General features: G+C 40.9%; 1 protein-coding gene and 1 long non-coding RNA gene across 2 annotated transcripts; one reads left to right on the top strand and one right to left on the bottom strand.

Annotated features, from left to right (window-relative positions):
* Window positions 1-2,920: 2,920 nt before the first annotated feature.
* Window positions 2,921-21,315, top strand: LOC311061484. The gene is made up of 4 exons (XR_014602398.1): window positions 2,921-3,016; window positions 10,214-10,357; window positions 16,567-16,710; window positions 19,372-21,315. It is a non-coding gene; the product is annotated as an uncharacterized lncRNA (long non-coding RNA).
* Window positions 21,316-56,212: 34,897 nt separating this feature from the next.
* LOC311061249 (uncharacterized protein) lies at window positions 56,213-64,379 on the bottom strand (the record flags this gene model as incomplete). The annotated part of the gene is made up of 5 exons (XM_084079804.1): window positions 56,213-56,393; window positions 57,317-57,394; window positions 58,078-58,213; window positions 58,814-58,911; window positions 64,124-64,379. The coding sequence occupies 5 exons, from the start codon at window positions 64,377-64,379 to the stop codon at window positions 56,215-56,217; spliced, it is 747 nt and encodes a 248-aa protein (XP_083935930.1). The 3' UTR covers window positions 56,213-56,214.
* Between the last annotated feature and the right edge of the window lie 7,710 nt (window positions 64,380-72,089).

Consider the following 72,089-nt stretch of genomic DNA (forward strand, 5'->3'; position numbering starts at 1 on the left):
ATTGCGGGTGGTTGGTAATAAATATGCTATTATATTGGAAGGGCTCCTTAGTATTTTCTAAATGTTAGAAACCAACCTTAAAAGTAAATTAACACCCATGGCATAATTGTGTATAGTTTCACAGCAATCGGGGGCTGCATTCATGTTATGATATGGGGTACCAATTTGGGTAAGGGTTGGATGGCTCAGGGTTGAGGACAGAGTAGGCTACATCAACTTGCTATGGGCCTGGTCTTCAAGATACACACAACATTGGGATCCCCCTGTATTTGTCAAAATACTTCCAAAATGTTAATGAAGTCCATGATCACAACACCAGAGGCAGCTCCACAAATCATGTCCAACCCTTTTTTTTGCTCAACAAAGGGAAGTAACTCGTTCTCATGCTATTCATCAAAAATGTGGAAAGCCCTACCAAAAGGAGTAAAGGAGTGTAAAACCCTACTCACTTTCAAAACTGCCCTAAAGATACACCTTCAGGAGGCTGCAATTATAAAATGGCCCCTGTCCATGTCTTAACCTACCCCAAGTCCTAGCCTACCCCCCCTCCTTTTCTTCTCTTGTACATATTTTTCACTTTTCATAGTAACCTGTAAACTGATTGTATGACATTCTGTATAGTAGTGTGTATATCTGTCTCTTATATGTCATCATGATTTGTGTGCATGGGGATCTCATCTTAAACAAGCTCAGTGCTTAATGAGTCTTCCAGTTTAGTAGACCTTGTATTGTGAATTTGTACTTCCATGTACTGTATTTCTCATGTCTTACTAAATAAAGTACATCAATCAATCAATCAATCAATCAATCAATCAATCAATCAATCAATCAATCAATCAATCAATGCTTTATTAAGCACCTGCTGGTCATATAGATGACTCAGACAGCTGAATGGTACCCCCACAATCTTGCTAGCCCCCCTCACAACCCTGTTAAGGGCATTTTTCTGTGTAACGTCAAGGTTTCCATACCAACAAATGGCAGCAAATGAAATAGCAGATTCTATCTCTGTAGAATAAAAGCACCAATGACTTATCCACCTGAAATGTGGCCAATTAAAAAGCATAATAAGAAAAAATAAAACATATTTATCCATCTTAATTCATCTAATCATCTATTCTCTAACTAGTCCAGGGGCCAACACTGATATTTTTACAAATTGTTACCACCTAAAGGTGACCGTAACGTTTTTGTATTTTTGTCTTCCTACATGTCTCTAGTTTATATTTTGGTATGATAACCCTTCCAATCTTGTAGCTTAATGGCAGTTATCACTACCTACTGGCTAATGTATCCGGTAGGAGACACAAAGTAGAATCTTTGTGTCTCCTACACCCGGGCATCAAATTATTGCGACAAAAAACAAAATATATCCATGTATTCAAGGCTTCATGGGGTGTGCAATTGATAACTTATCAGATTTTTGGTGTTTGCAAAAAGACTGCTTTCCATAAGCTTGTAAAAGTTTACCCTCCTTCGGTCTAGGGTGGTCATAGCTGAATGGGTAGAGAGTCCCCCTGGGAAACTTAAAGAGGAGTTCACCCAAAAAATGATTTATTTTCTATCAATTGCACACCCCATGAAGCCTTGAATACATGGAAATATTTTGTTTTTTGTCGCAATAATTTGATGCCCGGGTGTAGGAGACACAAAGATTCTACTTTGTGTCTCCTACCGGATACATTAGCCGGTAAGTAGTGATAACTGCCATTAAGCTACAAGATTGGAAGGGTTATCATACCAAAATATAAACTAGAGACATGTAGGAAGACAAAAATACAAAAACTTTACGGTCACCTTAGGTGGTACCAAAATATGGCTTGGCCCCTGGACTAAACTGACACTGTGGGAGCCAACCCAGGGCAAAGCCAGGAAAGGCAAGGAGCGCACGTCCTACGTACTGTAGATGCACTGCGGCAGCCAGCGCAGCTGACACTCTTGAGCTCAAGAATCTGACGCTAAATAGGAGATTGTGGAGGCAGTGTTGCCATGTCCATTTATTATAAGCGACTTTGGGCTTATTTTTCTGTGAAGTTGCTAGTAAATATTGGTAGTTGCAGGTTGCGTTTTTAGGGCTTGTTTCTAAGGTGTGGTTGCTTATTTGGGCTTGCTGTCTAATGCAGTGATTCCCAAACATTTTCAAGTCAAGGACCCCCATATTTATTTGAAAATGGCAGATCTACAAGCACAAAGTGTCGCGATGCAACTCTGCGCTTGTAGATCTGCTATTTTCAAATAGCAGATGTATATAGGTTTAAAGTGTGCAAGTGGCCTATTCTTTGAGACACACACGGGTATTTCGGGGCATGGCTGGATCGTGACGGAACACATTGTTGCATCATGGGTTTAGTCGTCAGTGCAACATTATGGTCAGTGGTGGAAAGTAAATTTACTTAAGTAATGTACTTAAGTATAATTTTGAGGTATTTGTACTTTACTTGAGTATTTCCAATTTATACTTTTATTTACTTTTACTTCTACTCCTATTTCAGAGGCAAATATTTTACTTTTACTCCACTACAATTATTTGCTAACTTTAGTTACTAGTTACTTTGTAGATTTTGATACAGTATACTGGCTATTTGAACATTAATGATCTACAAGCTTGTAGATCGGCTATTTTCAAATATTTTAGTACTTTGCTTTTGGTACTTTAAGTACATTTTGATGCCAATACTTTATACTTTTACTTTTACAATTTTGAATTTTGGACTTTTACTTTAACAAATTAGTATTTTTATATTGCAGTGTTGGTAGGCCTACTTTTAATTAAGCAAAGAATTTGAGTACTTTTTCCACCACTGCATGCGTGTGTGTAGGCAGGAGAGAACTTCGCTTCTTTTGGGCCTGTTTCCGTAGACCAGGTTCCTTATTTCTCTCACAAAACATGGCAACACTGTGTAGTTTAATGTATTCATGTTTTTTTCATGGTGGAACAAACAAAGCTTCCAGACGGGATTCAAACACACGGCTCTTCATTAAAACAACACAAACGGATAACATCCGTGTGTTCAAGGTAAACCCTTTCTATTTTTCTATGTGTTGATGTCTGGACAAAAAGCAGCTTCCAGGAGAGCATAATGCGGTAGCATAGCATAGCTGCTAATGCTAGTCCTTAAGAACGGGTACAATGGAACGTAGCAGGGAGGCGGCTAACAAAGACAAACATGGCCATTACGTTCGGGCGCGCGTGCGTGCGTGTGTGTGCAGACGGACTAAATGATAACGTACTGTTATCATCTAAACTGTTTACCAATGGTGGAAAAAGTACTCAAATGTCTTTACTTAAGTAAAAGTATCAGTACTGTAAGGTAGAAATACTCTATTACTAGATTATTATTTTATTAGTAATAATCTGGAATTCAAAATGTACTTGATCAAAAGTACAAAAGTATTGGTAACAAAATGTACTTAAAGTACAAAAAGTAAAAGTACTCATTAAGCAGAATGTCCCATTTCACAAGTTTTCAAACGTATCGAATCTTTTGAAAATAGCAGATCGACAAGCTCACAATCTTGCGACGCATTGTGAGCTTGTAGATCGGCTATGTTCAAATGGGTGATATGTATATAGGGCTGAAGTGGGGAATGTAGGCCTATGTTTTGTAATAATAACAAAAAATTACAAAGTAACTAAAGTTTTCAAATACTTGTAGTGGTACAGAAAATAGGAAATACTCCAGTAAAGTAAGAAATACCCCCAATAAATTACTTTAGTACACTACTTGAGTAAATGTACTTGGTTACTTTACACCACTGCTGTTTACAAGGCCATGCAGTGCATCAAGGGATCCAGGGACCCCCAGGGGTCATTGATGGGGTCCCTAGCGAAATGAGGTACAGTTTAAAGCATTCAAGTCTTTAGCTTTCTTATTTTTATAATTTTGCGGGCTATTCGTAATAGCCGAACTACAAGCTCACATCTCGGCACTTTGTGAGCTTGTAGATATAGCTATTTTTGTTTTGTATTTTTGACACATCTTGACAATATTGTTGACTCATCTTCTAGAGATGGTCCGATCAGTTTTTTTTGGAACCGATCACCGATCACCGATCACCTAAGTCTGATCATCCGATATGATCACCGATTTGATCATGTGGGGCAATATTATTTTTAATCTTTTGTATTTTATTTAACTTTTTTATTTACACATTGTGTGCCAGAGGTTTATTAAAATAGGGTACGTTCAATGCCTGCATATCTTCCATCCACTTACGTTGATATGTTGTGTAACAAAATGAAGTAAGTATGTTGACTCTGGCTTTGTCCAATGTTCCAATGTTGATTCTGAAAAGTTATGCAAATGTGGGCATATTTTCCTAATGCCTAATTTGCATATTTAAATATACAATTTCAGAAAACTTGTAATACGAAAAATCATTGTCTTCATGTAAGTAATCAACTCAGGCAGTTTCATTATGATAACTCTTTTTTAAATTTTGTCATTTTTTCACCTGTCATGTATGGGGAAAATCACAAAATGTGTGATAACCATGAAAAAGCTGCTCCTGTGGAGAGGTTATCATATATTTATTTACTCGTACTGACCCTATGAACAATTTTATATAGGTTTGGTTTTGCCCACTCTTTCGGTAATCATTTGTCAATGTTGGGGCTCTGGCTCATGGACTATCGGCCTAGTGGGGATGTGCGTGCAAAATTTCACAGAAATCGCATGCTGGGTTCATGATTTGAGGCATTTTGTTCCAAACGGAGCACTCCTGCAAACATTCGAAGCCAATCTTGTGTATCGATTTGCGTGATGTTTGGACAAAAGCTGTAGGAGTACTGTCAAAAAATCTGTGGCGCTATAACAGGCCCATGTGAAAGATTTGGGGCAGAGGTACTGCTCCAGGGAGAGTGTGTGTGTGTGTGTGTGTGTGTGTGTGTGTGTGTGTGTGTGTGTGTGTGTGTGTGTGTGTGTGTGTGTGTGTGTGTGTGTGTGTGTGTGTGTGTGTGTGTGTGTGTGTGTGTGTGTGTGTGTGTGTGTGTGCACACAGTTTCACTGCGATCATGGCAACGGTGCCGGCGATTTTGATGTGAGGTGGGAGTGAGTTCCATAGGCAGGGGGCGGCAACTGCTTCTTTGAGTTTGAGACACTTCTCTTGTATTGGTCTGATCAACTAGCTTCCACCTCTCATCTCACATCCACCTCACAGCTACTCTGCACCACTTATCCAACTGATAAGGCCATAGTTGTCTATCTGTCATTCCTTGTCCCTTATATGGGCATATATGGAGATCTCTGTATCTGTCAGTCGTTGTCCCGTTTATGGCCATATTCGGTTCTTAAGTCTGACGTAATTTTGTAGTCCGACGTCACGTCCGGGTCCAAAAGGCACCAGCGCCGTCCACTCTTCATTGTAAACAACATGTTGGAACCCGTAAATCTTTTTACAATAACCTCCTTTTTCAGAAATGAACCATTGAGGGTTAATAAGGGTCTTAATGCTAATATCATAGAAGTACTAAGTATTTATTTATTATTATGATTTAACATTATTATTATTAACATTAAAACACTTGGACCCGGAAGTTATTCTAGCGGGGCGCAACGTCACGTCTTAACAATCGAATATGCTGACAGATTTGTTAGGGTCTGATGCCATGATGGCACATTGAGGTTAGACAACACAGTCCATATTTGGCCATAGCTGCTCGGAAAGTCCTTATATGGTTATGGCTGATCATGGTGACATGAACTTGACAATGTGGTTTGTCCGCCTGCCCATCCTCCCTTGCCTGCCCACATGTCCCGACTCCCTAGTGTCCAGATGTCTCCACCCCTAAGCAGTGATGTTGCTAGGTTTTCAATGCAATGGGTCCTGGGATGCAAGGGTGGTCTTTTAGATGGGTCCCAGGGACATTTTATGGGTCCCACAAAAATGCACAGCGTTTAACTCGTGTTTCATCTTATATGGTTATATTCATGTAGAACATGTATCTGAAAGAAAAGTTCACAATTCCAAATCCGACAACTAGTACTTGTAGTACTTGATTTTTTTTTTTACATTAACCACTTGAATCCTAGTATCCCTTTTCTGAGGAGAACTTTAGCCAGGAATGGCAGATCTACAAGCTCACACTTGTGGGCTTGTAGATCTGCTATTTTTGGAGTTATAGGTGTGTAAAGGGAAAAAAGAGCAGCAAAAGTTTATCTGAAACACAATTTTATACAATATAGAGGGGGTCCCTGCTTCATCTCTCTCTCAACTAGGGGGTCCTTGGCCTGAAAACACTGAAGACCCCTGCTCTACAGGGAATTATTTGATATCTGGCTGCACGGAAAGACACAAGAATCACAGCTGCCATTAATTAGTGCTGTTCAGTGTTGATTGCCTAGTGGTCAAATTGGGGTCAACAAGCCATCGTTAACTTGCTCTGAAGTTGGGCTGTAAGTTGCGCAGCACTTTCACTCTCTCCCTCTAGCAGCAGCTCGCAATGCCCTGAGACAGAGTGAGAATACTTCTCCATACGGCGGTGTTTTACCGAGATTTTTCTTGTTTCCTGCACTATGCCTTGTAATCCGCGGACGGCTTTGAAATCCACGGATGGCCTTCAAATCCGCGGTAATTTCCGCAAAATTGTAGTGCGTCCCATGGACGCAACGAGGGTGCCGTGAATGCGTCCTTTTTCAATATGGTGCGTCAGAGACGCAGGACGCAGGCCTATGAGCATCTCTGCCTAAGTGCCCACTTGTCCAGGTGGCCTCATGTCCCTAGTGCCCAGATGGTTTTGGTGCCCAGTTGTCCCTAGTACCCAGTTGACCAGGTGCCCACATGTCCCTAGTGCCCAGTTGACCAGGTGCCCACATGTCCCTAGTGCCCACGTGTCCCTAGTGCCCACATGTCCCTAGCGTCCAGATGGTTTTGGTGCCCAGTTATCCCTAGTGCCCAGATGGTTTTGGTGCCCACCTGACCGGTTACCGGCCAGGGTGACAGCTTGTGTAGGAAACCGGAATACTCGCCCCAAAACACGCTTGCCCCTTCCTGTCAACCTGTTTGCGCATGGGCGCTGCCTACATGCTACAATATGGGGGAAAATGGCAAAAATGTTGTGATTATTAGAAGTGGAGACACATGTGAAGGTGGAAAAGTAGATTGTTGCCTAGCCAAAGCCATGTAGTGGAGCAGATTGCTGAAACGATCTTTCACTTGGTGATACAAGCACCAAATTTGGCACACAAGTGCTTCAGAACCTACTCTCTCAGGAAAGTACGATATCCACTTGAAAAAACAATATGGCCGCCATTTTTCAAGATGGCCGCCATTCGAAGTGGTTTTAAATGGTGTTTGAACTATATTTTGATTGAATAATCCTATTTTGATGGTCTATACATCCAAATATATGTTTTTGAGTATGTGAAATCCAATTCTGCATTTACAAAATTTTAATTATTGGATATTATGATGATACAAATGCTGTGCTGTGCTGTGCTGTACGGCACTGTACCGCACTGTATTATACTGTACTGCACTGTACGGCACTGTACTGTGCTTTACTGGACTGGACTGGACTGTATTATACTGGACTGTACTGTATTGGACTGTACTGTATTGGACTGTAGTACTGTACTGGACTGTACTGTATTATGCTGGACTGGACTGGACTGCACTTTGGTCATATGGAACCAAACCATAACAGTTTGGTTCTTCTTTTAGTCCTCACATTTGCAGGCACACAACTGTGTACACTTAAGTATGAAGTGGTAGCATTTGCATCGTCCTCGGGATTCAGTCTTTTAGACACATTTTGTCAACTGCTCACAAGTCTGAACGATAGGTGGAGGGATTGTCCAGACCTCTCCATCTTTTTGCCAGCCACAGTTGGCAGGGCTTTCAGTTTGCATTTTGCACACTGTTGCCTGGCATGCAGTTTTCTTGCCTTTACCATGAAAAGCTGACACAACTGTCTTTCCACTGCCGTGGAAGGACAGCATGCCACTGGATTTCTCTGGGCCAACAATTACTACCATATCATGAATTGGCAATCACCTAATGGACTGACCCTGGCCAAATTATACCCAAATAATTTCTAAGCCTGCACTGACTGCAACAACAAGAATATCTGTGTTGCATGCCTTAATCAACACAGACTTCATTTGTTGCTTGGCTGCATGGAGAGCATGTGTGAAGATGCTGGAGTCAGCTTCTTCGTGGTTGCAAGGACTTAAGCCTTCAAGGCTGATGAGTTTGTTTGTCTCCCACGCTGGCACATCCTGTCAATTCAGGTGCGGCTATCTAACTACAATACTACAACAAACTAAACTTGTAGTTGAGATATATACAGGGGCTTATTAGCATTTGGGACACTAAAGTATACTACAGTACAAACTACAATGAGTACACCACTACAACAGTTAGTAAACTACAACTACAGCTAGTACACTACAAGCCGACACTGAACCCCATGCTGAGTCTCACAGCAGTGATGTCACCAGTGTGCCCGGGTTGTGCTTTGACATCACTCTTATAAAAAATGACAAACCAATAGAGCTTGACCACAGCATTTCAATGAATGATCAGGGATGTTTCCCTTCAACTTAATGCAATATCTGTGATGAGACAGCTTCCGAAAATGCTCATTTTGAGTCACGTAATAACCGCCATCTTGAAAACTGGCGGCCATATTGGAATTCAATTGACACTATTGAGTTCTTCCAGTCAGAATACGTTCATTTTGATTTTTGGATCATTAATACATTTCTGTTCATTCAAGTTCTACTTCAAAAACATTAATTTTGCATTTGATGAGGCGGCCATCTTGAAAACTGGCGGCCATCTTGGATTGTCAGCTGGATATCGTACTTTTCTTAGATAGTACATCCTGGACATCATTTGTGCCAATTTTGGTGCTTGTATCACCAAGTGAAAGATTCTGATGGAATATTGACTTAATATGCCCCGCTAATGAGCTTTTTTTGTAGCAAGTTGGGAGAGAATTGGATAACTGCTTGGTAGGGCTGTGAATCGTTTGCTATCTCACGATTCGATTCCGATTCTTGGGGTCACGATTCCGATTTTTATCGATTTTTCAAAATAAACGATTCTCGATTCAAAATCGTTTTTTTTTATTCAAACGATTCGCTTCAAAACGATTCTTGATTAAAAACGATTCTTGATTCAAAACATAGGATACATTTATGTAACTTTTATAATTGTAAAGGTTTTATCAACTGATAATAATGTAAGCACACAAAGGTAAATCCAAGATCCTCCCCAAAAAAAAACGTTTTTTTTTTTTTTTTATCGATTTAAAAAAAAAAAAGAGAATCGATTCTGAATCGTCCAACAAGAGAATCGCGATTCGTATTCAAATCGATTTTTTCCGACACCCCTACTGCTTGGCTCTGATCTAGTAGGGTACAGACATAGGACCGGGTTCAATCAGGTAGCAAGTATCAGTCACCAGAACCAGGAGTATGTCAGAATTGCAGAGTACCCACGTATCAGCTTTAATTTTTATAGTGTTACAATTGTGCCTGCTCACTTCGTTGTGACATCACCTCCAACTTTACTTGTTTATCCCTTATGAGTTATCTCTCTTGATTGGTTGAAATTGGTATCCAGCCCTGAAAATGCATTTGCTGTTTACTAATGAGCTGGAGAGACAGGAAGACCACTGAAAAAACACTTTAGCAATTATTACTAGCAGATTATAAAGTTATTTAACACATGCTTTAACAAAACATCACGTACTGCACCTTTAAAGAGTAGGGTCTAGTCTAGAGTTGTGACTCTAGACTAGACCCTAGACCCACTGCAGCTTGACATCTTCATTATAGTGAAATACTCGTATATTATTTCTTTTTTTTTTTTAAACCTGCACTCTGGAACAGTTTGATTAGATAAAAGGTAGTTTTTTTTTTAAAGGTTCAAGTACTATATTCTGATAATAATCATTGCTACAGAGTGTTTGTTCGGTCACAGGGGTCTCTCCAGCTCTTTAGTAAACAGAATATACATTTTCAGGTAGGTGACAAAATTTAAGCCAATCAAGAGAGAGCTCTGAAAATGCATTTTCTGTTTAATAAAGAACTGGAGAGACATGTTAGACTCCTAATACCGAACAAACACTCTATAGCAATGAGTACTATCAGAATATAGGGCTATTTAACACTTATTTTAACGAAAGTGAAACACTTACCCTACCTTTTTAAAATGGGGTTGCTGAATGATAACTAAAAGTTATTTCTACTGGTGATTTCCACAGAGCACCACAGAGAGACGTCTACAGCATCAAGAGAGATGGCCTCCAAAACATATTCAACGTTGTCAGAGGAACAGCAAGAGATCGACCAGGGACGTGGACTGCTTGATGCAAGGATGCAACCTGTAGTAAAGTTGTACAGGATAGGTATGTCGTGTTTTATTCATTTTTAAGGCAATATTTTCACTGGCCCCAGCGGGCAAGTGCTGTGTGCGTTCTGCTGGCCCGGGCGGCAGGGCTATTCGACCAGGGGTTCTGACCCTTTTCAGGCCATGACCCCCAAAATAATCATCTTTGAACTGGGAACCGCCCCAAAAATAATTATATTTGAACTGGGGACCCCCCATCCTGGCAACCACTTGGAATTGAGGCATTACATTTAGTTTGACTCGGTTCCACAGATAAATATTGTAAAAATAGCCGAAGCTCACAATTGTAGATCGGCTATTTCTTTTATTTTTTGTCTCTTTCTTATATTATTTGACAATTTGGCCAATGTTTCACCAGTTGTTATAGTACACTTTATTGATTACATTTGATGTAGTTTGAATAATGGTATGTTTTCTTATCTTTTCTTTTTTGAGGTATTAAAAAGGCATTCAATTGTCCTTAACCCATTAAAACCGGGAAAGAATCCATGTAATTTTAGATTTTAGCTTTATATCGTCTCTGTCGGGTGGAAACCAGAAAACAGTCCAAAACTGTTACTTTTCAGGATTCAAATTCAAACTCAAAACGTGTTGCTCTTCGCCGTGTTTCGAGTTTGTGTGTTCATTGAAGAACAATATGTAAAATATAATAAACCACTACTTGTGTAGCTGTATCAATAATTTAGGTTGTGTAACTCATACAAGAAGACACTATCGATCTTTCGTTTTTTTCTCCTTTTTTCCCCCTCTCTCCTCTCCCTGTATCGGTCTGTGAGCAGTGCTGTGCTGTGGTTGTGTTTGACACTGTCTAGCACTGAAACATGACTGTCGTGGGGCAACTTGTTCCTGTTTTTTGAAATTTCTCAATTTTTCCATCTCAATTTCTACATAAACGTTCAGATTTTAAATATAAAGTGCTGACCCCACGGCCACGGATGTAACAACGCTCCGGTCTAAGTACCCGTATATTCCGTATTGTGACACAGATCATCCTCTTCAGATATACCTTAGTGGCAAACATGCTGTGCTATATGAAGAGCGTAAGACGTAAGGTGGGGAACAGACATACTGTCAATCTGGGAACTGTATCCAACGATCTACAAGATGAGACAAATCTTACCGTCTGTGTCTCCTTTCCATTGCTGCGTTGTTTGCTTGAATACAGGACACATTATTAGATTGATCGTTTTAGTACTTCACCTTTGGCATCTCTCTAAAACCCATAATGGCTATTCAGTGATGTTGCTAGGTTTTCAATGTAATGGGTCCTGGGATGCAAGGGTGGTCTTTTAGATGGGTCCCAGGGACATTTTATGGGTCCCACAAAAATGCACAGCGTTTAACTCGTGTTTCATCTTATATGGTTATTCATGTAGAACATGTATCTATGTAACTATTACCTTGAGATGAAGTAGAATCACAGGTAGATACAGAGGATGTAGTCATGGAGGTAGGTATGGGGTCATCATCATTAGCAGTACTTGATTTGGGTTTAGAAAATAGGCTTGCTATTTTCTGTTGCCCTGCAGCAGGCTTGAGAATCTTTTTTGGTGCCATTTTACACTAACATTTTTTTTTTTTCTTTTATTTGTATAGTTTATTTTTAATTCACGTTTTTGTTTTCAAACGTGTTAACCATCAGGTCTGCTACGGGTCTACAGGTCTACATCATGGCAGAGACGTCACTTTTCAACTCCGCAACAGGCGGCCCTTGTGTGTGTGTGTTACACGCAAAATCGTTACCCAAAAAATTCGGTCTGAGCAATGAGCATGCGCAAAATGGCGGCTCCCATGGATCCTTATTATCATTTGTATCGTCTTTCTAAGACTATTTCTACGTGGATTTTATCGTTTATAAAGTAGGATAAAGTAGGATGTGGCCATGCAAAATGGTGGTGTCCCATGGATTTGTATATCCGCGGTAAAAAAAATATTTTACCGCGAATTATTTTCATATTGTAGTGCGTCCCATGGACGCACCGACGATCAATTCCCAATAGATCGACGATCAATTCCCAATAGATCCCCAAACCCGTTGTTTTGGGGAGCGCTGGTTTCGCAGTGGTAATATATGAGACAATAGCAAGATGGAGAACATTGTTCCTGACTCGCCCAAAAGTTTAAATATGGGGCGACTTCAACGGATGTTCGCTTAAGCGACACTGCCCAATTTCTATCAGTACATCACTTGCCCCACAAGACGGGAATGCTTTGGCTCATTTTCCTTCTTATATTGATCCCAATTGACTGGCCATGGGGTCTATTTGCAGAATTGCCCCTGTCGTCCAGTTTCCATCCAGTGCCCATCATGGAGTCGGCATAATGAATAGCAGGTATATCGGCCGCAAAATATCGTTTGGGGACAGTCACAGTGCTACCAGAGTATCCTACCAGAGAAGGCACAACCATTGCATTGCAATGTCCTGATCTGACTGTCATTGTTGTCACTCAAAGACTCAGAAACCATATAGTGCGTCACCATGGGGGGCGTGGCATAGTAGCTGCAGACATACTTGAGGGGGGCAATGTTAAGTCAACCTGTTTTATACCCCTCAAAGATGTCCGCCGCTACCAAATGACACCTGTTGACGCCCCCTTCAGGATTTTTGGCACGCTCTATACATATATACGGTTCTGTGCATACCTTTTTGTTCTAGGGTGCATAGCACAAGCTCATGTCACCCCTCTGGACGGTACTATTATTATCCTATGTAGGTAAGCATCCAGTAACAATCGCTTGGGGAGGAGGGCTTCACCCTGCTTTTTATAGACACAGCTAGGCCTGTCACAATTGTTACATGATCGTCTAATCGCAATTATTTGAGATAATCTCGAATTATTTTGTCATCGTTTCCATGTGGAATAAAATTCACACATAAAAAAATAGCTGATCTACAAGTTTAGTGACACGTTGTAAGCTTGTAGATCCGCTATTTATGCTATTTGTATCTAAATGTCAGTAGTAACGTATATTTCAGTTATTTGAAATTAGTAATCGTGACAGCCCTAGACACAGCCACGACCCTGATCAAACCCCTCACATGACCCTGCATTAGTGATGTGATTGGTTGTTCTGGCCCCACAGACAAACATCCTTAAGTCTCCCTTTGGACCTCCGGTCCACCAGGGGACGAGGCAATAACGTGCAAGCAGTGAGGCAGACTCTGCATGCTGGGATGTTGAGCCTGGTTTGTACTGTGTACAATTAGTGTTGAATTAGTGTAACTGGTTGCATCTTTGTGTTGCAATCAGCTGCAGCTGTTGAGGCTGGGCACGGCTGGACGGACGGACGGACATACATACATACACACACTGTCAAAACTAGGAGTGGTTGGCACCACTCAAAAGTACCAGAAGGACTTTCTGAGTCCACTGAATGACTCAGTGTGCTTGTTTTTGTTTCTACCGCTTTCTTTTTCTCCCAAATGATCTGATCTGATCTATATACTACTATACTAACTACTATAATTGACAAATGCTCCGAAGGATCACTCCACATGCCTCCAAGTCCCGCCAGAGACTGTTAATCAGAGCTATGGCTATGATTAAGGCATCTTACCCCACCTCGATCAGTGATCAGACTCTCGGCCTGATTGATTCTGTGATTTGCCTATCAGACCCTCAGCCTGATCTGGCAGGTTGCTATGGCATCTGGTTGCTATGGCAACAAGATACAGCAAGTCCGACCCCTTTATCACATGACCTAGGTTGGGAGGTTGGGAGCATAGATATAGAAACCTAGATACCTCATTGGCCTCTGCAGTTCATTGGAGCGACTGGTACCTCAATACAAGGCTCTTCCGCAGGGCTACTTGACTACTGGCCAATCACAGCGAGTTGACTACAGGCCAATCACAGCGCGTCTAACTGACTAGTTGCGGCGCGGCTGCCTCTTAAGAAAAGAGGCAGCCGCGCCTGCCTCTGATTGGCCTACCGAACGCCCCCTTCTGTGACGCACACGGAAGTTTCCAGCTTGCCTTGCTGAAGCGGAAGGAAGTGGAAGCACGGCCGAGATACGCACGCCTCAGAGCCGTCTTTATATGTCTATGGTTGGGAGGTTGGGAGGTTGGTACCAGACTGGGACCAGACGAATCTGCGAGTGCAAAAAAATTTGCACTCTGTGATTTGGGTCTGGCACCGCTCCATAGAGAATCCATTTCCTGCTCCAGAAGACGTGGGGGACCAATCAGGGCCCAGTATTCGAATATGGGATACTGTAATTGGTAGTTGGTTGTAGGTCTAACCAATTGCGTGTTTTGATCCCTCCCTCCCCGCAAAGCAAAGCGGGGAGGGAGGAGAGGAGAGGAGAGGCCAGAGGGGCCGGACTTTGCATGACGTGTTTGCAGAGTGACTAGGCCTGTGCTGTCTGGACCAACCTCGGATCGGGCTTAGATGTGAGGGCCGCGAAGCGAACTCTTGTCACACTGTTTACAGTAGAAAGGTGTTTCTCCATTGTGGATAAGCTCATGAATCTTCAGGTAACTTAATTTACGGAAACTTTTGTCACACTGTCCTTCCAGGAGTGGCGGTTCATGTTCAGAGCTGGTCTTATACATGAACTGTGATGGGGACGTCGTTGTAGGTTCTGTTGAGGATGGAATGTGCCCTCTGTCTATCTCCCTGTATTCTCTGTCAATCAAAGTTCTTTATCCCTTTCTCTCACAACAGTAAACATGAACCCATCCTCTTATGGTCTTAGTGGAATGAAGTCTAAAGTAACTTCACACCTCATATATGCTGAGCAGAGTTCTGGTCTGACCTCACTCACAACACAATCGGTTGCCAGGCATGCATGGTAACCGATTTGTTTATTGTGCTAGGCATTGCCTAGCAACACCAATGTGTGCAGGCTGCCGCCCCTCCATATTTGGGCAAGAGTGGATAACACATGGTGTGTGTGTGTGTGTGTGTGTGTGTGTGTGTGTGTGTGTGTGTGTGTGTGTGTGTGTGTGTGTGTGTGTGTGTGTGTGTGTGTGTGTGTGTGTGTTCGTGTGCATGTCTTTAAGTGGCGCATGTGTTGCACGTTTGTGTTGAATTAGTGTAACTGGTTGCATCTTTGTGTTGCAATCAGCTGCAGCTGTTGAGGCCAGGCTCGGACAGACATACAAACACACACTGTCAAAACTAGGAGTGGTTGTCACCACTCAAAAGCACATTTTACAAAAGCCCTTTACATTTTAATCCACAACTCTTTGTCACATCATAGCTCTTATTAGTTAGGGAATTTTAACAAGATGTTTGGACCATCTGTGAAAACATTTACTACCAATAGCTTTTTCACCATGTGCTCTTATAGGTGTCTAGAATCACCTCTCAATTAATTTAAACCCAAATCCTCGTGGAAAATCCTGGAGAGCCAATCAAAGTTAAGGAGCAAAGATAAGACAAAATCTGTGCATAGCCTTTTTGGGTGACTTTTGAGAGCTTTTGAATCTCAGTCTCAGGACCACCACAGATGAAGCACCTTAAGCCACAAGCTACAGAATCCTCTTCCATGTTGTCTACTAAAAGACAATTGTCATGATTGTTTAACTAATGGTTGTTCAATGTAAGCAATAGGCTAGAGAAAATTGATATTCTAAATTCACAGTAATCAAAAGATTTGCCAGCAGAGGAAAATAAATGCCAAAAAGTAGATAAACTACCGTACCTTAAAATCGTCCAGACATATTTGCCAGGATGCAACACTCCAGCTCCTTCCCCACATGCAGACAGTGTATCCCACTGAGCATGTGCACAGTAGGTGTACACTCGTATCAAGTGTTTAGCAATATTTTCTTCTTTGATTTTTCAGAATAGAATCAATTCAATAATACCCCAATCCCCTACCATTGATTATACACTGATTATACACTAACAATAACCAATATACCAATATTAGATGGCCAGGGAGACATTTTTACTCAAAAAATAATGGTTGGAATGGATTCAGCACCCCTGAAAACCCCTAGTTAGACACCTCACAAGTTAATTTTAGACTTTTATTTTTTTTCATATGTTTCTCTTTGCTCCTTAACTTTGATTGGCTCTCCAGGATTTTCCACGAGGATTTGGGTTTAAATGAATTGAGAGGTGATTCTAGACACCTATAAGAACACATTGGTGAAGAAAGCTATTGGTTGTAATTTTTTTCACAGATGGTCCAAACATCTTGTTAAAATTCCCTAACTATATTATTGAAGCTCTTATTCTATTCCTTCATTCCAGACCAGTCTGTGGAGTCCAGCCTGCAGGTGAAGATGACTTCTCCAGAAGCATCCAGAACCGTTTCTATTAAACAGGAACCTGAAGACCACATGGACACCAGGACTCTATCTATTAAACAGGAACCTGAAGACCACCTGGAGCTCAGTACGTTTTGTGCTCTCCCTTTATTTACTTTGGATCCAGGGCCTGAATTTTGGTGCATGGACATTGTGCAGGAATTGTGCACAATAAAATGTAGCACTTATAATGCGGGAGATTCCTGCACACGTTTACAGCAATGTTGTTAATGTTCAGCCAACTTGATATGAACCGACTGGAAGTCACGCTTGCATGCACTCTCTAAGGCTACATGCACGAGCCCCCTCCCTCTCCCCACCACTGGCTATGCTTGTCGTACGGCGGTTTTGCGCTACTCACTCACCGAAAATAACATATCGTTAAGCTTGCAACACGCCGTGCACTTGTAGACACTGGGGATGATGACGGTTATTTGGTTAGTCGGTTGGTCCCAAAAATGCTTATTTCTGCATAATAATAAATGCATGTTCCACATATTTTAAACACACTCGAGGAGGCACAAGAGGCTACTTTAAACCTCAATACCTTCAAACCTGTCTAACTATTTCTCCAAAGTGAGTGACACCCACAGCCACACCACTGGCTAGATCTGGTACCACCCACATTTAGAACAAGCATGGGAAAATGATTCTTCTACTCTGGCACCAAAATGTGGAATGCCCTGTTGCTTTCAAAATTGGCCATGAAATGTTATATGCTTTAAAATTGCTGTTTTACCTCTGTTGGGCTGAATGACATTGATGAAGCACAAAATCCGGACACAGGTGATTCAAGTGTTTCAAAATGTTCTGGGTACAATATATTGCCCATTTATTTATAGATTTTCAGGCCGTTCAAACCTAGTCCTACTGCAGCGGTAGTATTTCTCATTTATTAATAATATAACTTGTAGATTGGCTTTTTTCACAATTCTAAATCGTTTTGGCTTTTTTTAATTTAAAAAATGAACAGTTTTGGACACAGGCCTACAAGGTTTCCACCTAACAGCGACAATATATTGTCTATGTATGGTCCTGTTTAAAGGTATTGTAGGCAACATTAAGCCTAAATTTAAAAAATATTTATATATATATATTTTGCATTTTTTCCCCTCTATCAGGCAGCCACTATATAATGATGCTGGGGTGTTTTCCTGCATTGAAACACAGTCCTCTTTCTGAAAACCGTATTTTCCCTGTACTGTTTATGTTTGTGCAGTTCGTTTCCCCGGCCACCAGGGGGTGATGCTTCCATAGACATCCATAGAGTCACACGGACGCGCACGATGCGCACATGTGTGCGTTAATTTACGTCCCGGACAGACATAAACAATGGGGAAAATACAGATTTCAGAAAGAGGACTGTGTTTCAATGCAGGAAAACACCCCAGCATCATAATCTAGTGGCTGATAGAGGGGAAAAAAATGCAAAATATATATATATATAAATATTTGTTTTTAATTTAGGCTTAATGTTGCCTACAATACCTTTAAGTATATCGGTCAGTTTTAGCAGATTCCATTCCAATTGGCTACTATGACTGCCTATGAATTTCATGGGCCTGGGTAGGCAACTTGGCCTGGCGGGGGTCTATCCTGTTGCTCACAGCAGCACAACAGGTGAACGCAATTAACTTAATTGTGTCTGTTGCCGTTGCGCACTAAAAACGTGCTCAGACAATGTCAAACTGTCACAGTCTAGCTGCTGAAATAAACTTTGGATTTTTGGATCATTGTTGACAAACGAACAAAAGGATTATTTATTTTCATCAGAGTGGTGAGGTCAAAGCTTTGCTCTACTTTTGTATCATATTGATGGCGCGTATGTTGCGCTGATAAGAGCAATGGTCAACGAAGTATCGCCATTTGAGGTGTTAAACACTGCTATAATACTGCTGCCGAGCAGCGATGCACTTGCAGCACCCAGGTCCGCTGTCATACCTGTGCAACCTTGTGTTCGGGAGGTAGGGGTCTACGACCACTTCCTGGTAAAATTGGAAGTGAACAGATCCATCTCCGGGTTGCACCATTTAACTCCACACCCCTCTGAGTGTACACCCCTCCGAGTGATTTTCAGTCACCCCCCCCCCCTAAAACATAATCATCAGGTATTATGGTTATACTAGGAGGAAGAGCTTTTTCAAAAAAGTGTACAGAAATTGTTAAAATTATGTTTTTATGTGGACACGCCTCCAGTTCATTAAGTATACCTGGTTCTCAACTCCTCCACCACCTTAGCACCACCCACCTGTCCTAGTCCCTCCTCCTCCTCCTCATGCCCACACCTGTTGTGTTATGATAATGAGGAGGATATGTTTTTACTATGTCACTAAAGCGCTGTTTTTCTATTGGCACGTTTGACCCTCAAGGTTTCAGCCTCCAGGAAGAAACTCCAAATAGTCAGAGAAGATATAAAACACCATAAAACCACCACTGGGGGGCTTAATGAAGTTCTATCAACCTCATAGACACATGAAAGACAGCAAAAACATGGCACCAGCTCTTTAAGGGAAGAGATCAATTCGAGATACAGTGATGATTGTGTACATTATCATGATAAACTGTACAAAACATATTCAGTCTTGACAATATAAACCTGAGACACTGTTTAATTTCAACCATCATGAATGTGTGTTGGGAAATTAGCTTTCTGACGAAAACAATTAGCTACAAAACAGAGGAAACACTGCAAGGAAAAACATAAAGTTTGAACATTTAAAGGAGTTATCTCATTTTATATTTTCCCTAGATGTCCTGCACCCCCTGTTGTGTAAAGAGGAGGTTTCCCCTGAGCAGCAGCAGAAGAGCTACAATCTGGTACAAGAGGAACCGGAGCCTCCGCAGATTAAAGAGGAACAAGAAGACCTACTTCTAAGACCAGGGGAGGGGTTGAAAAGTGAAGGCGATGGTGAAAAAATAGATGCAGCGCATGATGCCAGCACCTTGACTAAACACATGAAAACACGAGCTGGTGTAGAGGGATGTGGAACATCACAACAAACCAGTGATGGCCAGCTCCTCTCTTCACACTGTTCTGAATCTGACACTGAAGACAGTGATGACTGGGAGGAGACCAGGGACGATCAGTCAGCTTTAGACACACTGAAATCACCCAAGACACAAAGCGTGGAAGAAAAAAGATTTTTTTTGAGCAACAAGCTGTCACGGGGCGCAAAATCATCAAAACAAGCTCACACTCTGAGGAGTCGCACAGGGAAGAAAAAGTTTAGTTGTACAGAGTGTGGCAAAATGTGTAATTTAAAGGCAGATATGAGGACACATGCAATGATTCACACAGGAGAAAAGCCCTTTACGTGTACCGTGTGTGGCAAAGCCTGTAGACAAAAGGGGCATCTTAAAACACACATGCTGACTCACACAGGGGAGATGCCCTTTACCTGTACAGTTTGCAGCAAAGCCTTTGCTCACGCAGCTACTCTAAAATACCATATGATGACTCATACAGGGGAAATGCCATTTTCTTGTGCAATTTGTGGCAAAGGCTGTCGTGAAAAGAGTAGTCTAACAATACACATGAGGACTCACACAGGGGAAAGGCCCTTTGCTTGTACAGTTTGCAGCAAAGGCTTTGCTCAAATACCTCATCTAAAATCACACATGAGGACTCATACAGGGGAAAAGCCCTTTTCTTGTACCATTTGTGGCAAAGGCTGTAGTCATACGGGTGAACTAAAAACACACATGAGGTATCATACTGGGGAAAGGCCCTTTATTTGTAAAGTTTGTAGTAAAGGGTTTCATGAAATTGGTCATCTAAAATCACACATGAGGACTCACACAGGGGAAAAGCCTTTTACTTGTAAAGTGTGTGGTAAAGGCTGTCGTGAAATGGGTACTTTAAAGACACACATGAGGACTCATACAGAGGAAAGGCCTTATACTTGTAAAGTTTGTGGTAAAGGATGTCGTGAACAGAGTAGTTTAAAGACACACATGCGGACTCATACAGGAGAAAAGCCCTATATGTGTGCACTTTGTAACAAAGGCTTTAGGCACACGGGTACTCTAAAAATACACATGAGGACTCATACAGGGGAGAAGCCCTTTACTTGTAAAGTTTGTGGAAAGCGCTTTGGTCAAGCGTGTCATGTAAGAACACACATGAGGACTCATATAAGGGCAAAAAACATGTAGTTACATTTTGTGGCAAAGGCTTTGATCAAAATGCTAACCTGAACATGCACGGATTGATACAGGGTAAGCTGTTGATCAGTTTTCCTTTCCTTTTTTGTTGTTTTGCTCGATTTGAACATTCACAGAGACAATGCTTTAAGACTGATATTGAAAGCTAAAACCTTCATACTAGATGGCCCATAGGACACATTCCAGAAATCCAACACTCTTATCAACAACACCAGTCCAGTTGGAAATGCCTTCCAGATGTCACCTGACCTTAGCTGACCTCTAGGGTCTTATTGGTGTAACTATGTAATCCCCTTCTTTCCTTAATACATTAACTAAAGAGAAGGAATGCCTGGACCCTCATTCTTTCCTCAATAATGGCAACAGTCCCACAGATTATGCACTTTACCACAACTTTTATGTGCTTTTTTCTCTGCAGACTTCTAAATAATGTTCAATCAAACAAACAAACAAGCTTACAACGCATCAGAACAATAGCAACTGGTTTGGTTAAGGAATAACTGCTGGTTATACTGTGTTTATAGATGTGATTGCACACGACAGCATCTTATTTTATTTTGTATCTGTTGTGTGTAAATGAAATAAAAATGTGAAATAGCATTATAAGGTTTGTTATTGTCTTTCAAACGGTCTTTCCTGTGACTGGAATTACCAGGCACACACAGTACTGTAATAAAACATACCACATACCACAAACCACCTTTCATACTTTGAATATGTATTGCAAGATAAATTGGTGCCAGCCCATGCAGAGATTTAAAAACATAACGGAACCTTGAAGTTTTTTGTTTTTTTAAATTATAGGGATTCAATGAAGTGCAGCTAAAACTGGGGTAATGTGCTGGTGAGCAGTGGTGGAAAGTAATTAAGTACATTTTCTTAAAGGGCAATACCACTTTGATAGAGGTTTGGGTCGTGTATTTACCTTGCCATGATGTAACTCCAAAGGTGCACAAGAAATCAAAAATAATTGTTCAATTGATTAGAAATTGATAATTCTAAATTTTCTCCTCATTGACTTACATTGTACGGTAACCCTCGTGAAAAAACACTATTGAATCACTACTCATAACTACTACAAAATGTCTACACAAAAACTACCATTTCATTACTCAATTGCTATTGCGATTAGTAGTGATTTATGTAGTGATTTCAATAGTAAAATGTGGAGAAATGTCCCGTTTCAGTACTTAATCACTACTGATAATTACTATTCAAATCACTGCCTGGCTGCTACTTAATTACTTCAGCCTCACTATAGGCTTTTTGGAAAGAACTATACAATCACTACACATTCATTGTTGAATTACTACACAATGCTTACAGATCTACTGCTGCAGCTCTACACAATCCCTATGGAAAATATTCATGTAGTGTTTTATCACTACTGATCACTAATGAATTACTTTGTGTTCCTACACAAAGCCTTTTGATTCACTTTTTAAACATTACACAATTATCATTCAGTTACTATTGTCTTACTATTAAACAAACCCTTTTGAATTACCTCTGAAATTCTACAGAATGCTTACACATTTACCGCTGTTTCTCTTAACAATCCCTACTGAATCACTCCATGTTTGTGTGTAGTGTTATGTAGTGTTCTATCACTACTGATCACTAATTAACTACTTTTTGTTTCTACACAAACCCTTTTGAATCACTTTTAAAACATTACAGAATCATCATTCAATTACTTCTGTCTTACTATTAAACAAGCCCTTTTGAATTACTTCTAAAACTCTATAGAATGCTTACACATTTACCCCTGTTTCTCTTCACAATCCCTACTGAATCACTCCATCTTTGTGTGTAGTGTTATGTAGTGTTCTATCACTACTGATCACTAATGAATTACTTTTTGTTTCTACACAAACCCTTTTGAATCCCTTTTAAAACATTACAGAATTATCATTCAATTACTTCTGTCTTACTGTTAAACAAACCCTTTTGAATTACTTCTGAAAGTCTACAGAATGCTTACACATTTACCGCTGTATCTCTTCACAATCCCTATTGAGTCACTCCATCCTTGTATGTAGTGTTCATGTAGTGTTTTATCACTACTGATCACTAACAAATTACTTTTTGTTACTACTTAAACCCTTTTGGGTCACTTTTAAAGCTCTACACAATTGTCATTCAATTACTTCTGCCTTACTATTAAGTAATGACAACATCTACTTATTACTTGACCACTGCATATCAGCAATTTCTGATGATGAAACTGGTTACATTACCATTTATCAATTCAGAATCATGCTCAGGTTCAGTTATTCGAGGGGACATGAAATCAGGCCAATCAAGAGAATTTATAACAATTATATAACATTTATATAACAATAACATCAATAACAATACAAATACCAATACAAAATATATGATCTGTCTGGCAGTACATTCATTGCTGTAGTTGGACCCCATTTACAGTGGCAGCCAAGTTCAGTCTGAATCAGATCTGGGCCACATCCAGATTGGAATCCGATTGGTTTTAATGGTCACGTGATGTTAATACCGTTCGGATTCCAATCTGGATGTGGTCCAGATCTGATAAGATTATCCAGGCTGTATGTTTAACCCTGCAAGGCCCTGTGTGATCGCACGTTCACATGTATGTTTTATAAAGAAATGAGTTTAAATCATTTTTCTTTTCTGTTCTTTTTTTTTTTTTCACCTCTAAATCCTCATTGGGTCCTATTGTTTAGTCTTACAATGCCTTTGGCCAGGATATTTGCATATAAATACCCCCCACAGAGCCAGGAATCATCACAACTTGAAAAGAATCTGGGCCTTGCAGGGTTAACAAAAGAGGAATAAAAGGTGCACTGTAGCCAGTGTGCATTAATTTCTTATCAGCTTTGGAGTGAATAATAGCTCTGACTCAACCTGAGCACAGACAGGCACTCACTTTCACTAGGACAGCGACCCCATTTACAGTGGCGGCCAAATTCAGTCTGAATCAGATCTGGGCCACATCCAGATTGGAATCCGATTGGTTTTAATGGTCACGTGATGTTAATACCGTTCGGATTCCAATCTGGATGTGGCCAAGATCTGATTACCGGTGTAAATGGGGCCTAAGGCATGCCCTTGAACAACAACAATATAAAAACAATATCAATAAAATTAACACACAGAATTGTGACATTCATCTGCTGTGGCAGGAGACTGTGGCGGCCAAATTCAGTCTGAATCAGATCTGGGCCACATCCAGATTGGAATCCGATTGGTTTTAATGCTCACGTGATAATACCGTTCGGATTCCAATCTGGATGTGGTCCAGATCTGATCAGATTATCCAGGCTGTATGTTTAACAAAAGAGGAATAAAAGGTGCACTGTAACCAGTGTGCATTCATTTCTTATCAGCTTTGGAGTGAATAATAGCTCTGACTCAACCTGAGCACAGACAGGCACTCACTTTCACTAGGACAGCGACCCCATTTACAGTGGCGGCCAAATTCAGTCTGAATCAGATCTGGGCCACATCCAGATTGGAATCCGATTGGTTTTAATGGTCACGTGATGTTAATACCGTTCGGATTCCAATCTGGATGTGGCCAAGATCTGACTAACGGTGTAAATGGGGCCTAAGGCATGCCCTTGAACAACAACAATATAAAAACAATATCAATAAAATTAACACACAGAATTGTGACATTCATCTGCTGTGGCAGGAGACTGTGGCGGCCAAATTCAGTCTGAATCAGATCTGGGCCACATCCAGATTAGAATCCGATTGGTTTTAATGGTCACGTGATGTTAATACCGTTCGGATTCCAATCTGGATGTGGTCCAGATCTGATCAGATTATCCAGGCTGTATGTTTAACAAAAGAGGAATAAAAGGTGCACTGTAGCCAGTGTGCATTAATTTCTTATCAGCTTTGGAGTGAATAATAGCTCTGACTCAACCTGAGCACAGACAGGCACTCACTTTCACTAGGATAGCGACCCCATTTACAGTGGCGGCCAAATTCAGTCTGAATCAGATCTGGGCCACATCCAGATTGGAATCAGATTGGTTTTAATGGTCACGTGATGTTAATACCGTTCGGATTCCAATCTGGATGTGGCCAAGATCTGATTAACGGTGTAAATGGGCCTAAGCCATGCCTTTGAACAACAACAATATAAAAACAATATCAATAAAATTAACACACAGAATTGTGACATTCATCTGCTGTGGCAGGAGACTGTGGCGGCCAAATTCAGTCTGAATCAGATCTGGGCCACATCCAGATTGGAATCCGATTGGTTTTAATGGTCACGTGATGTTAATACCGTTCGGATTCCAATCTGGATGTGGCCAAGATCTGATTACCGGTGTAAATGGGGCCTAAGACATGCCCTTGAACAACAATATAAATAAAAACAATACATATACATATATAAAAAATAAAAAAAACGTGGACCCCATTTACAGTGGCAGCCAAGCTCAGCCTGAATCAGATCTGGGCCACATCCAGATTGGAATCCGATTGGTTTTAATGGTCACGTGATGTTAATACCGTTTGGATTCCAATCTGGATGTGGCCCAGATCTGATTATCTTTTCGTTTTTTTCAGCTAAGGTCTAGACTTCATTACGTATATTTGGAGGTGAAGGGTCAGTCATCTGTGATGTCTTCTTTTTTGGCCCACCGGTCTTCTTGGGACGTTTTGGCTTCCCTACCTTGTCCTCGTAGTTAAGCTTTGCTGTCACCACCTTAAGAACTTTCTTTTTGGGAACGCCGCATTTCTCCATCACGTAGGCTGTATGAGGGAGAGAAAACAGATTAATGATTCAAATTGAATTCTGGGTAACAGACTAGAGCAATGCTGAACCATCATTGTGGGGAAGGCAAATGTGTTTAAAGCGTTGTAAGCTTGTACAAGCGCTGTAAGCTTGCCAAGCGGCTATTTTCAGCAAAAATCTTTCCCCACAATAATATAAGACAGAACATACACTAGTATAGAGCTCTGAGGGACTTCACTCAACCATATGGAGTTCAGGTGGTTAACAGCAATTTTACACTTGAATTACTATATATAAATAACCTACAATGAATAAGCTTTACAGTGTTGCTTTTTAAATAGCACAGCAGAGATGAGTTTTTACTGTATTTTAATGTTCACTTAGTCTTCATTGCTGTGTATGCTTTTGTAATGCTTTGTGACCATTTCGTGTGAGCCGTAGTTTGTGTGGTATATCTCCCCATTGCGGTTTGAAACAGAAATATTGCGGTATGCGATTAATGCGACAGCCCAATAGATATGCCTCTAATGTAGAGTCATTATGATCCCAAAGATTTTTAAAACCATCCTACTGTGTGCTCTCGCCCTGTGTCTCTATATCCTTCCGGGTGGGAGGGACATCACGACAGACCCTTGTCTGTCGACCTAAAGTTGTCTCAAATGTTAACATTTCAGGTCATGAAGCAAGAAACAGTAATTTAAAATCTCACCAACAACAGCTTGAAGCTTCCGCGGGTCAAGCATGGGCTTTGGGGTGGCAACGTCTTTCTGGATGTTGCACTTCTTGCCTGTAATTAGGGGTGGGCAATATGGACAAACATTGTATCACCATTTTCAGCTAATTATCAGGATAACCATAATTATCACAATCACTTTTGCTATTATTTTAGGATGATCATCATTATGATTGGCATACAATGATTAATAGTATTATGATTACTAATTATACACACAGGCCGACTCAGTATAGGAATGAGATATATGCTGCTAATAGATAATTTCCACTAAAGTGTATTAACTACATAGTCCCCATCCAGAATTGAAGTCAAATTATTGTTTTAGACATGCGACAAATACAAGAACATATTATTGAACTCAATTCTCTGTGGCATGAATAATCAATAGAAAAGGTCATTTTGTGGGCTCCCGCTGGCCTACTGCGCATATCACAAATGTCTCTGATGTCGCCGGTTCGACCCCCGATCCGGGCGACCTTTGTCTCTCTCTCTACCAGTTTCCTGTCAGTATGCTGTCGTATCAATAAAGGCATTAAACCAATCCCGGGCTCCCCCAGAGTTAGTGTCGAAGAGTCCTTGAGCTAGACTCTGAACCCCTGGTTGCTCCTAGTGAGCAGGTTGGTGCCTTGCATGGTTTCCTCCGCCATTGGTGTATGGATGCGTGTGTGAATGGGTAAATGTAACGCCTTGGATTAAAGGCGCTATATAAATGAACCATTGAGACCATTGAGCACAACCCTACCTGTGATGCTGCATTGTGCTAGTTCAGTTCTGCTGAACAGGAGGGTCAGGAGACCGTTTGTTAAGGCTGAGTGCTTGGAGTGGTCGATGTACCGGAGGGAGTGCTCTGGCACAAGAACCCCTCCTCCAATGTCAGTCTGAAAAAGAAACAGAACAGTGTACAGAATAACTTCAGAAATTATTGAATATTACTAGTAGTAGTAAGCTATTTACCACGAGAGAGAGTGGGTTATGAGAGTGCAAAACAACCCAGAAACAGTGGCTTTATCAGACCATAACACACGACCCTCGAGTGGTAAATTGCTTTTCTACCACTTCGACCATATAAATGAAAGAAAACATGCAAGGCTATTGAGTTACAATCCTTAATTGTTTCAGAATACACTCAGCATGGTAGGGTAGGCTTGCCCATGTGACTGCTATAAGCCAATCAGAATGTCTCCTTGCAACACAAAAGTGGGCGGGGAAAAAAACAGAGGGTTGTTAGCCCACAACCTTTTTTTTAAGTCAATCAGAATCCAGTATCCAATCATGTGACCAAAAAAAGTGGTAGAAGTTATAGTAGTTATCGACAACACTGACAAATGTCTAAGGTTAGAGCTGGATAGCGAGAAGTGGCACGTGACAAAAACAGTCAAATTAATACTGGCTTTAGACCACGTAGATTAGGACATTTTCTATCAAATTGGGGGTTCTTGAAATAAATGAGTAAATATAATATTGTGTAACAACTACCTCTTTTTGTGCAGCTTCATTTTGACAGGGCCTCAGGGTGACCCCTGTGTCTAAAGCCCCCGAGAGAGCTTCAACTCGGCTCAGAAGTTCTGGGAGATCTGTAAAGATGAACAAAAACAAATCATGTAATTTAAATCAGAATCATTTCTGAATATTTGGAATTCAACAATATATATCGCTTCTGTAAGTTTAACCTTAGATCCTAAATGCTCAGTAAAATCTACATCTACACCAGATCACGAGATCTACAAGCTCACAACGCGTCACATTGTGAGCTTGTAAATCGCCTTTTTTGGGGAATGTTCCCCCAGAATAGGGATGCTAAGGTTCTAGTGGTTGAACGTCAAGTATACATTTATTTGCAGTCAGTACTGATGCAAACTGATGGACATTTCATGCTGTGGAAAGATGGGGATATTTACGTAGTGTAAAATGATACAAGATCCTAAAAATGTAACAGTGTAATTCAGGGGTACCGTGAATGAAAGATTATGGTAAACTAATGGACCCTTATATACCTTTTAACTCTTAAGATGCTAAAATGATACGTTTCATTTTACGCTCTCAAGAGTTTAACTATTGTTGAAAATCTGCATTGCTAAAATAACTTGAACTTACTGTCAAAGAGCAGCATACTGCTTCTCAGCTGAGAGTTCTCCTTTCTCAGTTTGGTGTTTTCCAAACTGAGGGTTTTGATTTTGGCAAGCAGCAAGTTTTTGCTGTTTATTATTGTATAGACCGCTTACTCAGAGCGGCACCAGTGTGCGTGTGTCTGTTTGGCGACACCGCAGCTCCATGGCAGCGCTCAGGAAATCGATAGGGCATAGCAGTGGTTTTCCTGTTGCAGGAAGACATGAGCCCGTTCAACCGTTTGACCATAGACTATTTAATAAATACATATAACAATTATTTTAAGCACAGAACATAGCCATCCAGGACCTCAATGAATTGTGTACATACAATCTAAACAAAATTACAAAAAAAGGGTATTTATGAAATGAAAGGGTTCTCTCTCCCCTCTCCCATTGAAACAAGCTAATGTAGGAAATTTGGATCTAAATACTTACTTGTGATGAATAAAGGAGCATAGTTTCCTCATATTCCTGGGAGAAGATAAAGAAAATTAGATGCATTTTACTTTGCAACACCCAGACACATAATTTAAACTTCAAAATATGTCCAACAGGCACCAATAAACAGAAATGACAAACTTTAGAAGACAAACATAGCCAATGAGGAGGGAATATGGAAAATTGGACAGATCCATGTTAGTGACAAGACCTTAGAGATACTGTTTACTGATTTGCGGATTTTAGGACAAAAGCTGTTGGAGCAGTGTCCAAAAACAGTCATGGACATATGGCAGGGCCTAAAGTGTGACGTGGCGGACAAACCCTATGACTAGCTCCCGGTGGAGCTAGTCATAGTGACTTGTGACCTGACAGTCGCAGTCAAGTCAATGAGCATGTGGCATGTGCTATGGAAAAGTGGGCGGGTTTTAGATGTTAGGTTTAGGCATAATTTCTGTTAACGTTAGGCATAGTATTTGTTAACCTGACTTCGCCAGATGGCGGCGCTTCGTGGCGCACTCATCTGGTTCTCCTTCAAGACAGTGGATAACCCCGTCCCGGGTGCGGGACGGACCAATCAGCAGCAGCTACGGACGGGCTCGCTGGGCGTGACGTCATCGAGAAGCGCCCGTTTGTTTTTTCCCTTGCTTCCTTATAAAGTATTTCCTTTGAATTCGTTAAAACTCTTTTGAACGGCAGATTCCTATTACAATTAACTACCAAAATCTCCGACCTCCATCTTAACTTTGTCATTTTAGCTGCCATTTTAGCTGCTAAACGTTAATAATAGTTGTCCCTCTGTTTACTTCCTGCAAACGCAGAGTAATGACATCATGTGCTCTCGGGCTGTGATAGACAGACGCCCCGTCCAATCACCTGCTAAATAAACGGACCGCCTCCGCCATCGGTTGGCTGAGAGCAAGTCCAGATGTTAAGCCACAAAGCGCCACCATCTGGCGAAGTCAGCTTAAGTATTTGTGAGGTTAGGGTAGTTTAGGTTCAGACATAGTTTTACAGAGTTTAAGATTATATTTCATACCTTTCTATTTTGGCCGACAATTTGTCCAATGAGGTCATTTGACCTCCCAGCTGCAGAGCTGGAGGACTGTGGACGTCGCCTCTGGCTCATCCTCCTGGGGCTGGCTTGACTCTGAAAATAAGCCAAAACACATCAATCATCACGCACTTTGTCTCAATCTTGCGGATTTTAGGACAAAATCTGTTGGAGCAGTGTCCAAAAATGTGTTTCACTAATCGGCCTGGTGGTGACGCTAGAGGGGGCCCATGTGAGAAACCATGCAAAGTTTGGCATGGATTAGTCCGGTAGCACCTTGTATCGGGTATGGAATTTGGTATATAGTCTGTTTTATTGGCCTATATTGTCCATACATATACAGTCATGAATCCACTTCTCTGTCTGTCAGCATTAAGCATTTTTTTACAGGGGGTACAGTACAGGCAAACTAGCTCATATTGGATCTAAAACTCTAAGTAATCATAGCAGATTTTTTTTCTTCACAGAATATTTCTATTAAGTCATCAGAACAACATACTAAAAGTTCTAAGAAATTCAAGTTGTGCAAATATGTTTAATTGGCATCAATCCAATATTACTGCCACTATTATTGTCAAAAACACATGTAACATGATGGTGAGTTGAGTTTTCATTTGTTTGATATTTCAATTGGCTTCTATTTTGAGGTAAGGAATTCAGAAAAAATATTTTAAAAAATCACACCCAGTGTGAAGTGGGAGGTGTGTGGTCATCACAACATGACTCACTTAAAAAAAGTATAAATGACTTTTTTTTAAGTCCATACTGCTATTCACATTTCAGCTAAAGCAATTTTTGGATTCTTCTTTACGTCTCCCACGAAGCTTCGTCTCTTCCATTGTTGGATTATATAGGCCACTGTATTTTTAGAAATCTTAAATTCAGCTGAAATTTCTCTGGAACCTTGACCAGATCTGTGCTTTGTCACAATTCTGTGTTTAAGCTCTTGTGATATACACTTGGGTCTCACAAGGCCAGTTCTAGGAAGACTTGCCATTGTCTTTGTTTCGGTTTTTACTTTCCTCATTTTAACCATAGTGATTTTGCGATTCTTTTTCACTGATGTCATGAAATACACAACATCTCAGTTGAATATACTACTCTCACATCAAAATGGTTTTAGATTAGCCAATCACAGGATGTGAAATTGGAGCACTATGTCACTGTTGTGACACCCAAGTAGGTGGTGTGTGGTCATCACGACATGACTCACTTTAAAAAAGATAAATTACTTTTTTAAAAGTCCTTACTGCTATTCATAGGGCTGCACATGTGTCATGTGTTTCGCTAGCCAATCACAGTCCTGAATTTGCAAAGTCAGCCAATCACATTACACTTAGTGGTGACACTAGCTGTAATGTGATTGGCTGATATGAAAAAAGTATCGATTTGCATTAACAATGGAAGGGTTAGGGGGTACATACATTTTTTGGTCGGTGTCCAAAACCCACTTATAGGGGGCGGCTACACCACCCCAAAAACATTTGAGACATTTCTGAATCAATGTAACAGAACTACAGTTAGTGATGCAACGATACGATATGCTGATATTAGAAAAAACAGGGATATTGGATCGGATTCGAATCGGATGGAAATCACCGATCAAATGTGCCGATAAATTCTGGGGAGGTTAAGTTCTCTGTTTGGGTCATATTTAATCATTAATCCCTTTTTTACACTCCAGACTGCAAAATTAGAAATAAATAGTAATGATATAAAGGTTTGCTGCCTGCCAGATAGCAGACAGTATAGAGGTACTTAACATGAGTGCATATCGTATCGGTAATTATATCGTATCGATTTAGATGCTGCCATAACGTATATCGTATCGAAATGGAAAAACCATGATCGCTGCATCCCTAACTACAGTATTGGTCCATTCTTTGGGCTAAAAACTGCCCGCCAAAACTATATTTCAGTGATGAGTCATCACTTTTCACAATTTTGTGGGGGGTGTTTTTAGCCCAAGGAATGTTTTTCATGCAAAACAAATGCTTGCAATGGATTCAGAATAATAAAGAACCCCTAGTTTGACCCCTAACATGCTACTTAAAGCAGATTTGATTTTCCTATATAATATAGATAATTGCCCCAATGATAAGTGAATGGGCCCAAACCTTTTACCCCCTATAAAATAAATTGCTCGATGCTGACAAACGGTCAGCGAGTGGATTCATGACTGTATGTATATGGACAATATTTTAGGCCAATAAAACAGACTATATACCAAATTCTATACCCCAGGCAAAAAAGCCCCGGTCTCTGCCAGACTAGATAGGGGCAACGGTCGCGGACATGTGGCACGTTTATGGAACGTTTGTGAACCTCTGCTAACGCAAGCGTAGCTAATAGTAGTGTAGCTTACGCTACTCCCATAAAGAACCTCAAGCTCCGCCACGTTCTGTTGTTGGCTCCGTGATAAGTAAAACACGTGGTGGAGGGTATGGTTCTTTATAGGGCTAAGCTAACGCTGCGAGCTTGGAGAGAAGCTAAAGCCAGCAGAGGCTGAAGCTAGCGTTGCTAACAGTGTTTCTAATAGCTAACGTTAGCTTGTATAGCTAACGCTAACGACGATAGCTAACGTTAGCACAGTTGCTAATAGCTAACTGCGCTAGCTAAAGTTACTTACAATCGTCGTAGCGTCGCTGTCACATTGTGACGACGAGTATTCGCCAACAAGACTCATTTTCAGACTTGAGCTGAAAATGATAATAAAAGTGAAAGGAAATTAAAACTACGTATTTGTTTTCGCTGGCGCGTTGGAGTTTGTGAGTTTGTCTGCAAAAAAGGGAGTCCCATGATGGGGCGAATTTCCCAGGCGACGTCATCATTCTGAGACAGCTCTCTCAGCTCAAAAGCGTCGCAGACTCAGTCACTCAGCGCATACAACCACGACAAACCAAGCCGGCGAAAATAAACTCTGCTAGAAAGCTGTTCTAAAATATTTCGTTTTTAACCCAAAGGCGCACATAAAGCAGGACATTATGTCTGACCATTACAAGTTGGGGAAATCCAAACCGTCACGACGAACAAGGTACAGGTGGAGAAAGCAACAGCAAAGTAGAGGAACGACGACAAACCTTGACGTTAGCTCTGTCACCACAAATGTAAGTAGCTTATATCAGTGCTTTGCATTTACACTTTTCATAACTGCCTGCATTATAGTGGTAAAATATTGCCAATAGCTAATTCCTTTGATTTCCATGATTTCTATTCCTTACCTCGTGCAGGTGGATCAGCAGACCTTTGATGGAGCAGCAGCAGCAGCAGTAGATCAAGAAATGGAAAGTCAACACATTGAGGTAGGCTCCTAATCTCTTAATAATTTATGTTTATGTGACTATTGATAAAAAAAAACAAATAAAAAAAAAACATTTAGCTGCCAGAGTGGCAGGTAGTCTTCAGATATATCTCTTCAAATTGGAGAATTTACTCTGACTTGTGGGTGTTTGGCACTTTATTTTAATTATTATTTGTTCTCGTCCTACAGAGAGAGCATCATAGTGCTGAAGAAGAAGACTCCTGGCGTACAGACGATGATGAGGTAAGTGTTAACTGTAATAAAACCGCATTTTAAATGGGCATAGATTACTGAACAGTTGGATACAGCAGTGGTCCCCAAACTTTGGGTCGGGACCCCAAGTGGGGTTCCTAGATTTTGTGGGGTCAGCATAATGTCCAATATATATATATATAAATTTTCTCTCTCTCTCACTTCTCACAAATAATCCAACATGACATTTAAGGACTTTCTACACCCTTAAATACCAAACTGGCCAAACTGTCAAATATTAAGTAAGAAAGAGGTGAACATTATGAAAATAACTGATCTACAAGATCACAACGCCTTGCAGAGTGAGCTTGTAGTTAAGCTATTTTCTCAATATGAATCTTTTTCTAAATTAGGGCTGCAAAATTCTCGCCAAAATGTGAATCTCGATTGATTTCCCTAAGAATTGAGATCAACGATTTCTCTCACGATTATCCATACAGTGTGCTGTCAGTAAAAATGACATTAAACTGACAAAAAAAAAAAAAAAGTATTGTAAGATGCTAAAGCACTTGACATAACATATATGGTAATGCACTAAGTTCCTTGTAACAGAGAATAGACTCTTTTTCTCTTATTATTTTAGGATACATAAGTGAACAAATGCAGTGGAACATAAAAAAGTAGTTAGCTTAACCACTTGAACCCCATATGGTTGGTCCATCAAGGCTCCATACTTATTAGTATTTTTGATCTTATTTTATTGTGGGGAAAGCTTTTTGCTGAAAATAGCCGCTTGACAAGCTTATAACGCAACGCGTTGTAAGCTTGTGGAGCTGCTGTTTATCCCAGTTCAAATGTTTATTTGGGGGGGTCACAGCCTAAAAACTTTGGGAACCCTTGGGGTACGGTGCAATTCATCTGTAGTCTTCTTTGTGGGCTAGAATGAGGCCTACCATAGCCCACAAATCAATGGACTACATTTTTATTTTACTTTCTTCTCAACCCTTGCTGGGGCATGTTTAAAGTTTGTGTTAAAGCTGATCTGAATGATTTTGTTATCATCAGACGTTTGATGGAAATCGCCTGCTCATGGAACCGCAAATTGCTGATGACCCTCCGATAGACCAGCAAATGACTGACGACGACCAGATATACCAGCACATGGACTACCTACAGATTACTGATGAAACGGTATGAATTGTTGCAAATCTTATTCTTTTTCTGTAACCTATATATCCTGAAGGTTTTGATATATTTGAGTCCCAATCTGTGGTAGTCAAACAGTTTAAAATAAATAATAATATAATATATTATGAAAGAATTGAAATGGTTACATGGTTTTGAATCTTCTCTTAATCTCTTCCTACAGATAGAGCAACATGCATCTGAAGTGGAGGACTATGTGTCTACAGATGATAATGAGGTAAATGATAACTAATAAAACTGCATTTTAAGTAGGGATAGATTATTGAACAGTAGGGTACAGTACAATTGAGTATGTAGTCTGTTTGTGGGCTACAGTGGCGCCTACCATATCCCACAAATAGACTACATACTTTACTGTACCCTAATGTACTTGGATACTACTAACTGTATCCTCCTATGCCTACTTATGAACCTTACTGTACTGCAGTGTACCCTACTGTACTTTTACCGTCTTAAGCCTGATTTCAGACTGACTTCGAGTGGGCAGTGTCTGTACTTACTAAACCGTAACCTACAGACTTAAATGGAGTAAAATCAGTTCACAGCCACATTGTGGCTGTGAACGTAATGTAAGGGTACTGTAGCCAGCTGAACCAATTGTCTTGGTCTATGAAGGGTTGATTAATGAAGGGCTTAATCAAAGGACCTCCATTCCACTCCATTTTCAACCATGTATAATGTTATTCCTCCAACTTCATAGGTGGAGGAAGATGGGCAAGAGGAAGACAGCCAGGACAACGCCACCGTCGAGACCAATGACAACGAGCCACTGTATCCCGGTTCCCAAGTCACCATCGGTGAAAGTCTTCTAATACTTTTGGCATTCTGTCTAAGACATTGTGTGAATGGGGTTGCTCTGCAGGATCTGCTATGTATGCTACCAGCCACAAAGTATGTCTTCCAAAAGGCATTCATTGACTCAAAAGATGGAATAAGTGAAATACATCACTATTGTAGTAACTGCTTTGAGTACATTAAAAATTCTGGCATTCTGCATTGCCATAAGTGTTCACACCCCTTCAATGCTGAACGTAATTTAAAGAATGGGTGTTTCTTTCTATACATGCCTCTGGTTGAACACTTAGGAGATCTTCTCAGTATGTCGGACGTTTCTAAACATCTTGAGGGGAAAAAAACAAGAAAAGACACTACTATTGGTGATATAATGGATGGTGCTCTTTACCAGCAATTATTGTCTGAGGGGAAACTTGATGACAATGCTCTGTCTGTCATTTGGAATTGTGATGGTGTCCCAGTTTTTCGTTCGTCCAAATACTCTATTTGGCCTTTACAAACACAACTAATTGAGCTGCCGCCCAAACTGCGGAAACAACATATAATGGTGACAGCCCTTTGGTTTGGACCGAGTAAGCCAAAAATGGAAACCTCCTTAGCTCCATACATTGCTGAATGTACTAAACTGGCTAAAGATGGTTTTGAGTGGACAAATCCCATCACGGGTAAAAAACTGATTTCCAAAGTTTTCAACCTTATTTGTACTGCCGACGCTATTGCTAGACCGCTTCTCAAAAATACAACTCAATTCAATGGCATGTATGGGTGTGATTGGTGCTTAACACCAGGTGAAATTGTACCCAAGGGAGCAGGTTTTATGAGATCATATAGTTCAAAAGACGTACCCAGGTTACGAACCCACCAGCAACAAGTTAACTATGCAATGGAAGCTCACCAGACTCAAAAGTCTGTATGTGGCACTAAAGGTCCAACGTCCTTAATGACTCTTCCCCTATTTAATGTGGTCGATGGTTTTGTTCCAGACTATCTTCATTGTGTGTTACTCGGTGTTATGCGGCAGTTGGCTGCCCTTTGGTTTGACACTACTCACCACCGAAAACCATGGTACATTGGCAATCAGATCAAGGCTATATAACACGCCTACCAAGAGCTATGTCTGAGCGGACACATTGGAAAGGGTCAGAATGGAGAGCTTTTCTTTTGTATTATGGTTATGTTGCCTTGGAGGGCATCCTGCCCACTGTTTATCTCAGACAGTTCTTTCTACTCTCGTTTGCCATTCATCTGCTGTGTAGTAGGCATGAGTAGAATTTTGTGTTGCTTTCTCTAACGGTTGTGTATTCTTTGAATCAATGATTGGTAGTCCAAATTCAGAGATCAGTTGTAGTGCATTCAGCACTTTTTGAAACCATGGCTTGATATTAGCCATAATTACAATCAAAATCATTAATGGTTGCAGGAATCTCATCAATTCCATGACATCAGTGCTCTGAGTTAATGTATCAGGCATTTTGGAAATTATTGATTAGAGAATACGTAAGGATAAATAAAATCTGGTACTATTACAGCAACAAAAAGGAGAAGGCTTTAGTTGAAAGGATTGCAGTAATGCAAGATTATTTTGAAGATTTAAACAAGCAAGGATAAAATTTGAAAGATTCCTAAGATTACTTAAGGATAACACACTAACACAGAATATGGGTACAGCAGGAGAGCGGAGGAGCTCTGTGATGCTGTATGTGTTTGTGTGTGGTGTGTGAGTGGTATGTGTGCCTGTGGGGTCTGGTTTCAGCAAGCAGGTTGACCCACTGGAATAGATTTTTGACACACTACTCACGTCACAACTTGGACTGCCAAGATGGCGGTCTGGAACGGACGCTGTACTCTTAAGATGGTGGCGATGCTCATGCTGCTCATGGCTTAAATTACACATTTTCTGCAAATGTTGTGTTTATTTTATTTACACAGTTATTACAAACCATTGAATCCAGTGTAGTAAACTACGATGAATATGGTGCAAATAGTATATGTCATAATTACAATCACAATCATGATTAATGAATTGGAATGATTACATGAATGAAACATTCAAACATTATGACATGAGTGGTGACATGAATGGTTACTTGTCACTAAGTCAGAGTGTTATCTGTGGGATGATAACATAATCCAATAAAGGGGAACAGTATTATAATCCAAGAATCCTAATCCATTCTGGGATTCTCTGTAGTCTGTAGTGTTCCAGTGAGTTTGCTTTGGAGACAAACATCTGAAAATAGGATGGACCAAGTTTCGCAAACCTTCAAAGCGAGTTCTCAATCATTCTTAAAAGTCAAACCTTGCGTTAGTGAAATAAGATGCAAACTTCCATTTGCATCCACGGTCCAGGTCCTGTGGAACATTCCTAAGGGTCAATAGGTCAGTTTGTGGAGCCAAGGCTCATATGACGATGATTGAGCCATCAGTGTCAGACAGTTAGAAATACTTGCTGTGTCCATTTGTTCATTCGATATTGTAAGTGTGGAAACTGTATAAACAGTAATTGTGCTGTTATATCGACCCATAGTTACTACAGCTGTTACAGGAGACTGTTACACAGTCTGCAGTTGAAGAAGCTGAAAAGATGTTGACCAAGTTTGTGAAGAAAATGACAGTACTCTTATCATTAACACAAAAAAGACAGAGGAGATTGTTTTTGGTGCCCCACTAGAGATACACAGATCCCCCATAACTATTCATAGTGAACAGATCAACCAGGTATGTTCGTATATATACCTAGGAGTAGTAATTGACCACCTTCTGTCATGGAAAGAACAGATTGAATCAGTGGGTAAGAAGACAAAGCAAAGAGTCTATTTCCTTCGCCGTTTGAGATCTTTTGGTGCTAGTAGACAGATTCTTCTTTTGTTTTTCACTTCTGTTATAATGAGTGTTCTTCAGTACTGTAGTACCACCTGGTATGGATGTCTGTCTGTAGCCTTAAAGTCACAACTGCTGCAGCAACTGAACATTTGTTCAAAGATTGTTGGACAGCCACTTCAGAGGCTCTATACAACTACGTATAATGATAGTATGATAAGGTTGGCAAGGAATATCACTTCAAACACTAGCCATGCTTTGTATGGAGAATATAGGTTGCTGACTTCAGGAAGGAGATACGGTGTTCCTACATACAATAAGGTCAAACTGAAGAGGTCCTTTGTCCATCAGACGACACTGAGGCTTAATCAGGATTTATAGGCCAAGGGTAGGCTGAGAGGTGGACATTGCTCTTGTCTTTGTATGTCTTTATGTATGTTTTTTTTTTTTTGTATTGTGTTTTGTTTTTCTTGTGTCATGTCAAATGTGTGAACTGTTTATTGTTGCATACATGGCTGCTGGGTCGCAAGACAAATTTCAGTGTGAACTGACAATAAAGTATTATCGTATCGTATCGTATCGTACTCTATGGTAAAGAACATACCACTTACAAATTTCACCAGCTTCTACATGTCCCCAAAGATGTGCTAAATCTTGGGCCACTGTGGGCAACGTCCACCTTTTCTTTTGAGGGAAAAAATGCTGTCCTCTTAAGTGCATTCCATGGCACAAGACACATTCCCAAACAAATATGTAAGTCGCTGTATCTTCAATGAGCACTTGTAAAACGAGCATCTCACCTGCTGCAACCAAGCAGTAAGTGCAAATCATTATATGAGACCCTGACTACCAAAAAGGTGACCTTGAAAAATAGAGAGTCTCTAGCTCCTGACCTTTATGTTATGACAAGGCAGCATTGTCCACCCCTGACACACCTGAAGAAGCCCATAGAGACACTGTTTGGGTTTCACATAGAGGACAGTCAGGTGTCTGCTTATGACAGGTTTTCTTTTGACGGTTCCATTTTTACCACAGCACACTACTCAAGAGAATCACGAAGAGACAACTCGGTAGTTCTGGTTAGAGATGGTACATTTGGTGTATTAGAAAAACTGGTTTGTGTCCACTGTAGATGTGCAACCAGCAAGTGTGACTGTGAGCTGAAAACCTGTCTAGTGGTTCGAAAATTGTCTCTCAAACCCACAACTACCTGTCGACATTATGATCTAGGAATCCAGTTGGACTGTCTCCTCAAAGAGGTCAAACTGACAGATGTTTTCTTTGCCATTAGACCACGCGAGATACTGCGGAAATGTGTGCTCCTCAAAAGTCAAACGAGACTCTATGTCATTCCACTGCCAAATCACCAAGAAACAGATTGAGTCTTAAAAAACATCTGTTTTGTACAGTACTCATTTATTTATTTTATGTTCTTTATTATTTGTGTCTGTTCAGTGGTTCAAACTATTTCATGCTGAGGACCCCCAAATTGACACTCTTGTTCCAGCCTTTATGGCACCCTGGGTGAACCAGTAGTAGGGCTCTGTACTTCTTTGCCTCGATACATCATTTTCCCCATACCTGAAATGTACATCTTTACATTTCTCAAAATTGGTTCATCCCTTCAGACTGACACCTCTGTCGCAAGTTGATGTAATTTGGTGATGTGTGGCACAGATACTCCCAGTGTTTTCACCCAGTTAGTGGTTGTGACGAGAATCCCTCTTTCCCTAGTGTTACGCCCTGGTGGGCATGGTTATCAGGTTAGGGATAGTGTTAGGTTCAGATTAGGGCTGGGGATGGTGTTTAGGTTAGGGTTCTGGTCAGGGTTAGATGTATATCCACGCCCACCAGGGAAAACACTAGGGGAAGGGGGAGTATCGGTTTGAGGGTTTCTTTTCTTTTCTGAGAGGTTAGGGTTAGGCATAGTCTTTGAAGTTTAGGGTTGAGGTTAGGTTTATGTTTTTGTTTTTTAGTTAGGGTTTGCCACTAACCGGGCAACACGCCAATTAAAGGGAGTATCTGTGCCACACATCACCAAATTGCATCAACTTGCGACGCAGGTGTCCGTCTGAAGGGATGAACCAATTTTGAGAAATGTAAAGATGTATTTCAGGTATGGGGAAATTGTGTATTGAGACATGAGTACAGAGCCCTACTACTGGTTCACCCAGGGTGCCATAAAGGCTGGAACCGCCACTGACAGTACTGTATGTGTCGATGGAGTCAGACTCCCAGGTGTTGTTGTTGCGACGTGTAAATAGGTTGTAAATAGTTGTAAATATGTCTTCCCTGTGTACTTTTTACTGATTTTGCTAATGGCGGTCCTTTAGCCTGTAAACTCAGGAAATAAATGATTTAAATGCAATCTCTTTCTGTTGTGTTTTCAGTTATCCTGCCACATATATCCTATATTTAATTTTATTTAATTGTAACAAAGACAAAGTGTTTAATATTGCTTGATACTACAATAAGAGGTTTATCTATACAGAGTGTCAGAGACCATGCTACTGGTGGTATTATTACATATTCACTACACTAGCACGTAGTAAGAACTCTACTTGATCAATTACATGGCTTCGTAGTAAAGCAGTAATGTTTTAATAGCTTTTTCACTACTCGACTTCTGTAGAGGATTGTCGTGTTTTTACTATATCTTCACTACACAATCAAGTAGTAAAAACTCTACATAATCACTATTTGAATGCCCTTGTAGTAAAGCAGTAATGTTTAACAGCTTTTTCACTACTCAGCTTCTGTAGAGTATTATATAGTGTTTTTACTACACATTCACTACACAACCTAGTAGTAAAAACTCTACATAATCACTATTTGAATGCCCTTGTAGTAAAGCAGTAATGTTTTAACAGCTTTTTCACTACTCGGCTACTGTAGAGTATTATATAGTGTTTTTACTACACATTCACTACACAACCTAGTAGTAAAAACTCTACATAATCACTATTTGAATGCCCTTGTAGTAAAGCAGTAATGTTTTAACAGCTTTTTCACTACTCGGCTACTGTAGTGGATTCTGTAGTGTTGTTACTACACATGCACTACACTAGCAGGTAGTAAAAACTCTACTTGATCACTTTTTTAAATATTTGTAGTGATTCTGTATAGTAGTTACTGCATATTCACTACACAAGCCAGTAGTAAAATCTCTACACAATCTCTATTTAAATGCCCTTGTAGTAAAGCAGTAATGTTCTAACAGCTTTTTCACTACTCGGCTTGATTACTACTGGGAACACTACTGTTTCACTAAGAAACTCTACTGATGTATTGTGAATAGTGAATAAATTACAGATTTACTACACAATTGCTACAGGTGACTATACAGCCACTACTACACAAGTAGCTTTTGTGTAGTAATTCTGTAGCAGTTTTTCATGAGGGAAAACAGCTCTCTATAAGCACATAAACGAACACGAACAAAGCTGATTCAGACAATATAGAACATCACCAAACCCAGTACTGTTTGTTTTTTAAATAAAAATGTTCCTGTTGATTTTACTATTTGAAGATCTGGATCCGCAAATCCAGTCCAGGTTTTCTTCTTAATAAAAATAGCAAAATCAGCAGGAAGTTAACATTTTTATAAAAAAAAAAAAAAACAGTACTGGGTTTGGTGATGTTCTATATTGTCTGAATCAACTTTTTGCATTTGTTTATGTGCTAAAATAGTGACTTTGAGATCTGTTTTACCGTACAATGTAAGTCATTGAGGAGCATATTTTGAATGATCAATTTCTAACCAATGGAGCGCATCATGGCAAGGTAAATACACAACCCAAACCTCTACCAAAGTGGTCTTGCCCTTTAAGTACTGTACTTTACTTGAGTATTTCCAATTTCCAATACTTTTACTTCTACACCACTACATCTCAGAGGCAAATATTGTACTTTTACTCCACTACAATTATTTGTGATCTACTGCTTGCAGATTAACCACTTTAGCCCTATTTTATACATGTGACCTACTGCTTGCAGATCGTACTAAAGTATTTGTTTTATGCTGGACTTTTACTTGTAACAGTATTTCTATATTGCAGTATTGGTACTTTTACTTAAGTAAAGAAGTCGAGCAGCTGCATTTTGTACCAGCTGGAGGCACCTGATAGATGATCGATCAATGAAGAGAATTACAACAATCAAATCTAGAAGAAGTAAAGGTGTGGATGGCCATTTCTTTCTTTTTTTTCAACAATATGTTTATTGATTTTTCCTTTTTTTTCACAACATTTCAAAATTACATTACATACATAACAGAAAACAAAATGGACAAGTACAGTTAAACGTTACAAGACAATCAATGAAAAAAAAAAACCACAATGACACCAGCACTACTCCTCTGCAGATTCTTCCATTAAATGTGACAGATTATTGTTTTCCATGTACTGTATAAAACGACCCCACACCTCCTGAAACATCTCCTGTTTGTCCCTAAGAATACATGTGATTTTTTTTCCAGAGGAAGGCATAAAGACAGTTCCCTGAACCACTGTGCAATGCTTGGTCTGTCCGGCCTCTTCCAGGTCAATGCTATTACTCTTTTAGCTTGTAAAAGACAATTATCTATAAATATTCTCTCACTGCGCTTTATCTGTGTCCAACTGGATAGAGGCCTAGCAGAAAGAATTTAGACGGGGGTAATAACAAGAGCTTCCTAGGTGTTACAGTGCACTGGATCAACAGCACCACTTTGGAGCGACACAAGGCAGCTTTAGCGTGTAAAAGAATTACAGGCAGACACACATTTGATGTCATTGGATCAGAAATAGAGAACGTCCATTCGTCGTATGGACTTGTTGACAAAGTTGTAGCCACTGTAAGACAATGCATCAAATTTCGGCAAGGCGTTTAGAGTATACCAGCAGGCTATCGCAGAATCGGATTCTGATTCAGATTCAGATCTGGACGAAAACCGTCCCGATGATGTCACTCATGTCACAGATGTTCTCTCCGGCTCAAATGACTGTGAGACAGTCAGTGAGAGTGATGCTCCTCCTCTTGCACTACATTACCGCTGTGCTTCGCATACAATTAATCTGATTTCCACTGGCGATGTTGTGAAAAAAAACTTCAAATCCAGTACAGAGACCAAGACTGTGTACACAAACAGCATTGCAAAATGTATGGCGCTCTGGAATAAAGCAAGACGATCACCAGTGGCAGCAAAACATGTGGAGGAGGCCAGCCGCCGTAAGCTATTGGTGCCATCATGTGTACGGTGGAATTCCGTTTACGAATAATTGCATTGTATTTGTTTTTAAAGCTGCCAGTCAGTACAATTATCAAAATTAAACATTGCTTTAGAGTAAACGACCGGCCCCCCCATTATAAATGAATGCAATACTATAAATAGGTCAAATTGTATTTTTTCTGCGGTGCTGGATAACAATGATGCTGCACTTCTTGCTGCTGTCAGCTGTCCGAAATTTAAACTCAGATGGCTGAGCGATGAGGGTAAGAGGGAGCATGCAAAGGAGCTTCTGACAGCTGAGGGTAGGAAAATCGCTTCTGCTGCTGAAGAAGAGGAGGAGGGTGCCTCCGCGTCCACGTCACACAACGATGTTGAAAGGAACTTTTTTGAATTTGAGCCAGAGCCCAAGGACATCTACTCTGTAGAACAAGAAGTCGTGGATATTAAAAAGATTTTCTTGAAGTACAACACCCCAACCCCGTCTAGCGCGCCTGTGGAGCGCCTTTTTAGTTTAGGAGGTTTGGTGCTCAACCCTAAAAGAAACGGATTGGGTGATACGCGATTTGAAAAGCTCGTGCTAATGAGATACAATCACTGCTTCTTCACACCACCAGTGAAAGAAAAGCAGCAAGAGAAGCAGTAATTCGAAGCCTTCACTGAACAGTGTCAGTGGACTTAGGACCTTGTTTATGTTACGGGCAGGGCAGAGATAAATGAGTCATTCCACGAAACCGGTACGATTTGCGGTCCCTCTGACCTTTTTGAGTGTATTGTATCCATCGGGTCACCAAAATCTAATTTTAAAAGCTTTTTAGAATCAATTGAAATGTTACTTTGAATATTGTGTAAACAATTGACATACATTTTATCTTTATATCATAAATTATCTTGCTTTTTTCAGTAGACACCACCTATTTTGTCAATTTTTTCATGTCCCCCATGGCCTTCGATGAAAGTGGACTTGAGATATGACTATTAAAAATGGGGAAAAAATAATACATTTTGCCATTGACATACAATTGTATCCGTGCTTTATTGCTGGTGTGTTTTTTAATAAATAGATGATTAATCATTAAAATTGCATTATATAGATCCGTCCCCCAGTCGCACTCAACCCTGTTACACAAGTCATTCTCCTCTCTGTAAAAAGTATAAACTGACCCTTTAGTGGCATCAACAACATGTGATGGCATTCTACAAGTCTTCTGAGCAAGATGCTGCAGAAAGAGGAACATTTCGAACTTCTTATACAGCTATTTAGGGTCATTTATACTTTCAAAGCGTGGTCGTAAAGCATAACAACTCAACCCGTTTCCATCGATCTTTCCAAAAAAAAAGTGCAAATCATACCGGTTTCGTGGAATGACTCAAAAACAAGCTGGGCCCTATTCCACGAAAGGTGAATTAAATCGGGTCCGTATAGCCTGGTTTATTCCGTTCCATGAACGCCAAGCCAGGCTAAAAAGAAGCGACTTCGTTGAGCTAGGCCTTGTCAAGCCAGGCTGTGTCGAGCCAGGATAATGAAGCCAGGCTTCACGTATTTCTATAAAAGACCATGAAAGTCGATAGCAGAATCCTTGAACTTGACCAATCATGGAGTCCAATCATGACCGCGACGGGGGCCGCGACGGAACGCACGGGGGGAGGGGAGGTTCACCGCAACGGGGGTGGGACGCGCAATCAGAGATGGGCAGTATTTGAAATACATGTATTTTAAATACGTATTTTAAATACTTTTTTGTAATTTGTATTTGGTTGGAACGGAAAAAATTAGATGTAATTTGTATCAAGATACTTTCAGATCTAGTATTTTCTGTATTTCAAATAAAATACATTTGTTTTTATGTCATTTTATTCTCAAATTGACATATTTTAAACATTTACACATGTTTACACTGTGAAATAAATAAATAGAAAACTAGAAAAGTTTGCTCTTCGGAGCACAGGTCTCTGCCAGGCCGGGTCGCCTACCCAGGGGAACACTTTGGACACTTTGGAACTTTGGTCATACCCATTGTAGTAGGGCGGAAAATTGATACGATAGTGCACTTGGTGATACAAGCGTGAAATTTGGCACAGATGACCTTCATATGACCCTAATTGATAATCAACCTCTGGCCACGCAGAATTCCTAAGATTTCAAGATGGCCACCACCAGTTTTCAAAATGGCTGCAACTGGGCCAATGTTTTTGACTATATCACTTTGTTGGGGCTTATTTTAATATATGAGAATATGTTCTGGAAGTATTTCTACCAAGTAAGATAAAAAATAACATTAAGTTACATGAGTTACAGTACATGAGTGGCTGGGCAAGTGACAGGCCAGTGTATTAGCAACTGCAACCACAGAGGGGTGTGCAGATAAGTCCAAACTTAAAGCATTTGTAGTGGCCAGAACATGCCTTTCTACATCCACATCATGTCAGCTCCTGGCATGATTTGGCAAACAGGACTGCACAAGAGTGACTGGCCCCATACTGTATATGTCCTGCTTGGAATGTACTTCACTTGCATTCACTTCCTTGTAGGAACTACTTCTATCATACATGAGTACTACGAACTCCTCAATGACTTGCATATCATTTACTGCAACAGGTGTTGAACCTAATTCGGAGAAGTTGCATGTCTGCCATGCTGACCTTTTTCCCTTTCCATGGAAGGACGAAACTGTATGGCATCCGCTGAATGCATGAAAGAAGCAAATACCTGATGACTTTGAATCAATAGCTGATGCAATTTCATGAACGGGGATCCATCTGAGGTCCTTCCCTCCTTCCAAAGGCAATCCAAAGCTAATTCAAGTCAAGTCTTTGAACAAGTGAAACTTGTCAACAATGTCAGTATCTGAGGCAGAGCTGCGGAGGATAGCATCTGACACGCCATGATTCGCAGCTCAGTTACTGATGTTGTCATAGCAGTTGCACTTGTTCATATTAAGTAAGTCTGAGAGACTTCAGTATCAGCTGAGAACGCAGGAGTCTTATAGACCCCTCGTATTGCTGAGGTGGAGCGCCACACTCACCGTACCTACTCATACACTGATCGAACCCATGACCATGTGATCTGAAGGTGAAAGCTCTACCGACTGAGCTACCCAGACACAAAGACTTGGCTTGAAAAACATGTCAAAGGACCTCAGATGGATCCTCCTTCATGAAAATGCATCAGCTATTGGATCAAAGTCATCAGGTCTTTGCTTCTTTCATGCATTCAGCAGATGCCATACAGTTTTGTCCTTCCACGGAAAGAGAAAAAGGTCAGCACCTGTTTGAGAAAATATCCCTATATACAGTATGTATATATATATATATATATATATATATATATATATATATATATATATATATATATATATATATATATATATATATATATATATATATATATAAGTTTTGTATTTATTGGTGAACATATTGAAAAATCTGTTGCCCAAGGTCGCCTAGGTCATTAAAAAGCTACCAAATCACTTTAAAATGTGCTATAAATGGATTCTGTGTATGGTAGTTAATACAAATACATGTGCTACAAGCTCATGTGGAAGTACATTTCTGCAATTTATCGGCAGCCATATTGGAAAATATGCCTCCATATTGGAACCTAATGTCTAATTTTAATTTTATCTTACTTGGTAGAAATTCCACCAGAACATATTCTCTTATATTAAAATAAGGGGGAAATCAAAGATTTACAGCCCCAGCAAAGTGATATAGTCCAAAATGTTGGCCCAGTTGCAGCCATTTTGAAAACTGGCGGTGGCCATCTTGAAATCTTAGGAATTCTGCGTCGCCAGAGGTTGATTATCAATTAGGGTCATATGAAGGTCATCTGTGCAAAATTTCGCGCTTGTATCACCAAGTGCACTATCGTGTATTGAAAACGGCTTTTTTCCGCCTTACTATTGGGATGGGATCTGAACTTAATACATCTTGATCACATGACCGCAGAGATAATGTGTAGCGGTTTGTGTGAGTTTTAAACTAAATCTGTAGGAGTAGTAGCAAAAAGTGTGTTTTGAAGAAAAACAGATCCGACCGCTATGCCCATATTGTCAGGTGCATATATGGGACTGACCAAAGACTCGAAGGAGTGCGGTGCCTGCCGCCGAGTCGCTTGGATATCCAGTTGTCTTGGCATGCGCTCATATTAGGCTGCCTGCTCCAAAGCCAAACCCCATGAAAAACAGTCTGCTTGTATGGTCAATTTATTCTTAGAAACTCTGACAGGCAATTAATTTAATATTTGGCAATCAATCTATGCATTTACTAATCATTTATTTTTTATACAAATGTATTTTCATGTATTTTCATGTATTTTCAAAATACAAAATACGTATTTGTATCTCAAATACATTTCTCAGACAAGTATTTATATTTTGTATTTTGATACCAGTCTTTGACCCAGTATTTGTATTTTGTATCAAAATACTTTTCAATGTATTTTCGCTCATCTCTGCACGCAATAACCCCACATTTGCAAGACCACTTTGGTAGAGGTTTGGGTTGTGTAGTTACCTTGCCATCATGATGTAACTCCAAAGATGGACAAGGAATAAAAAATATTTTTTCCATTGACTAGAAATTGATCATTTAAAATATGCTCCTCATTGACTTACATTCAGTGAAGAGGCTCTTTTCAACCTGTATAACTAATACAAACAAAATATATATATATATTGTAATAAATGCGGTTTTCTATTGTTTCTACACAATGGTAGATAATGTCAGACTTTGGAATAAGCAGGACAACAAGGATGTACAAACAGAGCGATCTTTATTAATTCATACTCTATGAAGTTATATAACAATACAGTGCTGGAAACCCCTAATAATAAAACCATTTACTACAGTACTTAAAATACAGTGCTTTTATCTGTGCACCAATGTTATGCAACAATACTCGATTGCTTGCATGGGTACTTAACTCGCCAGGCGGCGTGACCCTCCCCCGGGGTCTGACCTTGTGCCACCGTCCAACTCTGGCTGGACGACGGGAACGTGCGGACAGGATTCAGTCAGTCCTTGTGCTGGACACTTGCACGGTTGCAGATCGGCGGAGCGGTGTGCCGTACACTCACTAAGAGTTCCCCCTAACTAACTACAGGAGACCGTGGCTATAGTCTCCCCTCCTGCAACAATATAACTAGCTCCCCCTCGCTAGCTATCTTCGCGTCGGCAAGACTATCACTTGCGAACGCCCCTCCCGTCCCTTGAGTGCCGGTTCACAAGACGTGTTGCTCCGATGCGTGTCCAAGTCCGACTGACTCTTTTATAGTGTCTGTGTTCACACCGCACCTGAAATCAATGCAGTCAATCCCTGCGTCTGTTCATCAATGTCACTCCATGAGTCTGTGCTCTGCCACACCCATCACACTTCTCCCCGACTTGAAGAAGGAGACTCGTCCTCGAGTCTATAGTGACACATCGTAATCACATAACCACACGGCTGGTCTACGCTGGCGTGCTGGGCGTCCTCCCCTTAACGTTGGCACCCCTGGAGCGTCTTGTGTCCACCGCCCAGGATTGGACACAGACAGATCCAAAGGTTGGGCTGATCCAGCGGCTGCGGAACCTGCTGGCATGTTGACTTCTCGCAACCCAGCTGGTGAGCTCCGCAGGCGTGCTGAACGTCCCTCCGCAAACTCTGACGCTGCTGAAGCTTGGGTGCCCGGCTGCGCAACGGCTACAGACTCATCCAAGGGAGTGGCTAATTCAGAGGCTGCAGACTCGACTGGCAGGACCCACTGCGTTACCGGTGATGGGGTCCTCTGTTGCCCTCCCGCGTCCTCGGTCGTCCCTGCCGGCGTTGTCGTCACCTCCGCAGGGACATCCCGGCTGGGTGGACGAAGCTGGACCCAACTGGCACCAAACGGGACCCCCGACTGCTGCCATTGCTCTGGTTGAATAGGGCAGTCCCTCTGTTCACCTCCCATGGATGTCTCACTCTCCACCGACTCTGATGGCACTGCCAAGGAAGAAGTACAAGGTTTGAGTCGGTTGAAATGCACAACACTCTCTGAGCCTCCCTCGACTGGCACTAGCCTGTAGAGGACCTCTGTCACCCTGTCCACTACTCTAAAGGGGCCTTTACACCGTCTCTGTAGTTTGGGACACAGTCCACGCTTTTTAGCCTTATTCCTCATCCAAACTAGTTCTCCCTCGGAATAATATAGGAATTTTGCCCTGAAATCATAGGCCACTTTCTGGTGTCCTGAGGCCATGGCTTGATGTTTTTTTACTGCCTCAACAACAGTAGACAACGTGTCCCTCAACTTAGACACATACTCATCCACTGAGGTGAAGGACTCCTGGTTGCCTACATTTAACATAACATCAACCGGCAAAACCATTTCCTGTCCAAACACTACTCGGTAAGGGGTGAAAAGGGGTGAAAAGGGTGCTAGCATGTACACTACGATATGCCATCATAAGGTAAAAGCGTGTCCCAATTAGACTGATTCTCTTCCACAAAGAGTGATACCATATCTAACAGAGTACGATTGAACCGCTCAATCAATCCATCCGACTTGGGGTGATAAGGAGTGGTGCGAGTTTTGTGCATATGCAGCAGCCTACACAGTTCTCTGAACAGATTTGATTCAAGTTGCGTCCTTGGTCTGAGTGCAGACTACGTGGGGCCCCATAATGACACACCCATTCCTCCGTCAAAACTTTAGCGACAGTACAGGCTTCTTGATTAGGTAGAGGAAAGGCCTCTGTCCACTTTGAGAAGTAATCACCTACAACCAATATGTACTTATTCTTTCTCGAGGTCACTGGGAGGGGACCAAGGATGCCAAGTGCGACCCGCTCGAACGGCCTAGATGTAACAGATGGCTGTAAAGGGGCACGTGGCAGTTTCCCCTGAGTCTTACGGGATCCACAATCTACACATTGTTTGACCCACATATTAACATCTCCAAACCATCCCGGCCAATAAAAACGGTCTTTAACTTTTCCCTGCAGTTTATGCACACCCAAATGTCCCCCTGTAGGAACATTGTGCAACTGTTTTAAAACTTCAGGAACCAGCCACCGCAGTAACACCACCTGTACCCGGGATGCAGCATCAGAATAGGCAGGAGGAATCCTCACTAATCTACCTCCTTGTACCTGCAGCTGTGTCCAAACTGGGACATATTTCTGTAGGTCAGAGTCTTCTGGGATTACACCATCAGCAGCCAGATTTTTACATTCAATTATTCGCTGCAACTCACTATCTGCCCTCTGTGCCTGAGTTAAGTCATCTATCTCAGCAGCCACTATAGCATTAGGAACCTCTTGCACTACACGCACTTTTGGGTTAATCCCTACTATTGTTTCCTGATCAGATAGCTGTTTCTTTTCAAGAAAGCCTGGTAGCCTAGAGAGGGCGTCAAATTGGCCAGCTGTTCAAGCCAGCGAGCCAACTGCCCCTCTAAACCCTGAAAATTTTGAAGCCACCTCACGGAGTTGTGGTCAGTTCGTAACACAAACTCTTTACCTAACAGATAGTGCCGAAAGTGTTTTGTATACACCACCATACTCAAAAGCTCCTTTTTAGTGGTAGCATATTTGCGTTCTGATTTACTGAGGGCTCTACTCGCATATGCAATGACTCGCTCCATCCCCCCTTCCTCCTGATATAATACTGCTCCAATCCCCACACCACTTGCATCAGTATCCAAAATAAATGGTTTACATGGGTCTGGGTAAGCTAAGACAGGGGCAGTAATCAAAGTGGTCTTAAGTTGATCAAAAGCACATTGGCAGGCCTCACTCCATTGGAAGCGCTTCCCCTGCTCTGTCAGCTTATGAAAAGAGCGAGCAATATCTGCAAAACGCTTCACGAAACGTCTATAATAAGATGCTAGGCCTATAAAACTGGCAACCTCCATCTGATTAGTAGGGACAGGCCACTCTCTGACTGCCTCCACTTTAGCTGGGTCTGGCCTAACTCCCTCAGCAGAAATGACATGGCCGAGGTAATGGACTTGTTGTGTTGAAAACAAATTACACTTAGATGGTTTTACTTTAAGGTTGGCCTGCTGGAGTTTGTCCAGTACTTTGTCTAGATGTGTCAGATGTTCCTGAAAAGTACGGCCAAAAACTATTATGTCATCTAAGTAAACTAAGCACGTTGTCCACTGCAAATCAGCGAGGATTAGATCCATTAACCTCTGAAAAGTGCTAGGTGCATTGCAAAGTCCAAAACTTAAAACATTAAACTCAAACAGTCCTTGACGGGTGGCAAAGGCAGTCTTATGGAGGTCCTCTGAGTCTACTTCCACCTGCCAATAGCCACTAGCCAAGTCCAGGGTGGAAAACCAGCGAGCATGTGAAAGGCTATCTAGAGCATCATCAATCCTAGGGAGAGGATATGCATCTTTTTTAGTAACCTCGTTAAGTTTCCTATAGTCAACACAGAAACGTAGTCCACCCCCCCTTCTTTTTCACAAGTACAACTGGGGCTGCCCACGGACTACAGGAAGGACGGATTATGCCATTGGCCAACATTTGCTTCAGGTTCTTAGTCACTTCTTGTTGTAAGTGCAGAGGGACCCTTCGAGGATGCAATTTAACAGGTTGAGCATCACCAGTATCAATTTTGTGTGATGTTAGCTGTGTCCTATCCAAATCCGTGTCCCCCCGACTAAACACATCCCTGTATTTATTAAATGACTGCCTAATTGCTGTCAACTCATCTATGGCAAAACCTTTCCCCCCCACCCCAAAATGGCCCATAAGTGTCTCCACTGTCCAAGGTGGCAATAGAGTTCCTCCCTCACTGTCCTTACAGTGCTCTATCATCTCCTCTCCCACTTCAATATCTGTAAATAATGTGCCTACTTTCATGCCACTCTTTAGCGGTAAAGCGTTGTTAGTTACGTTAATAACACGCACTGGCAGTCTACCCTGCTGCACACTACAAACCACTCGGGCTACTAAAATGTCACTCTGTTTGGAGATGAAGGAAGGTTCTAATAACCCTTCAGCATAATCCCCCCACCCACTTCGGACCTGACCCCAAACGATGGCCTCACTGCGAGGAGGTATCACTGTATAAGTCTGGACAGTGACTATTTGAGGCTCCAATGATGGCTGAAATCAGTCAATCACTGCGTCTATTCATCAATGTCACTCCATGTGCTCTGCCACACCCATCACAATATAAATAAATATATAAGAATATATATATATATATATATATACATGTATATATATATATATATATATATATATATATATATATATATATATATATATATATATATATATATATATATATATATATACACATATACATATATATATATATATATATATATATATATATATATATATATATATATATATATATATATATACATGTAACAGTGTTAACAAATACCTTGTTTATTATCAATTATGTTAAACTTGGGACACCATGGCTATTTCATTCCCTTTTGTATGTGATGCATTTTATTATGAAGTTGCTGTGTTGCATTGTGGGTCCTCAGTCCAGAGAAATCCTGGTAAGTGCTACCGAAATGCTTTATGAAAGTAAGATGGTCTCCTGGGTCAGTCTGCTCATTATCTGTGTTTCATTAGAGTGGCCAAATATGCTCTTATGTTTACTATCTGTTGTCTAGTAACCCTCGTGAAAAAACACTATTGAATCACTACTCATAACTACTACAAAATGTCTACACAAAAACTACCATTTCATTACTCAATTGCTATTGCGATTAGTAGTGATCTATGTAGTGATTTCAATAGTAAAATGTGGAGAAATGTCCCGTTTCAGTACTTAATCACTACTGATAATTACTACATAATTATTACTCTCCGCCAGGAGAGTATTGTTATCACTGCGTTTTCACTTTCTAAACATGACACACCGATTGGTCAAGCCTCACGTGACACGTGAAATACTGTGATCTGATTGGCTAGTGACGACATGATGCCTATATATACATGGCATCATTTTGACAGTGTCTCCGCCACTGTCAAAATGAGGTAAGACGGGAACCATGAAATGGCTGCATGGCTGATACATAATTGGCAGATAGGACAGATAGGACATTTATATAGACAAGAGGGATATGACACTTACACAGACAGGACGGACAGTGTACAGACAGGACGGATAGGACACTTATACAGACAGGACGGATAGGACACTTATACAGACAGGACGGATCGGACACTTACACAGACAGGACGGATAGGACACTTACACAGACAGGACGGATAGGACACTTACATAGACAGGACGGATAGGACACTTATACAGACCTTCGCGACCTTCGAACCAACACAAGTCTTCTGGCGGAGAGTTGTGCTCCGAGGAGCACTTTTTCTAGTTACTATTCAAATCACTGCCTGGCTGCTACTTAATTACTTCAGCCTCACTATAGGCTTTTTGGAAAGAACTATACAATCACTACACATTCATTGTTGAATTACTACACAATGCTTACAGATCTACTGCTGCAGCTCTACACAATCCCTGTGGAAAATATTCATGTATTGTTTTATCACTACTGATCACTAATGAATTACTTTGTGTTCCTACACAAACCCTTTTGATTCACTTTTTAAACATTACACAATTATCATTCAGTTACTACTGTCTTACTATTAAACAAACCCTTTTGAATTACCTCTGAAATTCTACAGAATGCTTACACATTTACCGCTGTTTCTCTTAACAATCCCTACTGAATCACTCCATGTTTGTGTGTAGTGTTATGTAGTGTTCTATCACTACTGATCACTAATGAACTACTTTTTGTTTCTACACAAACCCTTTTGAATCACTTTTAAAACATTACAGAATCATCATTCAATTACTTCTGTCTTACTATTAAACAAGCCCTTTTGAATTACTTCTAAAACTCTATAGAATGCTTACACATTTACCCCTGTTTCTCTTCACAATCCCTACTGAATCACTCCATCTTTGTGTGTAGTGTTATGTAGTGTTCTATCACTACTGATCACTAATGAATTACTTTTTGTTTCTACACAAACCCTTTTGAATCACTTTTAAAACATTACAGAATTATCATTCAATTACTTCTGTCTTACTATTAAACAAGCCCTTTTGAATTACTTCTAAAACTCTATAGAATGCTTACACATTTACCCCTGTTTCTCTTCAAAATCCCTACTGAATCACTCCATCTTTGTGTGTAGTGTTATGTAGTGTTCTATCACTACTGATCACTAATGAATTACTTTGTTTCTACACAAACCCTTTTGAATCCCTTTTAAAACATTGCAGAATTATCATTCAATTACTTCTGTCTTACTATTAAACAAACCCTTTTGAATTACTTCTGAAAGTCTACAGAATGCTTACACATTTACCGCTGTATCTCTTCACAATCCCTATTGAGTCACTCCATCCTTGTGTGTAGTGTTCATGTAGTGTTTTATCACTACTGATCACTAACAAATTACTTTTTGTTACTACTTAAACCCTTTTGGGTCACTTTTAAAGCTCTACACAATTGTCATTCAATTACTTCTGCCTTACTATTAAGTAATGACAACATCTACTCATTACTTGACCACTGTATATCAGCAATTTCTGATGATGAAACTGGTTACATTACCATTTATCAATTCAGAATCATGCTCAGGTTCAGTTATTCGAGGGGACATGAAATCAATCAATTATAACAATTATATAACATTTATATAACAATAACAACAATAACAATACAAATATCAATACAAAATATATTATCTGTCTGGCAGTACATTCATTGCTGTAGTTGGACTCCATTTACAGTGGCAGCCAAGTTCAGTTTGAATCAGATCTGGGCCACATCCAGATTGGAATCCGATTGGTTTTAATGGTCACGTGATGTTAATACCGTTCGGATTCCAATCTGGATGTGGTCCAGATCTGATCAGATTATCCAGGCTGTATGTTTAACAAAAGAGGAATAAAAGGTGCACTGTAGCCAGTGTGCATTAATTTCTTATCAGGTTTGGAGTGAATAATAGGTCTGACTCAACCTGAGCACAGACAGGCACTCACTTTCACTAGGACAGCGACCCCATTTACAGTGGCGGCCAAATTCAGTCTGAATCAGATCTGGGCCACATCCAGATTGGAATCCGATTGGTTTTAATGGTCACGTGATGTTAATACCGTTCGGATTCCAATCTGGATGTGGCCAAGATCTGATTACCGGTGTAAATGGGGCCTAAGGCATGCCCTTGAACAACAACAATATAAATAAAAACAATATCAATACAATTAACACACAGAATTGTTCTGAGGGGAAACTTGATAACGATTCTTTGTCTGTCATTTGGACTTGTGATGGTGTCCCAGTTTTTCGTTCGTCCAAATACTCTATTTGGCCTTTACAAACACAACTAATTGAGCTGCCGCCCAAACTGCGGAAACAACATATAATGGTGACAGCCCTTTGGTTTGGACCGAGTAAGCCAAAAATGGAAACTTTCTTAGCTCCATACATTGCTGAATGTACTAAACTGGCTAAAGATGGTTTTGAGTGGACAAATCCCATCACGGGTAAAAAACTGATTTCCAAAGTTTTCAACCTTATTTGTACTGTCGAAGCTGTTGCAAGACCGCTTCTCAAAAATACACAAAAAAAAAACACAAGATGCATGGCCTTGAACAACAATATAAATAAAAACAATACATATATAAAAAAAAAAAAAACGGGGACCCCATTTACAGTGGCAGCCAAGCTCAGTCTGAATCAGATCTGGGCCACATCCAGATTGGAATCCGATTGTTTTTTAATGGTCACGTGATGTTAATACCGTTTGGATTCCAATCTGGATGTGGCCCAGATCTGATTATCTTTTATTTTTTTCAGCTAAGGTCTAGACTTCATTACGTATATTTGGAGGTGAAGGGTCAGTCTTCTGTGATGTCTTCTTTTTTGGCCCACCGGTCTTCTTGGGACGTTTTGGCTTCCCTACCTTGTCCTCGTAGTTAAGCTTTGCTGTCACCACCTTAAGAACTTTCTTTTTGGGAACGCCGCATTTCTCCATCACGTAGGCTGTATGAGGGAGAGAAAACAGATTAATGATTAAAATTGAATTCTGGGTAACAGACTAGAGCAATGCTGAACCATCATCGCCCAGTAGTGCCATTCAATGACCAATGGGAGAGATAACAACCGCTGGAACACACCCACCTTTGTCAGGTTAGGATTGTTTGGGCTCCGAGGGTATGATCCATAAGACATAGATATTAGGGCTGTCCCGATGACACAATTTTAACCGTGGTGTGATTAAGTGTCTCAGAAGTACGGTATGCGACAAAAATTGCAATGGCCCACCCCACCCTTTTTTACCTCATCCTTTTTGTGGGGAAGGCAAATGTGTTTAAAGCGTTGTAAGCTTGTACAAGCGCTGTAAGCTTGCCAAGCGGCTATTTTCAGCAAAAAGCTTTCCCCACAATAATATAAGACAGAACATACACTAGTATGGAGCTCTGAGGGACTTCGCTCAACCATATGGAGTTCAGGTGGTTAACAGCAATTTTACACTTGAATTACTATATCTAAATAACCTACAATGAATAAGCTTTACAGTGTTGCTTTTTAAATAGCACAGCAGAGATGAGTTTTTACTGTATTTTAATGTTCACTTAGTCTTCATTGCTGTGTATGCTTTTGTAATGCTTTGTGACCATTTCGTGTGAGCCGTGGTTTGTGTGGTATATCTCCCCATTGCGGTTTGAAACAGAAATATTGCGGTATGCGATTAATGCGACAGCCCCAATAGATATGCCTCTAATGTAGAGCCATTATGATCCCAAAGATTTTTAAAACCATCCTACTGTGTGCTCTCGCCCTGTGTCTCTATATCCTTCCGGGTGGGAGGGACATCACGACAGACCCTTGTCTGTCGACCTAAAGTTGTGTCAAATGTTAACATTTCAGGTCATGAAGCAAGAAACAATAATTTAAAATCTCACCAACAACAGCTTGAAGCTTCCGCGGGTCAAGCATGGGCTTCGGGGTGGCAACGTCTTTCTGGATGTTGCACTTCTTTCCTGTAATTAGGGGTGGGCAATATGGACAAACATTGTATCACCATTTTCAGCTAATTATCAGGATAACCATAATTATCACAATCACTTTTGCTATTATTTTAGGATGATCATCATTATGATTGGCATACAATGATTAATTGTATTATGATTACTAATTATACACACAGGCCGACTCAGTATAGGAATGAGAGATATGCTGCTAATAGATAATTTCCACTAAAGTGTATTAATTACATAGTCCCCATCCAGAATTGAAGTCAAATTATTGTTTTAGACATGCGACAAATACAAGAACATATTATTGAACTCAATTCTCTGTGGCATGAATAATCAATAGAAAAGGTCATTTTGTGGGCTCCCGCTGGCCTACTGCGCATATCACAAATGTCTCTGATGTCGCCGGTTCGACTCCCGATCCGGGCGACCTTTGTCTCTCTCTCTACCAGTTTCCTGTCAGTATGCTGTCGTATCAATAAAGGCATTAAACCTGTCGAAGAGTCCTTGAGCAAGACTCTGAACCCCTGGTTGCTCCCAGTGAGCAGGTTGGTGCCTTGCATGGTTTCCTCCGCCATTGGTGTATGGATGCGTGTGTGAATGGGTAAATGTAATGCAATATTTGTAAAGCGCCTTGGATTAAAGGCGCTATATAAATGAACCATTGAGACCATTGAGCACACCCCTACCTGTGATGCTGCATTGTGCTAGTTCAGTTCTGCTGAACAGGAGGGTCAGGAGACCGTTTGTTAAGGCTGAGTGCTTGGAGTGGTCGATGTACCGGAGGGAGTGCTCTGGCACAAGAACCCCTCCTCCAATGTCAGTCTGAAAAAGAAACAGAACAGTGTACAGAATAACTTCAGAAATTATTGAATATTACTAGTAGTAGTAAGCTATTTACCACGAGAGAGAGTGGGTTATGCGAGTGCAAAACAACCCAGAAACAGTGGCTTTATCAGACCATAACACACGACCCTCGAGTGGTAAATTGCTTTTCTACCACTTCGACCATATAAATGAAAGAAAACATGCAAGGCTATTGAGTTAGAATCCTTAATTGTTTCAGAATACACTCAGCATGGTAGGCTAGGCTTGCCCATGTGACTGCTATAAGCCAATCAGAATGTCTCCTTGCAACACAAAAGTGGGCGGGGAAAAAAACAGAGGGTTGTTAGCCCACAACCTTTTTTTTTAAGTCAATCAGAATCCAGTATCCAATCATGTGACCAAAAAAAGTGGTAGAAGTTATAGTAGTTATCGACAACACTGACAAATGTCTAAGGTTAGAGCTGGATAACTGAGAAGTGGCACGTGACAAAAACAGTCAAATTAATACTGGCTTTTGACCACGTAGATTAGGACATTTTCTATTAAATTGGGGGTTCTTGAAATAAATAAGTAAATATAATATTGTGTAACAACTACCTCTTTTTGTGTAGCTTGATTTTGACAGGGCCTCAGGGTGACCCCTGTGTCTAAAGCCCCCGAGAGAGCTTCAACTCGGCTCAGAAGTTCTGGGAGATCTGTAAAGATGTACAAAAACAAATCATGTAATTTAAATCAGAATCATTTCTGAATATTTGGAATTCAACAATATATATCACTTCTGTAAGTTTAACCTTAGATCCTAAGGTCACCAGACGTGTCAACCCAAGACAACTCGACCCGGACCGGTCGACCCGCTTTCGACCCGCTTGGACCCGACAACTCGACCCAAATTCGACCCGGACCGCGAGAGAGAGAGAGAGAGAGAGAGAGAGAGAGAGAGAGAGAGAGAGAGACATAATAATAATAATATGTACATTGATTTACCAAAGAAGTATTATTTGTCTGTCAGGGTGAAACAAGCCCAAAGGCTTTCAAGCAAGCACAGCCATTGAGATAGACACCTCCTTACCTCAAGCCCTATTGTCTTCTTGATGTGATAAGGCTTTCAAGCACAGCCATTAGACACCTCCTTACCTCAGCTCTAAATCCTTACAGTGTGTCTATTATCAATTGGTTCAGCCTGGCGATCCTCAATCTGTGTTGTCTGACAATTATTCTTGCACTCACTTTATTCTCCAATATTATAATTGGGATTTCATTTATATTGCATATTTCAGCTTGAATCTGTACCTGCTTGTGTCGTTGTTGTACAAAGAAGCTGGTACAATATCACACCTACAACGTCTCGTCACAATGGATATGGTTTTGTCAAATAAAATAACAGTTACTTTAATTCATTTCACCTCTTGTGTTGTGTTTAATGATGGCAACTAGTGTAGATCTGCTACTTTCAAATGATTTTAGAGGAGAGGAGGACAAAACAGACACAATAAGGCATACATTATTATTTCATTTAGAAAAGAAGGTTTACAAAAACACTTCTTAAAAAAAAGTATGCAACTGGGGGAGCATGCTTACAATATTTACTCTTAAATATACTATAAATATACTCAGGACCTCCCTCACCGTCACCTTGTACCTTGTACTCTACTACCCTCTAGGGGTTACACAGAGCTACTACTTCAGACAACCAGACCCGGTCGATTTGGGTCCAGCTGTCTCAAATTCGCGGCTGGTCGAGTTGTCTTGGGTTGACATGTCTGGTGACCGATCCTAAATGCTCAGTAAAATACCTGATTCAATTCAATTCAATTTTATTAAAGTGTCAAATCACAACAAGTTGTCTCAAGACACTTTACATGTAGAGAAGAGACCCGACAATCCCACCCTGAACAAGCAATTTTTGCGACAGTGGCAACGAAAAACTCCCTCTTAACTGGAAGAAACGTCAGGCAGACCCTAGGTTCTAGGGCGGGGGCCTTCTGCCTCGACCGTGTCGGGGGAAAGAGGAGAGAGAGAGGGAGAGAGAGAGAGAGAGAGAGAGAGAGAGAGAGAGAGAGAGACACAGAGACAGAGACAGAGACAGAGAGAGAGAGAGATACAGTGCAGGTAGTAACAGTAACAATAGTAGCACATATAATAGTGTAATATATGATATATATGATAGTATAATATAGTACAGCAATAATGTGTATGTAGTATATAATGGTATAATATAAGAATATTAAGATAATATACAGTATATATAGTATAGTGGTATAGTGCAGTGTAGTAGAAATCCACGGTCGTGCTCCATGGAGAGGCCCGGTCCGCAGTCACAGTCTTGAGCCGCAGCTGGGGGTCCGTATTGACAGTCCATGGACCTGCGACGTGGGAAATAAAAGAAACTCCGGGGAGCGGGTCCCCGGTTGTAGAATTAGTGGCAGGCCTTACTAGAGCGTGAATCCGTACAGGGTTAATTACGATTGTACCATTGGGACACAAACCCACACAACCAAAGGGATGTCTGATGACATCTACACCAGATCACGAGATCTACAAGCTCACAACCGTCACATTGTGAGCTTGTAAATCGGCTTTTTTGGGGAATGTTCCCCCAGAATAGGGATGCTAAGGTTCAAGTGGTTGAACGTCAAGTATACATTTATTTGCAGTCAGTACTGATGCAAACTGATGGACATTTCATGCTGTGGAAAGATGGGGATATTTACGTAGTGTAAAATGATGCAAGATCCTAAAAATGTAACAGTGTAATTCAGGGGTACCGTGAATGAAAGGTTATGGTAAACTAATGGACCCTTATATACCTTTTAACTCTTAAGATGCTAAAATGATACGTTTCATTTTACGCTGAACTACTGTTGAAAATCTGCATTGCTAAAATAACTTGAACTTACTGTCAAAGAGCAGCATACTGCTTCTCAGCTGAGAGTTCTCTTTAAATTAATAAATTAGTCATAATCCCGTTATCAAGACAATTTAAATAACTAAACAATGTGTAGAGTTGGGTCATTGACTTCAAAAACATCAGCCTACGCACTTATTATCAATACAGTAATAGTAGGCTAAAAAGCCTACACAAACAGTATTTCTGTGTGTCAACACTCACCTAAAATGTCCGCCGCTTCTTCTTCATCCTTTTATCTTCTCTGAAGCCGGTTTATAATTCTTTTTGATGAATCCAAAGCAACGCAATTTATCTAACTTTCTATAGAAGTGCTGCAGGCTCGAGACAACATTCATTCTCCCCGCGCAGTCGCGAGCATGCTGAGACATTGTTGCCAGATTTTGTGAGAGAAATAAGCAGCCAGGTCTGTGAAAACAATTAAGCCCAAAAGAAGCGACATTTGCAGATTTGAAAATAGCCGATCTACAAGCTCACAGTGCGTCACATTTGCAATGCATTTTGTGAGCTTGTAGATCTGCTATTTCTACTATCAAAAAGAAGTGAAATCTTTCACTAATATTTACAAGCAATTGAAGCAACTTTACAGAAAAACAAGCCCAAAGTCGCTTATAATAAGCAGATATGGCAACACTGCTCAGGGCCCATAATGCACTTCTCTGTAAACAAAAAAAAAGAATAGATGTACAAGCTCACAACGCATCGAATTGCGACAAGATGTAGATCTGTAGATCTGTTCATTTTGGTAACCATAGCAATAAAAAGTGTTATTTAGAATCAAACTAGCATATTATTTGCCAATTGCGATAAAATAAATATATTATCTATGTCACATCACAAGAAAAGGACAAGAAATGTAAAATAAAATAAAATAAAATAAAATAAAATAAAACATACTGTATAGGCCTACTGTATACTGTATATACTGGGGGGGGGGGGGGGGTATTGTAACAGAAGAAAAACTTCACAGTCTAATGGCAGGTATGATGTATGATTCTTAGATTTTGTATTTATTTATTTTTTTATTGATGAAGATTTTCGATTTTTGGGTGGGAAAGGTTTTGAAATAATATAGTAATATATTTTTGTAAGAAACAAACAAAGGGATCTTTCCTTGTGATGTGTCCATGACCCACAAATGGGCCCCGACCCACTGTTTGGGAAACAGTGATCTAACCCTGTGGTTCTCAACCCTTTCAGGCCGCGACGTCCCAAAATAATCATATTTGAGCTGGGGACCCCCCACCCTGATAAGCACTTGGAATGTAAGAGTTGATGCATTTACGTTTAGTTTGACTCTATTGTGAAAATAGCAGATCTTCAAGCTCACAACGCCTCACAAGGAAGGTGTTGTGAGCTTGTAGATGCTATTTTCAAAATGTTTTCTTATATTATTATTATTGTTAGACAATTTGGCCAATGTTTGACCATTTTTATATTATATTTTGTTACTTTTGATGGAGTAATGGTGTTTTGTTTTTTTAGGTATTAAAAAGGTCTTAAAGGTCCTTAAATTGTCACTTCACTGTCATCTGGGGACCACCCCCAAATCATGTGGGGACCCCCCTGGGAGTCCCGATCCACATGTTGAGAACCACTGATCTAACCAAACCTGACCAGCTGCTGAGCTGGTCTTTGCTGGTCTGTCCAGTGTCCAGCCATCTGACCAGCTAAGTCTAGCTGGTAAGCTGGTCTTTGCTGGGCAGTCCACCCATTTGACCAGCAAAGACCAGATCAAGTAGAGTAAGAACTCTACTTGATCAATTACATGGCTTCGTAGTAAAGCAGTAATGTTTTAATAGCTTTTTCACTACTCGACTTCTGTAGAGGATTGTCGTGTTTTTACTATATCTTCACTACACAATCAAGTAGTAAAAACTCTACATAATCACTATTTGAATGCCCTTGTAGTAAAGCAGTAATGTTTAACAGCTTTTTCACTACTCAGCTTCTGTAGAGTATTATATAGTGTTTTTACTACACATTCACTACACAACCTAGTAGTAAAAACTCTACATAATCACTATTTGAATGCCCTTGTAGTAAAGCAGTAATGTAACAGCTTTTTCACTACTCGGCTACTGTAGTGGATTCTGTAGTGTTGTTACTACACATGCACTACACTAGCAGGTAGTAAAAACTCTACTTGATCACTTTTTTAAATATTTGTAGTGATTCTGTATAGTAGTTACTGCATATTCACTACACAAGCCAGTAGTAAAATCTCTACACAATCTCTATTTAAATGCCCTTGTAGTAAAGCAGTAATGTTCTCGGCTTGATTACTACTGGGAACACTACTGTTTCACTAAGAAACTCTACTGATGTATTGTGAATAGTGAATAAATGACAGATTTACTACACAATTGCTACAGGTGACTATACAGCCACTACTACACAAGTAGCTTTTGTGTAGTAATTCAGTAGCAGTTTTTCATGAGGGAACACTCGTTTTTACATTTGATTTTATGGAATTGCTTAGTTCATGGTTAAAAACGATTAAAATGCTAAGCTAGCTGCTGTGTTATAAGAGCCACTAACATGGAACATGCTGTCTCTGAACAGGTGACCAAAGACTGTCTGTACCTAAAGAGCTGCTGTGGTTGTGTGTCCCAAAATTGTGTTTACAGGTATGTCATCTGTGTAATATTATTTATGTGGTTCTGTTATTATTATGCACAGTATTCAGTATTGCATAATTATTTGAGAGGCCTACCTGCAATTCTGCATTGATTCCAGCAGGGCGGCAGTAAAGTTCATGGTTGTGCATTCTGTCATTTGCAATATATAAAAATGGAGCTTTAGAGGAAAGAGGTTGTTCTGCTATTTTGTAATGTATTTCTGTGATATTGAATTCATGTATTTTATAAGGAAATGTTTTTATTTTATTATTTGCATTTGTGTAGACTTTGTGTAAAACTAATTCCACTAAACGATCCATGTTTGATAAGTCTGTCAGTCCAGAGAAATCCTTTATGAAAGTGACCAAAGACTGTCTGTACCTAAAGAGCTGCTGTGGTTGTGTGTCCCAAAATTGTGTTTACAGAATAAAACCACACTGTATTGCTCCAGCACCTGTTTCGTGTCGGTCCTTAGTGATACAGCAGGCAGGACAGGATAGAGGAGGTCACATTGGTGCCGTGACCCGGATACGGTGACCATCTCCACCTTCTCCTTCAGGATGTCCATCATGATCTTACAGGGGCCCTCAAAGGCCTCCTTCTTGCGCTCGTCCACGGACAGCTCCAGCTCCAACATGGCCGAAACCAGCTTTTTTCCCATTAGTCAGGGCTGTTAACAAAAAAATGTGGACACGGCTCACAAAAGCGCCATTTTTTTTGTACATGCTCTCCTAGGGAATATCAATAAGTGACTAATTCTGCCAAGATTACATAATTTGGTTGATTCTACCAATGTATGTACATCATTTTCAGACACATTGAAATGGAGCATGAAGAGAATTGAAGACTATTAGCTTCACTTTCAAGGATAACAACATTCAAATTATTTATCACATTGACAACTGCAAAGATCTGTGCAATTCCAGTGTGCCTTCTTGCATTAGCACCTTGCACCACAACCTATTTTACAACTGCACTTGACCAGTTCATTGCAGGCTTTTGACACCATCGGTAGAATGCTCCACACAGGAAGCCAGACCTAGTTGTTGTCATTCAATGTCCATCCCCATCCTTCTGGACTGGGTGTCGGCTGCTGGGCCAGTTCAGATGTGGCCCAGATCCCAGACTGGTAGGCAACTCGCTTCACGTGCTGCAGCAGTGAATCTTGCGTTGGTGGAATGAGTTCCATCGTTTTGTTCTTCTGGCAAAACAACTCTCGTTGTGCTTCATTGACAGATTCCAAATCACTTGTCTTATCATACATGATGACTGTGAAACGCTCAAGAAACTGAAAGTGTTGGGCATCTATCGTCACAGAAGTGTATGGATTTTCTGCCATGTAGTTGAAGGCCTGTGTGACCTCAGGGTAGGAATTCCAAGCCACCCATGCTGACTTCTTCCCTTTCCCGCAGAATGCTGATGTTGTGTCACGGTGGAAGACGGGAAGTGCTGTGGACTTGTCTTTGCCCAGAGCATGGCAGATCGTGTTTATATGAACATAGGTGTAGTTCTTGCCAGTGCCAAAAGCAACCCAGATGTCTGCAGCTGGATACTTGGCGAGCAGGGCATGGAACTTGCCGATGAGGATAACGACAACATCCGTATCCACAGTGCGTATCAAGCAGGTAGAACAGCCATGTTCCAGGGCATCAAGCAGGTGAATCACTATCCTGGTGTCGGCCTCTTCATGGTTACATGGCAGCATCGAGTGGCTGGGGCTGTATGTGACCACTGTGATGCCATATGTGATGAAGACCAGCTTGCCCTCTGGCCAGGCAGTGGATGCAATCTTCCCAGAGAGAAAGGCAAAGAGTTCCTGCTTGTTTATAGGATCACGCAGGAAATCTGACCAATTCCCCGGCAGCTTGTTCTGACCAGCCACCTTCCGTCGTATCCCTTTGCCTCGCTTCTCCCTTGTTGACTCTTTTATGCTGCTGGTGATGTAAGTATCCCAGACCATATCAACTCTTTTGGAGATCTCCAGGTGTTTCATGATGTGGGGAACAAAGACACAACTGGCATATTCGTCAAATGTGGTAATGTTGGTAGTGGACAGGTGCACCACAGCAGCTCCATCGAGTACTTTGACATCAAACATAGCTGGAGGTTCTTCTTGTGTCTTCTGTGTCAGAATATTTAGCAAATCTGACTTCATTCCCAGCCGTAGTTTCCCTCTGTCAGATAGAGAGGGAGGGTATGGATGGTTTTCATGTTTAAAGAAGGTGCTCATGTTCCCCTCTCTGTGTTGCGTGGCTATATATAACAGGGAGAAGAGTGCCACATCATCCTTCAACATTGAGATCTGCCCTGCCTGCTTGGTCTTGATCTTGAGTGTTGGGCATCTGAAGAGAGGCAGTGAGTTCTTTTTGATGGGCTCATGAATGGAGTGCGTGCGGTCCATGATCACTGTCTTATGGTACTTGTCGTACTGTTCTCTGCCCACTGATTCCACTGTGCGGACTGTGTTAACCACTGACTCGTCAATCACATTTCGTGTGTCCAACATTAGAAGCTCGTGGCTATCATCTAGGAAGGGATTGCCCATCCCACTGATGGTGTGTACAAGTGCTAGTGTTTGCTCTTTGAACGACTTTTGTGTAGCCATTCATTCTTCATGGTGGTGTTTATTTCCTTTTTCTAAAACATACTAACTCATACCAATATGTTGTGCATAATCTAGCCGACACATACATTTTAATACAATTGTGTTCATATATGGCCAGAATCAACCAAATTATGTAATATTGGCAGAATTAGTCACTTATTGATATTCCCTATAGTTTTATTGCATTCCTTGTCCCAGAAAATGTATATTTAGACTAAGGCCGGGCCGTTAACGCCGTTACCGGGCTAAGTTAACGGCGGACTCTTATCGTGCGATAAAAAAAATACCGCTGTTAATCTATTCTCAAAGTTGGGTCTGGGAGCCAATTACATAAACTGATCTGTATGCCTGGTCGAATTACTCTGTGTCTGTGTGTGACTGCATGTGTGTGTGTGTGTGTGTGTGTGTGTGTGTGTGTGTGTGTGTGTGTGTGTGTGTGTGGGGGGGATAGGTGTCGGGTTTCACATGGTGTACGGACGTGCACTGCCTCTCATTCACTCAGACAGAGACCGAGTGTGTCTCGTTGTAAACGCTGCTCGGTGTGTTGCTCCACTCGTTAATTCATTTGCTTCAGGTGTGTAAACCCAGCGAAGCTTATTAAAGTGGTCATTGGGCAAAAGCAGAGCCTCCGCGACCATGTTGGTGGACAAATATAGCAGTAGGTGGGCGCTGTTTGGCAATACTTGTTGCTACAGAGCATGCTAATGAGTGCTACGTGCTAACAAGTAACAACAAACAAATGTATGCTTTTAAGCGTGCAGGTGCACACACACACACACACACACACACACACACACACACACACACACACACACACACACACACACACACACACACACACACACACACACACACACACACAGTGTAGGACAGTGGTTCTAAAAGTGGGGTCTGGGGATCCCCAGCTAAATGATGGGTAGTTAGGAACCAAATGGACCCTTATGGGTCTGTAACTCAGAGTGTACAAATCGAACCAAATGGACCCTTATATGGGTCTGTAAATTCAGTGTCCAAATGGAACCAATTGGTCACAATTTTCAAAGATAGGCCTACTGGAGAAACTTTTCAATAGCAGACTAGATTCTTTTTTGGAAAGATTTAATGTAGCCTACTCTCAGAGAGTCAATATGGTTTTAGAACTAACAGATCAACATCTCAGGCATTGATGGAATCCATTGAAAGAATCACAGTTGCAATTGGAATATTAATTTACCTCAAAAAAGCTTTTGACACTATCTATCACAACATATTAATAAACAAACTGGAGAAAATTGGCATTAGAGGCATTGCAGTAGACTGGATTAAAACAAAGTTATTTGGACAGACGTCAACAGTTTGTGAAGCTGGGCAATACAGCTCAAATCATTTGGACATTGCTTGTGGCGTCTCCCAGGGGTCAGTATTGGGGCCCAAACTTTTTATTCTTCACATCAATGATATTTGCCAAGTTTCTAAGCTGCTGTCACTGGTACTTTTTGCAGTTGACACATGTGTTTTTTGCTCTGGGGATAATCCAGATGATAATATAAAATAATTTGGAATAAACAGGGATTGCTTTTTAAAATGCAGTGTTTACACGTTTTTTTTCAGACTGGATAAACTGTTTTTTTTTGTCGGTCATATCGACATCGGTTATATTGGTTATCGGCCATAACAGCAATATATCATATCGGATATCGATATCGGCCAAAATGTCACATCGGTGCATCCCTAGAACACGCATATTTTGAATGCCTTCGGCAGACTTCAAATGAGCCATTTTAATCTAGATTAATCTAGATTAACTCCAGGATTGCAGATAGATTAATGTAGATTAAAAAAAATAATCTATGCCCACCTCTAATTTAGACACCAAGATTGACATTCTAAGTGGCCTGGAAGCCGAGATATTGGCACTTATAGATATTACATGGTGGCCATCTTTACAATCCAAGATGGCCGCCTTCTGCCATCTTGATGACGTGGCTACCCTTCCAAAATGAAACTTATGGTGATTGAGAGCATGTAGCTCAGGTTAGGCAGTATGTTCCTATCATCATACGAATCAGTACTCTGGCACATCGAGCCATCAATCAATGCCATGCCTTTGGTAGGCAATATCCCATCGTCAGTTGTCTCCTTCACGGCCACAATTTGGCCACCATATTGTGCAACGAACTTCGCGAGCATGGAGGACGAAGCCTTGAACAGACGAATGTTCCCGCCCTCATCTTCCTCGCCTTCAGGTTTCACATCATCTTCCTCCTCACCGGTGTACACGAACACATCCCATACAGCAAGGAATACGTTTTGAGCATTGTCTGGACTCGGTATCAGCTCGAAGTGTTGAGTGAACGTCCTTTCCATTCTGGGCAACCTTCCAATCACCTTCACCAACACATGGTCTGGGTTGTTAATCGAGGGCGTGGCAAGCACCTTTGTGACTCTGGTGTTGCGCTCTTGGATAGTCAAGGTGGTCGCCATCGTACTGATATCCTTCTTTCCAATGACCTCCTCGGTAGTGCCAACCTGGGCCTCATGGAATACCCTGGCGTCTGGGGTATAAAACCTCCACAGGTAGCTAGGGAGCACGTTCAGTATTATGTGATACTGGTGGACAAAGTCCTTGGCGACCAGGTCGGCCTGCTTCTGCTTGTCCATCACTTTCTTCTGCTCGTCACTGTTCATCACTTTCTTCTGCTCGTCCATCACTTTCTTCTGCTCGTTCGTCACTTTATTCTGCTTGTCCATCACTGTCTTCTGCTTGTCCATCACTTTCTTCTGCTCGTCACTGTCCATCAAAAGACTTTAGGCACAGTGCAGATGATCCCATGCCTACGAACGTATTGAGTGTGTGGTCCCTGAGTCTGACCATGCATTCATGTACATCAAAATGTAATTTTGTACTGTATAACACTATTTACCCTACGCTAGCGGGTAGGATCAAACTAGTCGACTTCATCCATCGTTGAATAATCGTAATCACCATCATCTTCCAGAAGGGGAATAAGGGAAGAGCCAGAGGCGTCAGGTGCTGCTTCATGACTTAGTAGATTCTCCATCACTCTGGAGACGCGTTTGGAGTGAGTCTCAGGGTCATCCAGAGGGTAGCCAGAGCTAAGCAGGGCCAACTCAAACAGCAAGAAGACCTGGTCTTTGACCTGGTCTTCGATGTCGTCGGGGTTTCCCCATAGGACCTCCCTGAGGCTCTCCACGTTGGGGTGGTCCGGGTTGATCTCCAAGATCCTCTCATTGTTGGCCGAAATGGTGAGAGATGAAACCAGGTGGTTGTGTGTCCCAAAATTGTGTTTACAGAATAAAACCACTCTATTGCTCCATCACCTGTTTCGTGTCGGTCCTTGGTGATACAGCAGGCAGGACATCCGCTCTTCATGGCAAGAAGGTTCGCCCATGTATTTATTTACCTCATGCCAGGCAATCATAGTTTTAGTTATAGGATTGTGTGTATTCTTCTTTGGGTTTTTATGAGTATAAGAATAGATATACGTAGGGAATGATAGCTTCAAGGAGCTTGACTCCATATCCTTCCATGCCGGCGCATTCTCCACTGTAAAGTAGAACATTAGAGTTCTGACCAAGGACTTCAGAATTGGCAGTAAAGCCATTTCTCAAGACTACAAGCAACAAGAGAAGAGAGAAGTTCAGCTTACAACAACTTGCAGATGTTCAAGTGTCAACAAACAAGACAAGAGCCCTGTTAAGTAGGCTACTCACTGATGGTGTTTCTGCTGGCCCAATCAGAGAGAAAGAAGAGAGGGGGGGGGGGGGGGGGGGTCATATCAACAATAGACTGACAATGGACATTAGTATGTTAAATCACTTAACCCTTCAATATGCACATACACATAATTATCCTTAGTTGTCCACACCATAAGGCTATGGTGGTTGAAAACCCCAGATAGATTTTATGAAATTGTGCAATTAAAAATATATATTATAGACTGACATACCAACGACAAATCCAACAATTAAAAGCATAATCATCAACTATACTATATGAACACAAGGCTAGAATGTAGGCTATGACACCAAAACAACTGTCTCATCCGGGCCCACATTCCATCAATGGTAATCACACCTCTACACACTGCTCAATGGCAATGCAAATAGAACTGTTTACTTACTGCCCATAAACCCTTTCATTGCTAACTGAACCATTATCATATCAATATTTAGCTATTTGGATGATAATGTAAAACACCTATCTTGTGTCCAGACTACAAAGGGCAACTAGAAGCCTGTTGTGAGGGTCAATGCAGAGATATTGACAATTATTTGCAAATGTTGCATTCATTCATGTAACGGGTATATTTGTAATTGCTCTGTATAACTCTGCTTTGAAATGAATAAAAAGTAAAAAATAGTAGTATATACAAAAACATGTGAAATAAAATGTATATTACAAAAACATCGAATGTACACTATTTCAGTCATAGAAAAACAAGTTATCAAAAATAGTTATATTCAAAAAAAATGGGGGAATAAAAAAGAGAAAGGAGACCAGGCTAGACCTCCGCTCTTGCCAGTCCGACCCCGTGTGGCATCGTGTTCACCTCAGCAACAGCTGCTAGCAGCTGGGTGATGTCCAACTCCTTCATTGCACAGGCATCCCATAGTTTCACCAGTTTGCCCTCTGTGTCCGTAGTTTTCTTTCGCTGGTAGCGTGCCACCATATCCATTGTGACGAGACGTTGTAGGTGTGAGATTGTGCCAGCTTCTTTGTACAGCAACGACACAAGCAGGTACAGATTCAAGCTTGGCCGCTCTGCTGCGTTGTTGAGTCTGTAGTGCCATCCCTCCAGGTTGTTGTTGGTTCTGATGGCTTGTCGGTAAACGCACCACTGCTGTGGTTTCCACTGGCCATTCATCCAGGTGTCACGGATGACACCTGGATGAAACAAACATCTGCGGACTCCAGCGTCAGGGCCACAAAAAACTGTGGTTGCAGCTTGCCAGATAGCTACTTCAAAGTCAGTCACAACCTTAACATCGTTAAGGCTAGGCGCAAGGCGTTTGACAGCCTCGAAAACGGCGACGTAATCCCGTTTCCTCCTCTGCGTCATCAGGGCAAAGAGCAGAGGCACCTGTTTGATGTCCTCGCCTCTACCGTTACTCAGGAAGGCATGGAAGCTGAAGAGCTGAGTGAACGTTTTTTTCACCACCTTAAAACAAAACAAACAAATCAAATATTAAAATCAATGTGCAATCAATAAAAAATAGCCTACTCACATATTAGCCTACTCTCGTACTTTTGTTACAATAGTAATTACCTTAAAAGTGCCGTCCAGAAAGATTTGCTTTGCAGACTGCAGAAGTTCAAGTTGCTGGGGTGTCGCGAAAATCAGGTGCCGGGCATTGTCTGCCTCTTGTGCCGCTGGGATGGTGATGTCGCCCTGGAGAAAGTCCTCTGGTATGTGCAGATCATCCACCTCAAAGTTCACATCTGTGGGATGCTTGGGCCTGCCCTTCTCTCTGTGTCTATTGGCTACCCTCGTGAGATGATCTAGCCTGACTGTGCACGTCGAATCTTGAGGCATGTCGTCTCTCAGTACAGACTCCACAATGCCTCCAGCGGACCGGAACGGGTTTTCCTTAGCCATTTTAATGGCGTTTTTGTATATTTTCACCTTTGTTTCCTTTCCAGGCTCCCCGTCATGAATGTGTTCGTGTATCCCAGGCGTAAAGACATCACCAACTTGCTTAACCGTAGCGAGACATAACTTCACTTTGCCACGCACTTTG

Source organism: Gymnoscopelus microlampas, assembly GCF_963454915.1.
Source record: "Gymnoscopelus microlampas genome assembly, chromosome: 15".
Taxonomy (NCBI): domain Eukaryota; kingdom Metazoa; phylum Chordata; class Actinopteri; order Myctophiformes; family Myctophidae; genus Gymnoscopelus; species Gymnoscopelus microlampas.